General features: G+C 37.1%; 11 protein-coding genes, 1 non-coding gene and 2 pseudogenes across 13 annotated transcripts; 7 read left to right on the top strand and 7 right to left on the bottom strand.

The window, feature by feature from the left end:
- The window catches only part of LOC137728357 (F-box/kelch-repeat protein At3g06240-like), a 1,599-nt pseudogene extending 1,596 nt beyond the window's left edge, over positions 1–3 (top strand).
- A 3,775-nt stretch (positions 4–3,778) lies between these two features.
- Positions 3,779–4,679, top strand: LOC148693704 (uncharacterized). Its single transcript, XM_088678095.1, has 2 exons — positions 3,779–3,791; positions 3,873–4,679. Exons 1-2 carry the CDS (start codon positions 3,779–3,781, stop codon positions 4,622–4,624), a joined length of 765 nt encoding a protein of 254 aa, XP_088534221.1. The 3' UTR covers positions 4,625–4,679.
- A 1,120-nt stretch (positions 4,680–5,799) lies between these two features.
- On the top strand, positions 5,800–6,780 carry LOC148693703 (ribonuclease MC-like). The gene is made up of 2 exons (XM_088677451.1): positions 5,800–6,102; positions 6,192–6,780. The coding sequence occupies exons 1-2, from the start codon at positions 5,845–5,847 to the stop codon at positions 6,609–6,611; spliced, it is 678 nt and encodes a 225-aa protein (XP_088533577.1). The 5' UTR covers positions 5,800–5,844; the 3' UTR covers positions 6,612–6,780.
- A 4,081-nt stretch (positions 6,781–10,861) lies between these two features.
- Positions 10,862–12,712, top strand: LOC148693702 (F-box/kelch-repeat protein At3g06240-like). Its single transcript, XM_088677379.1, has 2 exons — positions 10,862–11,005; positions 11,154–12,712. Exon 2 carries the CDS (start codon positions 11,191–11,193, stop codon positions 12,637–12,639), a length of 1,449 nt encoding a protein of 482 aa, XP_088533505.1. The 5' UTR covers positions 10,862–11,005; positions 11,154–11,190; the 3' UTR covers positions 12,640–12,712.
- Positions 12,713–14,583: 1,871 nt separating this feature from the next.
- On the bottom strand, positions 14,584–18,607 carry LOC137728736 (purple acid phosphatase 15). Its single transcript, XM_088678508.1, has 7 exons — positions 18,110–18,607; positions 17,519–17,710; positions 17,022–17,355; positions 16,702–16,919; positions 16,380–16,570; positions 15,635–15,925; positions 14,584–15,106 (listed from the first exon to the last, which is right to left on the bottom strand). Exons 1-7 carry the CDS (start codon positions 18,393–18,395, stop codon positions 14,963–14,965), a joined length of 1,656 nt encoding a protein of 551 aa, XP_088534634.1. The 5' UTR covers positions 18,396–18,607; the 3' UTR covers positions 14,584–14,962.
- Positions 18,608–20,909: 2,302 nt separating this feature from the next.
- On the bottom strand, positions 20,910–24,442 carry LOC137730118 (protein XRI1). Its single transcript, XM_068469183.2, has 9 exons — positions 24,195–24,442; positions 23,300–23,355; positions 23,085–23,207; positions 22,823–22,962; positions 22,293–22,356; positions 22,104–22,206; positions 21,973–22,013; positions 21,782–21,865; positions 20,910–21,586 (listed from the first exon to the last, which is right to left on the bottom strand). The coding sequence occupies exons 1-9, from the start codon at positions 24,212–24,214 to the stop codon at positions 21,312–21,314; spliced, it is 906 nt and encodes a 301-aa protein (XP_068325284.2). The 5' UTR covers positions 24,215–24,442; the 3' UTR covers positions 20,910–21,311.
- A 2,120-nt stretch (positions 24,443–26,562) lies between these two features.
- On the top strand, positions 26,563–29,579 carry LOC137729205 (ER lumen protein-retaining receptor). The gene is made up of 6 exons (XM_068468066.2): positions 26,563–26,869; positions 27,325–27,590; positions 27,738–27,853; positions 28,155–28,228; positions 29,058–29,121; positions 29,203–29,579. The coding sequence occupies exons 1-6, from the start codon at positions 26,779–26,781 to the stop codon at positions 29,237–29,239; spliced, it is 648 nt and encodes a 215-aa protein (XP_068324167.1). The 5' UTR covers positions 26,563–26,778; the 3' UTR covers positions 29,240–29,579.
- A 36-nt stretch (positions 29,580–29,615) lies between these two features.
- LOC137729206 (small ubiquitin-related modifier 1) lies at positions 29,616–30,683 on the bottom strand. Its single transcript, XM_068468067.2, has 3 exons — positions 30,367–30,683; positions 29,903–30,052; positions 29,616–29,811 (listed from the first exon to the last, which is right to left on the bottom strand). Exons 1-3 carry the CDS (start codon positions 30,463–30,465, stop codon positions 29,755–29,757), a joined length of 306 nt encoding a protein of 101 aa, XP_068324168.2. The 5' UTR covers positions 30,466–30,683; the 3' UTR covers positions 29,616–29,754.
- A 5,767-nt stretch (positions 30,684–36,450) lies between these two features.
- On the top strand, positions 36,451–40,309 carry LOC137729372 (uncharacterized). Its single transcript, XM_068468312.2, has 6 exons — positions 36,451–36,800; positions 37,895–37,953; positions 38,059–38,321; positions 39,029–39,103; positions 39,203–39,265; positions 40,005–40,309. Exons 1-6 carry the CDS (start codon positions 36,694–36,696, stop codon positions 40,047–40,049), a joined length of 612 nt encoding a protein of 203 aa, XP_068324413.2. The 5' UTR covers positions 36,451–36,693; the 3' UTR covers positions 40,050–40,309.
- A 4,330-nt stretch (positions 40,310–44,639) lies between these two features.
- Positions 44,640–50,107, bottom strand: LOC137728684 (GPI transamidase component PIG-S-like protein). Its single transcript, XM_068467421.2, has 13 exons — positions 49,856–50,107; positions 49,102–49,774; positions 48,804–48,888; positions 48,594–48,683; positions 48,297–48,370; positions 48,076–48,160; positions 47,885–47,974; positions 46,834–46,964; positions 45,973–46,054; positions 45,816–45,863; positions 45,553–45,625; positions 45,335–45,438; positions 44,640–45,244 (listed from the first exon to the last, which is right to left on the bottom strand). The coding sequence occupies exons 1-13, from the start codon at positions 50,016–50,018 to the stop codon at positions 45,125–45,127; spliced, it is 1,818 nt and encodes a 605-aa protein (XP_068323522.2). The 5' UTR covers positions 50,019–50,107; the 3' UTR covers positions 44,640–45,124.
- Positions 50,108–50,170: 63 nt separating this feature from the next.
- TRNAK-UUU (transfer RNA lysine (anticodon UUU)) lies at positions 50,171–50,243 on the top strand. The gene has a single exon. It is a non-coding gene; the product is annotated as a tRNA-Lys (tRNA).
- Positions 50,244–50,510: 267 nt separating this feature from the next.
- Positions 50,511–53,405, bottom strand: LOC137728352 (putative methionine--tRNA ligase; annotated as a pseudogene). Its single transcript, XR_015952453.1, has 11 exons — positions 53,399–53,405; positions 52,623–52,765; positions 52,363–52,506; positions 52,179–52,269; positions 51,956–52,069; positions 51,750–51,857; positions 51,436–51,554; positions 51,275–51,340; positions 51,068–51,196; positions 50,827–50,964; positions 50,511–50,743 (listed from the first exon to the last, which is right to left on the bottom strand). The product of XR_015952453.1 is annotated as a putative methionine--tRNA ligase (transcript).
- Positions 53,406–53,668: 263 nt separating this feature from the next.
- Positions 53,669–54,652, bottom strand: LOC148693701 (methionine--tRNA ligase, cytoplasmic-like). The gene is made up of 4 exons (XM_088678094.1): positions 54,488–54,652; positions 54,078–54,222; positions 53,833–53,986; positions 53,669–53,758 (listed from the first exon to the last, which is right to left on the bottom strand). The coding sequence occupies exons 1-4, from the start codon at positions 54,624–54,626 to the stop codon at positions 53,669–53,671; spliced, it is 528 nt and encodes a 175-aa protein (XP_088534220.1). The 5' UTR covers positions 54,627–54,652.
- Positions 54,653–57,221: 2,569 nt separating this feature from the next.
- On the bottom strand, positions 57,222–60,468 carry LOC137729640 (uncharacterized). Its single transcript, XM_068468634.2, has 3 exons — positions 60,422–60,468; positions 59,642–60,371; positions 57,222–57,856 (listed from the first exon to the last, which is right to left on the bottom strand). Exons 2-3 carry the CDS (start codon positions 59,925–59,927, stop codon positions 57,486–57,488), a joined length of 657 nt encoding a protein of 218 aa, XP_068324735.2. The 5' UTR covers positions 59,928–60,371; positions 60,422–60,468; the 3' UTR covers positions 57,222–57,485.
- Between the last annotated feature and the right edge of the window lie 7,929 nt (positions 60,469–68,397).

The raw sequence follows: 68,397 nt of genomic DNA, 5'->3' as shown, positions 1-68,397 counted from the left end.
AAAATTTACGAGTGTATTTGATCATGTTTGATTAATGAATTAACTAAACAGAAAAGGCATGTTCAACAATCTGCAAATATGAAGCAATACAACCAAGAAACGAAATGATGGCTACCCGCAGATATCCACCCTGCAGTGTTGCCTTTCAACAAAGAAGATGAGATACACAAACAATGTTCGAAATTAAGTGTATTGTAAGTTGTAAATTTTTATAAGATGAGATACACAAGCAATGCCTAAATCGTTTCTGTATTTTTTCGTTCGGAACCCTGTTTAGCTAGCGTTGCCCTGAATGGATTTTTGAAACAGAATTATAATCTAAATTTTGGACTACTAGCTAGCTTAGGGTTTGAATGTGATATACGATGAACCACTTTATATAATTGGGTTGATGATGAATCGTCCACTACACAGTTACTACCCTTTATAGCATGAGAATGCATTGCCTTGGGCAGCAAGAAAGAGGCATTCCCTAATTCCGAATAAGTTCACACTCACTTGACCTTAATTATTATCATCTTTGCTGGTTAGATTCAACTTAATCTTTCTCTACACTCTACACTTAACCTCAATTCTAACTATTTGTATGTTGTATATTTGATCATGTTTATTAATGAATTAACTAAACAGAAGGCATGTTGTGTTAACAATCTGCAAATGTGAAGCAATACAACCATGAAATGAAATGACGAGTAACCATATTTAGAAGGTAGTGGTTGAAACTCCAATTTACAAGATAAGATACACAAACAATGTCCAAATCGTTTCTGTATTTATTCGATTGGAACCATATTTAGCTAGCGTGGTCCTGAATAGATTTCTGAAATAGAATTATAATCTAAAAATTGAGACTATTAGCTTGCTTAGGGTCTGAATCTGATACATGAGGAACCGCTATAATTGGGTTGATTGGGTTGATGATGAATCAACCACTACACGGTTACCACCCTTTATAGCATGCATATGAGAATGCAAAGCCTTGCATAACAAGAAAGAGGCATTCCCTAGTTCAGGATATGTTCACACTTACTTGACCTTAATTATTATCATCTTTGCTAGTTAGCTTCACCTTAATTAATTTCTCCAGACCCTACCCTTAACCTCAACTCTAACTATTTAAACACCTCTTCATTTCTTTGAAAATTCACACTTGCTTCACTCTTTAGCTTTCCTTATTATTTCTCATCCCATCCTCCCGCCCTCCCTTTGTTCTTTCGATAATTGCTTGACAACCATGCACTTCTTCAAGATTGTTCTCGTTGTCATCGCTCTTTGCTTCGTCACTTATCTCGGAAAGAGCAATGCTGCCACACCATATGATATCTTCCAATTCGTCCAGCAATCCCCATTCGTCTTCTGCCTCCGGAATGGAATTTGTGGAAACCAACCAGTTCGGCGGCATACCTTTACAACGCACGGCCTCTGGCCGAGCAACTTTACCGATCCATCTGCGCCTATACTCTGCGCTGGTACCGTATTCAACAGAAATGAGGTACACATCGAATATATATACTCATTTCAGTTTGTTTTTTCTCCTGCAGCTCTCTGAAATGCTTGTAACTTCTCGTCTTTGTGCTTCAGATGAATGCTGATCATTCTCTGCAATTACTTTTGTCCAATTCCTGGCCCAACTTCAACATTAGACGGACAAATATGGATTTCTGGGCGCATGAGTACAACAAGCACGGCAGGTGCTCGGACAATAAATTTTCCCAGACACAATACTTCCATGAAGCTTATAGATTATGGTTTACCTACAATGCACAATATCTATTTTCTCAAACACCTGGGATTGTACCAGGATATCAATATCATTACATCGACCTTGAATCGGCCATTCGAAGGACTATAGGAGGGAAAAAACCTCTCCTTATGTGCAAGTATGCTGGGGGGATCGAGTATCTGCTGGAAGTCGTCATCTGTTTTGACTACAACGCAGCGAATCCGGTCGATTGTGTCAGGACAACAAATTGTGGGGCATTGGTATGGTATTCACTCTAATAGGTATATATAGTGGCTACATATATCTATATTAATGTAATAAGAACAACAATATATTGATGATTTCGAATTTATCGATCTCACCATTTCATATCCTAAGTAAATGTTATGTAGAATGTAGTTATGTACATGACCTGATGAATTCTGATTATGGTAATTTCAAGTGCAATTTGTTTGGGGTAGTAAATTCGAAAGTTTGATTCTAATTTGTTTTAAAAGCCCTTCAAATCCGTCAAAATTAACTAGACCATGAAATTCCTAAGTTAAAACATGATCAAATATGCGGCAGACAAAGTTTTACTGACACCAAATTGCTATACATCCTGCAAATATATAACATAATTGGCACAATATTACAAATTCTTTGGACAAGGGACGGTAAGAAATTATATTATTCACAGAAACAACAGGTGATGATAATCTCTATGAGATGGAGGTGGAACCTCTGGCCTGGAATTTAATGGAGAATACAATGAACGGGAAGTTGTTGAAGGTTTTTTGTACGGAGGTTATAGCGAACCTCATCATTCCGTCCAAACTCCGAATGACTTATAGATGGGATGCAGTGTGAGCTCGGGAGCTAATGATTTTGTCGAAACACCACCCTTTTAAGTAGTACCACCATAACATTAGTAAACTGGTAATACCAAGTGACAAATAAAAGTCACTTTAAAAAATTTCTCGGCTTCACAATAAGCGGAGGGGAAATTTTTGGTTCATCAGTTGAACCAATTTGCAATAACTCAACAAGATACGCAATTAGTTTAGAATTTGATATCCAAAATTGATCCAGGAACAAATCTTACACGTTTGTTGTTGTATAAATTGGTTGAGAGAGTATACATTCAAGTTACAATGGAGATGTATAAATGAGATTTTATCATTTACATACAGCAATAGCGGAGTTGCTCTTCTTCTGCTCTCTCTCTCTCACCCACCCCCACCAGCCCCAAATATATATATATATATATATAGTGTGTATACATAGGTGAAACCCCATCTTCCTACTCTTTCTGCACCTTCCGTCCTATTCCTATCCAGATAAGAGTGATCAACTGATTTGGGATCTTAATAATAATTTTCCCAGCAAGCAGCAGTGAGACTTAGAGGTCAGCAAGCCAACTTTCGAACACATGGCGGATGCGGCATTTATCAGGCTGCCTCACTATATAAATTTGATCTCCAATTTTATTGTCGGAGTCCTGGTTCCGGTACCATGTCCACAAAGGCCAAGTCTCATTCTTCACCTGCAAGTTATGCACATCAAAATGCACGCCTAGTGTATAATCCAGGTGGTGAAACTGAGCTGTAATTCTAGTATATACATTCTCAGCAGACTTCTAGCCTACAAGCCTACATCCATATGTTTGCTACTCAATAACCGATCAAGGGTATTCAAGTCAGTCACAGGATTTTCGCACTCCGTATAAACAGATATTGGTGCAAAAGCATGTTCATAGGTAGTATAAAGTCATCCATCATCTATACTACAAAGAACATGAGTTCGATAAAATATGGTAATTCAAAATATTCTCAGTACGCATAATATCTCATAAAAACGTTTCATACAACGTAATAATTAAATCATGACATGTATGCATTTCTACTATTAAAACATGCATTTTAGAAGGGGTCTACTCACAGATACTCTGTCGTTGTAGAGTCGTATGAAATAGGAATGACGAAATCGCCGCTAATAATTGCACATAAGCACATAAAGGGTCCAATTAATACAACTCTATTCAAACGATTGTATTTGGGAAAACGGACGTCGAAAATGGATTCAAGACGTTGAATTACCCTAAGAAGGATCCTGGGTAAGTTTCAAAAAAGTCAACACTAAGAATATTCCAGAGAATATTCCCTGACAGAATATTCCCTGACGAAATATTCCTTGGGAACTAATTCTTGGAGAGAGATCGAGCCTTGTTCTTTAGAAACGGAAACTACTTTCCTTTGGCCTGAAACTTTTCAGGTGTACTTCAAGGGGATTTGTTATTGGATAGGAAGTGAGCAACAAAAGGAATTTGTCCATTTCTATGATGCCGGCCGTCAGGAGGAAGAAAAGATTAGGCGAGTGATCATTTTGTTTGACATGAGTCGTGAGGTGTTTCATGACATACTGTTACCACATGAGATGCTAGAGTTCAATGATTTCGAAGGAATTGGTATTCAAATGTGTCTTAAGGTGTGGAATGAATCCATCGCTCTTTTTCGCTTGAATTATAATACTTTTGAAGGTGGTGATACACTACCCTTTGAAATGTGGCTCATGGATGATGATTCTCGTGGTGGTGCGAATAATGAGGGCGGTGTTTGGACAAAACACTTTGCTGCCAAGATCCCATGGTTCTCAATGTCCCCCTTGCTCCTGCAGAACACATTGGCAATGTGGAAAAGCGACGAGGTTCTTATGGTAGAGAATAATGGAGGCATAGTATGCTATAACCTCGGCACTAAAAAGTTAAAAAATCTACCCATTCAAAGTGCTGTAAGGACTATTCCCATTTTTCCTCCGCCACCTTCTTATTTTCCAGAGTGCAAAGCAAATCATTCGCCCGTTGTATATGTGAAGAGTATAGTTTCGGTCACGGAAGGCAACAACAAGTACATGTGTACGTAGACATCGAAAGTAATGAAATCCTTTTGTTGTCCAAATTATGGATGTCTTTAAGAAACTTGGAGTCGATAAAACTTTACGAGTATATTCGATCATGTTTGATTAATGAATTAACTAAACAGAAAAGGCATGTCGTATCAACAATCTGCAAATATGAAGCAATACAACCAAGAAACGAAATGATGGCTACCCGCAGATATCCACCCTGCAGTGTTGCCTTTCAACGAAGAAGATGAGATACACAAACAATGTTCGAAATTAAGTGTATTGTAAGTTGTACGTTTTTATAAGATGAGATACACAAGCAATGCCTAAATCGTTTCTGTATTTTTTTCATTCAGAACCATGTTTAGCTAGCGTTGTCCTGAATGGATTTTTGAAACAGAATTATAATCTAAAATGTGGACTACTAGCTAGCTTAGGGTTTGAATGTGATATATGATGAACCACTTTATATAATTGGGTTGATGATGAATCGTCCACTACACAGTTACTACCCTTTATAGCATGAGAATGCATTGCCTTGGGCAGCAAGAAAGAGGCATTCCCTAATTCCGAATACGTTCACACTCACTTGACCTTAATTATTATCATCTTTGCTGGCTAGATTCAACTTAATCTTTCTCTACACTCTACACTTAACCTCAATTCTAAGTTGAATTAATTATCTGCAAACGGGATAGGTAAGTTGAATAGAAACCATGAAGAGGAGAGCTCCAAAATTTCAAAGATAAGAATTACCACTGCTAGAAGGTAGTGGTTGAAACTCCAATTTACAAGATAAGATACACAAACAATGTCCAAATCGTTTCTGTATTTATTCGATTGGAACCTTATTTAGCTAGTGTGGTCCTGAATGGATTTCTGAAATAGAATTATAATCTAAAAATTGAGACTATTAGGTTGATGATGAATCAACCACTACACGGTTACCACCCTTTATAGCATGCATATGAGAATGCAAAGCCTTGCATAACAAGAAAGAGGCATTCCCTAGTTCAGGATATGTTCACACTTACTTGACCTTAATTATTATCATCTTTGCTAGTTAGCTTCACCTTAATTAATTTCTCCAGACCCTACCCTTAACCTCAACTCTAACTATTTAAACACCTCTTCATTTCTTTGAAAATTCACACTTGCTTCACCCTTTAGCTTTCCTTATTATTTCTCATCCCATCCTCCCGCCCTCCCTTTGTTCTTTCGATAATTGCTTGACAACCATGCACTTCTTCAAGATTGTTCTCGTTGTCATCGCTCTTTGCTTCGTCACTTATCTCAGAAAGAGCAATGCTGCCACACCATATGATATCTTCCAATTCGTCCAGCAATCCCCATTCGTCTTCTGCCTCCGGAATGGAATTTGTGGAAACCAACCAGTTCGGCGGCATACCTTTACAACGCACGGCCTCTGGCCGAGCAACTTTACCGATCCATCTGCGCCTATACTCTGCGCTGGTACCGTATTCAACAGAAATGAGGTACACATCGAATATATATACTCATTTCAGTTTGTTTTTTCTCCTGCAGCTCTCTGAAATGCTTGTAACTTCTCGTCTTTGTGCTTCAGATGAATGCTGATCATTCTCTGCAATTACTTTTGTCCAATTCCTGGCCCAACTTCAACATTAGACGGACAAATATGGATTTCTGGGCGCATGAGTACAACAAGCACGGCAGGTGCTCGGACAATAAATTTTCCCAGACACAATACTTCCATGAAGCTTATAGATTATGGTTTACCTACAATGCACAATATCTATTTTCTCAAACACCTGGGATTGTACCAGGATATCAATATCATTACATCGACCTTGAATCGGCCATTCGAAGGACTATAGGAGGGAAAAAACCTCTCCTTATGTGCAAGTATGCTGGGGGGATCGAGTATCTGCTGGAAGTCGTCATCTGTTTTGACTACAACGCAGCGAATCCGGTCGATTGTGTCAGGACAACAAATTGTGGGGCATTGGTATGGTATTCACTCTAATAGGTATATATAGTGGCTACATATATCTATATTAATGTAATAAGAACAACAATATATTGATGATTTCGAATTTATCGATCTCACCATTTCATATCCTAAGTAAATGTTATGTAGAATGTAGTTATGTACATGACCTGATGAATTCTGATTATGGTAATTTCAAGTGCAATTTGTTTGGGGTAGTAAATTCGAAAGTTTGATTCTAATTTGTTTTAAAAGCCCTTCAAATCCGTCAAAATTAACTAGACCATGAAATTCCTAAGTTAAAACATGATCAAATATGCGGCAGACAAAGTTTTACTGACACCAAATTGCTATACATCCTGCAAATATATAACATAATTGGCACAATATTACAAATGCTTTGGACAAGGGACGGTAAGAAATTATATTATTCACAGAAACAACAGGTGATGATAATCTCTATGAGATGGAGGTGGAACCTCTGGCCTGGAATTTAATGGAGAATACAATGAACGGGAAGTTGTTGAAGGTTTTTTGTACGGAGGTTATAGCGAACCTCATCATTCCGTCCAAACTCCGAATGACTTATAGATGGGATGCAGTGTGAGCTCGGGAGCTAATGATTTTGTCGAAACACCACCCTTTTAAGTAGTACCACCATAACATTAGTGAACTGGTAATACCAAGTGACAAATAAAAGTCACTTTAAAAAATTTCTCGGCTTCACAATAAGCGGAGGGGAAATTTTTGGTTCATCAGTTGAACCAATTTGCAATAACTCAACAAGATACGCAATTAGTTTAGAATTTGATATCCGAAATTGCTCCAGGAACAAATCTTACACGTTTGTTGTTGTATAAATTGGTTGAGAGAGTATACATTCAAGTTACAATGGAGATGTATAAATGAGATTTTATCATTTACATACAGCAATAGCGGAGTTGCTCTTCTTCTGCGCTCTCTCTCTCTCTCTCTCTCCTCACCCACCCCCACCAACCCCAAATATATATATATATATATATATATATATATATATAGGGTGTATACATAGGTGAAACCCCATCTTCCTACTCTTTCTGCACCTTCCATCCTATTCCTAACCAGATAAGAATGGTCAACTGATTTGGGATCTTAAATATAATTTTCCCAGCAAGCAGCAGTGAGACTTAGAGGTCAGCAAGCCAACTTTCGAACACATGGCGGATGCGGCATTTATCAGGCTGCCTCACTATATAAATTTGATCTCCAATTTTATTGTCGGAGTCCTGGTTCCGGTACCATGTCCACAAAGGCCAAGTCTCATTCTTCACCTGCAAGTTATGCACATCAAAATGCACGCCTAGTGTATAATCCAGGTGGTGAAACTGAGCTGTAATTCTAGTATATACATTCTCAGCAGACTTCTAGCCTACTAGCCTACATCCATATGTTTGCTACTCAATAACCGATCAAGGGTATTCAAGTCAGTCACAGGATTTTCGCATCCGTATAAACAGATATTGGTGCAAAAGCATGTTCATAAGTAGTATAAAGTCATCTATCATCTATACTACAAAGAACATGAGTTCGATAAAATATGGTAATTCAAAATATTCTCAGTAAGCATAATATCTCATAAAAACATTTCATACAACGTAATAATTAAATCATGATTGTCATGTATGCATTTCTACTATTAAAACATGCATTTTAGAAGGGGTCCACTCACAAATACTTTGTCGTTGTAAAGCCGTATGAAATAGGAATGACGAAATCGCTGCTAATAATTGCACAAAAGCACATAAAGGGTCTAATTAATAAAACTCTATTCAAACGATTGTATTTGGGAAAACAGACGTCGAAAATGAATTCAAGACGTTGAATTACCCTAAAAAGGATCCTGGGTAAGTTTCGAAAAAGTCAACAAAAAGTCTACACTAAGAATATTCCAGAGAATATTCCTTGATCGAATATTCCCTGACGAAATATTCCGTCTGGGTTGGGCTGGTGGGTTTGGGCCGAAGGGTCCTAGGCCCAAAAGCCTGGTTTTAAAGGGTCAAGGGTTTGGGTTCAACAGGCTGGATTGGCGACGGGCCTGGGCTAGACCCGATAGTTTCTTACACAACACGGTGACACGACACGAAAATAACGGGTTTCGAGTCAACACAATAACTAATCGGGTCATTATCGGGTGACCCGTTAAGTAACGGGTTCTTAACAGGTATATACGCGTGTAACACGTGGGTAACCCATTTTGACTCGTTAAGAAAAATAAATTATAATTTTAAAGTTTAATTACTAAAAAAGTTATTATAAAATACAATAGTCTTATTGTATATATTGGTATATTATATATTAAATAAATAAATAAATATATATATATATTTTGTATTATTATTCTATATAAGTTAAAAAAAAAAGTTTTATCCATTTATTTATTTTTATTATGAGAGTTTCTTATTATCATTAATAGGATAAATTTTACTTAACATGTTGTTGTCCAAAATTAAAATCAACGAGTATAGTATTAGTATAGGCAATGAGACATCCCTACAAGTATGAAAAATGTGAAAGAATATATAAACACTCGTGATTCATCATTCATCCACGAGTAGACAATAGTTACACTTACATTATCATTTAGATTTTTAAAACCCTCCAAACCATCGTGAATGGTGTTTTTTTATTTGAGTGTAAAAGTAATAAAATTAATAATAATTAGGGAATTGTTATTGGCACTCCAAAAATCTCATTTTGCACTCCAAACTTTCTATAATTAGTAAGAAAACTACACTTGTGAGGGGGTGTAGAATTAGATTTTTGGAGTGTTAATAATAATTCCCAATAATTATTGTAGAAGTGTAAGAAATGTAAAAAAAAAATAAAAAAATACATATAAAACAAAAACAAACTTTGGTGAGAAAAATGAAGCATAAATGTAAACAACAATCGACGATTAATTTTGATCTATGATTTATATGATTATAGTGACACATTTCAAAGTTAAGTCCTTTACGAAAATTGTAAAGCTTGTCATTACGAGCGTTTATATATATTTTTCTATATTTTTCACACTTTTACATTAATTAAAAAACTATTAAAGACTTTACTTAAACAATAGTCATGGGATAAATGAGAAGAGAGTGCTAATGTAGAAAGTCTCACTGAACATATCATCAATATAACTCTTGAAGACAATATATCAAGTTAAAGTTCCAACACCGTTTCCTATAGTGATTGATGAAAATTGAAGAGTTTGATTGTAAGAAAATGTGCTAGGTTCCAAACCTTGAAACATAACTCCCTTAATTTTGCAAATCTTTCAAACATTTGATATTTTGTAATGTTCTAATGTTTTTTTTTTTTATTATTATGCTCTTATTTTGGGTATGTAAATATGTAATACTTGAAAGACAAATGCGTTTTTATGTTTTGAATGTGATAATATGGTATGTATATACTTATTTAATATTATATTTTTTATTGGTTTAAAATATATTTTCTTTAACGGGTAACGGGTTGGGTCATATTACTTGTTAATATTATCAGGTCGATTTCGGGTCGGGTCATTTTACACGTTTATTTTAACGGGTGCTACACAACACGATAGTATTGTTAAAGATTCAATTGGTGATAAAACTTAGAGCTAGTTAGTTTGTTGTGGTTGTTGAATTAGACTAGTAATTAGTTGAGATTGTTGTATAGGTGGCAAGGTGGTTAGAAGGTTAGAGTTATGTGAGAGTGTAGAGGGTATACATACATACATATATACATATACATACATACATATATACATATACTTACATATATATATATATATATATGTTAGAGTTATGTGAGAGTGTAGAGGGTATACAAAGAAGACACTAAGACCTGGTTTGGTACTGAGGTGATTCTGAAAAACACTGCTATAAAAAAAAGCTGGGAGCTGGTTTTGTGTTTGATAAACACTCAGCTTCAGCTTTTTTTCACAGTTTTGGATGAAAAAAAGCTAAAAACAAGAAGCTGCAAAACCTAGCTTTGAAAAACCGGTTTTTTTTCACATCTGTTTTACATAAAAGTTTACCAAACACTCTAATACTGTTTTTTTTTCTTTTCAAAAGCACTTTTACAAAAAAGTTTACCAAACACTCTGCTGCTTTATTTCACAGCTGCTTATTCTCACAGCACAGCAGAAGCAGTTTTTTTTCAAAGCACAGCAATACCAAACCAGCCTTATTGGAGACTGCAAACCGCGGCCGAATTTCGGAGGGTAAGTTCGTAAATTTAGGAGGGTGTTGAAAAACGGTCGCACAAGAATCAAAATAAAAACCCCTCTCCGCTATCGCATTATTGCACGCAGCTGCACGAACAAAACGCAGAAAATACATTTTCTGCGCCGAGTCTGCCCTTTTCCCTCTCACTCACAGTGCGGCTTCTGCTTCGGTCTCTTCCTCTTCCTACTCCACAAGGTAACTTTATTTCTAGCTTTTTATTATTCAATTTCAGTTTATATTTTTTTTAAATGAAAGAAGGATACTTTTTTGCTTCAATTCTTATTTCGCTTTTGAATTTCAATTGGCATAATTGTGGAATCTTCTGATCTTTTTGTGTGTGTAGTAGAACAAGGGTGAGGTCCATCATTGACATTGCACAAATGACGAACAAAACATCCAAAATTGGACAATATTTGTTGGTGAATATTCTGTCAACTCTGCCTCCGAAATCTCTGATGCGATTCAAGTGCGTCGCTAAATGGTGGCATGCTCTCATCAACGACCCCACGTTCGTCGACAAGCACCTCTCCCATTCCTTGCTGGACGATCAATCCACTCGTGTCCTTTTGAAGCGAATGTTAGTCCCTTCTACGGAGGACCCAAACAGGGATAAATTTCAATCCGTATTCTCGGTACTTACTTTTGACAATGTCATTGTTGATGATGACGATGGTGGTGTGCACAAGTGTAGCACTCTTTCTGGGATCGAGGACTTCGATGTTCCTCTTGCTATGAGTCTAGAGATTGGAGATGATCAATCATTTCACGTTGCAGGTCATTGTAATGGGATCATTTGTCTAGCTCGACCTAATTCTACTAAGGTGCTTTTGTGGAATCCGGCAATTCAGGAATTCAGGGTCCTTCCCTCGGAGACATGCATTCCAGATTGGTTCGACGAAGCATCCCTTAGGGATCCTCATCCTTGGTGGTTGGATCTGCCTTACATGCCACTAACAAATCGGTTCAATGATGTTTTGGGATTAGGCTATGATCCTAAATCTAAAGATTACAAAGTTGTCAAAATTGGATTTTCTTGTTCAGAATTGCATGGCGGCACACAACATTTGATTATTCATCCTCTCAAGGTAGTGGTGTATACCTTGGGAACTAATTCTTGGAGAGAGATCGAGCCTTGTTCTTTAGAAACGGAAACTACTTTCCTTTGGCCTGAAACTTTTCAGGTGTACTTCAAGGGGATTTGTTATTGGATAGGAAGTGAGCAACAAAAGGAATTTGTCCATTTCTATGATGCCGGCCGTCAGGAGGAAGAAAAGATTAGGCGAGTGATCGTTTTGTTTGACATGAGTCGTGAGGTGTTTCATGATATACTGTTACCACATGAGATGCTAGAGTTCAATGATTTCGAAGGAATTGGTATTCATATGTGTCTTAAGGTGTGGAATGAATCCATCGCTCTTTTTCGCTTGAATTATAATACTTTTGAAGGTGGTGATACACTACCCTTTGAAATGTGGCTCATGGATGATGATTCTCGTGGTGGTGCGAATAATGAGGGCGGTGTTTGGACAAAACACTTTGCTGCCAAGATCCCATGGTTCTCAATGTCCCCCTTGCTCCTGCAGAACACATCGGCAATGTGGAAAAGCAACGAGGTTCTTATGGTAGAGGAAAATGGAGGCATAGTATGCTATAACCTCGGCCCTAAAAAGTTAAAAAATCTACCCATTCAAAGTGCTGTAAGGATTATTCCCATTTTTCCTCCGCCACCTTCTTATTTTCCAGAGTGCAAAGCAAATCATTCGCCCGTTGTATATGTGAAGAGTATGGTTTCGGTCACGGAAGGCAACAACAAGTACAAGTGTACGTAGACATCCAAAGTAATGAAATCCTTTTGTTGTCCAAATTACGGATGTCTTTAAGAAACTTGGAGTCGATTAAAAATTTACGAGTATATTTGATCATGTTTGATTAATGAATTAACTAAACAGAAAAGGCATGTTCAACAATCTGCAAATATGAAGCAATACAACCAAGAAACGAAATGATGGCTACCCGCAGATATCCACCCTGCAGTGTTGCCTTTCAACGAAGAAGATGAGATACACAAACAATGTTCGAAATTAAGTGTATTGTAAGTTGTACATTTTTATAAGATGAGATACACAAGCAATGCCTAAATCGTTTCTGTATTTTTTCGTTCGGAACCATGTTTAGCTAGCGTTGCCTCGAATGGATTTTTGAAACAGAATTATAATCTAAATTTTGGACTACTAGCTAGCTTAGGGTTTGAATGTGATATGCGATGAACCACTTTATATAATTGGGTTGATGATGAATCGTCCTAATTCCGAATACGTTCACACTCACTTGACCTTAATTATTATCATCTTTGCTGGCTAGATTCAACTTAATCTTTCTCTACACTCTACACTTAACCTCAATTCTAACTATTTGTATGTTGTATATTTGATCATGTTTATTAATGAATTAACTAAACAGAAGGCATGTTGTGTTAACAATCTGCAAATGTGAAGCAATACAACCATGAATTAACTAAACAGAAGGCATGTTGTTTTTTCTCCTGCAGCTCTCTGAAATGCTTGTAACTTCTCGTCTTTGTGCTTCAGATGAATGCTGATCATTCTCTGCAATTACTTTTGTCCAATTCCTGGCCCAACTTCAACATTAGACGGACAAATATGGATTTCTGGGCGCATGAGTACAACAAGCACGGCAGGTGCTCGGACAATAAATTTTCCCAGACATAATACTTCCATGAAGCTTATAGATTATGGTTTACCTACAATGCACAATATCTATTTTCTCAAACAACTGGGATTGTACCAGGATATCAATATCATTACAACAACCTTTAATCGGCCATTCGAAGGACTATAGGAGGGAAAAAAAACCTCTCCTTATGTGCAAGTATGATGGGGGGATCGCGTATCTGCTGGAAGTCGTCATCTGTTTTGACTACAACGCAGCGAATCCGGTCGATTGTGTCAGGACAACAAATTGTGGGGCATTGGTATGGTATTCACTCTAATAGGTATATATAGTGGCTACATATATCTATATTAATGTAATAAGAACAACAATATAATGATGATTTCGAATTTATCGATCTCACCATTTCATATCCTAAGTAAATGTTATGTAGAATGTAGTTATGTACATGACCTGATGAATTCTGATTATGGTAATTTGCAGTGGAATTTGTTTGGGGTAGTAAATTCGAAATTTTGATTCTAATTTGTTTTAAAAGCCTTTCAAATCCGTCAAAATTAACTAGACCATGAAATTCCTAAGTTAAAACATGATCAAATATGCGGCAGACAAAGTTTTATTGACACCAAATTGCTATGCATCCTGCAAATATATAACATAATTGGCACAATATTACAAATGTTTTGGACAAGGGACGGTAAGAAATTATATTATTCACAGAAACAACAGGTGATGATAATCTCTATGAGATGGAGGTGGAACCTCTGGCCTGGAATTTAATGGAGAATACAATGAACGGGAAGTTGTTGAAGGTTTTTCGTACGGAGGTTATAGCGAACCTCATTGCTCCGTCCAAACTCCAAATGACTTATAGATGAGATGCATTGTGAGCTCGGGAGCTAATGATTTTGTCGAAACACCACCCTTATAAGTAGTACCACCATAACATTAGTGAACTGGTAACACCAAGTGACAAATAAAAGTCACTTCAAAAAATTTCTCGGCTTCACAATAAGCGGAGGGAAAATTTTTGGTTCATCAGTTGAACCAATTTGCAATAACTCAACAAGATACACAATTAGTTTAGAATTTGATATCCGAAATTGCTCCAGGAACAAATCTTACACGTTTGTTGTTGTATAAATTGGTTGAGAGAGTATACATTCAAGTTACAATGGAGATGTATAAATGAGATTTTATCATTTACATACAGCAATAGCGGAGTTGCTCCTCTTCTGCGCTCTCTCTCTCTCTCTCTCTCTCTCTCCCCCTCCCTCTCTCCCTATCCCCTCACCCACCTCCACCAACCCCAAATATATATATATATATATAGTGTGTATACATAGGTGAAACCCCATCTTCCTACTCTTTCTGCACCTTCCGTCCTATTCCTATCCTGATAAGAATGGTCAACTGATTTGGGATCTTAATAATAATTTTCCCAGCAAGCAGCAGTGAGACTTAGAGGTCAGCAAGCCAACTTTCGAACACATGGCGGATGCAGCATTTATCAGGCTGCCTCACTATATAAATTTGATCTCCAATTTTATTGTCGGAGTCCTGGTTCCGGTACCATGTCCACAAAGCCCAAGTCTCATTCTTCACCTGCAAGTTATGCACATCAAAATGCACGCTTAGTGTATAATCCAGGTCGTGAAACTGAGCTGTAATTCTAGTGTATACATTCTCAGCAAACTTCTAGCCTACTAGCCTACATCTATGTTTGCTACTCAATAACCGATCAAGGGTATTCAAGTCAGTCACAGGATTTTCGCACTCCGTTCAGCAAACTTCTAGCCTACATCTATGTTTGCTACTCAATAACCGATCAAGGGTATTCAAGTCAGTCACAGGATTTTCACACTCCGTATAAACAAATATTGGTGCTAACTGATTTTCTCGTGACGTTGCAGTGGAATGGTGAAAGTGATTTAAACTGGTTCCATAACATTACCCATGTGTGGTCTTTCTATGCCCATTGACTGCCAAGCACATGCTCATCTTTGCATCAATCATTTTCAAGTTGTATCATATGTAGTGTAGGTTCATACAAATTAAGTATAACGTTTATAGAAAATTGAATGCATTGTCAAACTGGATATTTACCAAACAGAAACACAGAAAAAGGAGTACCTCAAGGATCCCATGGCCAAAGCTGCTTTCTCTGAAAGCACTGTAATCCGGTTGCCGATCCCAACAAAATTTACCTGCTGCTGGGCCGGAGGTAAAGTTCTCTGCACAAAAGGCACCTGCACCTAGGTGTTGGTCAGGAGTAGTTAATGGCTCTGGGCAATGACCAGGTTCGTCAGCATGTTGAACTGCCATCTTCTCCCGATTACCCCCGTCACCAACGGTGAGATATACAGGACCACAGGGATCTAAGTTGTAATCATAAACTCGATTCGATCTCTCGTAGGCATGAACCTATTGTTTTATTCAAGAAAACAGAAGAACATTCAGTGCACTTTAAAGCAAAAAGATATTCAGTTACAATGAGGAAAATTGTTCATCATTCATAGACACTAAGGACAACTGAATAAAAACATGCTTGGGATCGGAACCAAATGGTATTGCTGTGATACGAGTTTCAAGATATGGTCATTGTTTCTGATAGCGTTTCAAATAAGATTTGTATTATGTGTTTTAGCAATGAGGGAACCAAGTACCAATTAATTTCATATTAAATTTGTTTTCTCAAAAGTTCAAAGCATAAACTGCAGTTCCTTCTTTTTTTCTATCACTATCTGGTTACTGGTATGCAAGAAAGCCTCGGTTGAAGGACCCTTATACCACTTCTTCCATATGATTTCCGGCTATAAGAAAGAAACCTGTTACCTATCAAAGATTGTGACAATCATTGGTGGTTATCGTTACTTACATGTCCATTGAACACTATATCAACACCATAAGAGTACAGTAGCTCTTCCATTTCCAACCTCATACACTCTGCCTCTCTGTAATGGGCCTCGTAGGTACTATACCAGGGAGGATGCCAAGTAGCTACCAACCAGGGAGTTGTGGATCTGTCCACATTAGCCAAATCTTGCTCCAGCCACTTGTATTGTTTCCCTGTAGGCAAAGTGATCACTGATTTAATGGGGATAGAAACAATAAAGAAATGACTTGTAAAGAAAAAGAATTGCAAAAATAGGAATATTTAGGCAAGGAATAAACTCAAAAATTAGGCAAACTTTAATTACCTGATTTGCTAAAGTCAGTGTAGGCTCCAAGCATGATAAAATGAATCCCCCCTGCATTAAATGAGTAGTAGAATGTGGACGAAGATCCGCTTTCTTCAGATGGGAATGCAAACCGAGAACTATAAGCCTCAAAAGTCTTATTTTCAGCCTGTTCTTCTATTTCATGGTTCCCTTCAACAACCATTATCGGAACTTTGGACACTAAACTCTGCATATACCTACACAAATTATCCAGCAATGACAACATAAGAAAACAAGTTCTATGCCATAATTTACAGCAGCCATTGCGTGCATAGAAATAAAGCAATTTATGTTTTAACCTTCCCCAGTAATCCCATCGAGGCTGATAGGTCTCAGGTATCGGAGAGTTTGGAAATGAGCAAGAATAGCAGTCAGAGCCAGTTCCATTTGTGAGGTAGAGGTTTGCATAAGTAACATCACCAATCAACAGAACAAGATCAGGATTATTACTTGTCAAGTGACTTATTGTGGTAGTTGTGTTGTAAGTAAGGCCAAGATCTCCCACAACTGCTATTCTCTCCGGGTAGCTCCGAGGACCGGAAACTGGCATGGTCCTGAAATGGTGGATTTCGCTCATTGCAGGTATAGAGGGATCCCCACATCGATAAAAGTACAGTGTATTCGGTTTCAACCCTACATCAAAACAACAACTGGATCACCAACATAACCGAAGAACCACATCTCCATCACAACTTATGTTTGGGGCATTTAAAAGTTCAGTCATTTCAGCCAAACCCAACTTTGTAATTCTCCATCAAAAACTTTGAAGCAAAATAAGAAGCGAACGAAATCAAACCTGTGAGACGAACATGGTGGATAATTCCGGAAGTGTAATTTTGGAGGCCTTCAAAAGGGTAGAGCTGATTGTAAACAAGAGAATACCCTGTGGCTTCATGTGTTGGTGGATATCTCAGCTTCCCATAACGAACAACGCTTGCCACACTTTTGGGGTCCAATGGCTTTATCTTGTCTCCGATCTGATACTCCCCTGCAACAACAATCCATGAAAATCAAACTCAATTGGCCAAACCCAAAAATACTAAAATCCCATTCTCAAATGCCAAAAAAGCTTAAAGCTTTTACTAACAAACCCGGGCCCTGTATGCGATTGCTTCTATAGGAAGTACTTCTGCTCATAAGTGCTTTTATTAATAACACAACCAAGAAAAGTGCTTCTATCATCCAAAACGAATTCGAGTTTTTATGTCAAAGGTCGTCGGAAGCACTTTTAATTACCAGGAAGTGCTTTCTACCAGCAGCAGTTTCAAACAGCCCCAATTAACCAGACCCAAAAAATGAAAAATCCCAATTCTCAAATCCTGAAATTGCATTTACAGAAAAAGCATACCGCTTTAAACACCAGCACCAAAAAAAAAAATATCAAAACCTGTTATCCAGGAGATCCAAACGGAGTCGTAATCAGCGGAGAGCGAGACGGAAATCTGCTCGGGTTTAAACCCCTTAACCCGGCGACGGACCCGCTGATCGTCGTCCGGCAAATCGACGGCGTTGCCGCGCAGACTGGGATCAAAGGGGACGGTGAGGGGCTCGAACGGGCCGTCCAAGGTGGTGGGAATTCGGGCCTCAACGGGCCAATAACAACCCACGACAACCGCAATCAAACACGTTATCGCAGCAACTCCAGGAACGGAGGAGCACGAAGAAAATGCCATTTCTATTGGGAAGAAAACGCATTGCCTTAGTTCTCGTCCGCCATTGAAGCACGAAGATATATAGGGGAAGGTATAAAGATATGGAATAAAGGAATATTTCTGGATTCTGATGGTGACGTGGCATGGAGGTTATGTGTTTTTGGAGGCAAAAGGTGCTGCTTTTTATCCTGTCCTGTTCTGTCCCACGCAATCCCAAATGTCCTGGTTCGGACAAAATAGGGCAGCGGATTTTAACCGAGACCCGCCAATGAAAGCACGCGTTTGGCCATGTTAAGTTGTGATGGGACATATTGAGATTGGTCCGAAGTTGCCGAGGAAATTTCGGTATGGCTGTTTGATTTGAGCAGCTTTCACGCCGAATTAATTCAAATTACCAGAAATTTTTTATTTTACATATTTTCTATGAATGAACCATTGAAATTTAATTAAATCTCGTTTAATTGAATCTTAACTGTTTTCTGTTGTAATTTTTAAGTATAAGAGAGTAAAGCTCTTCGATTGTGACCAAAATTTAAATAGTTTTATATTTTGTTTGAGGTGTTATATAAGTGACATGAAACCAAAACCAAAACCACAGTCATGGAATATTGTGAGAGGTGCTTAACAAATGCTTTGTATTTAGAGAAATTATTTACGTAAATTCAAACCAAATGTATTTTAAGGTAAAAATAAACCAGTTTGGCCAATATATTAGTCACTATGTCTTTCTCAATGATTTGTTTTTTGTTGGACTCCGTGTAAATATGTCGAAATTACTAAATAAAAACCGTTTGAGTGCCAACTTTTTTTTTTTAGTTGGGAGGAAATGTTTTCTAAAATTTGACTAAACTTAAAAATGTTGAAATTTATGATAGCGATTTACTGATATTTTTCTTCATTTGTAAACAAGAGATTTTATGTTCAATTCTCGTCAAAGACGAATTTGAACCACAATATTGCTAACTCATTATGAGACTAAGTTTACCCATCATCCTTAATATAGATAATATCGTTTGATAAACAAAAAATGCAAAAAAAAAATTTGACAATGACCATGTGATATGGGGGTTGGGCTTGGAGGCTGGTTATTAAGATAGGTTGGAATTTATGTTACATTTATTTTTTGTTGGGCTAGATTGGGTTACAGTTCCTATTAAACAGCTTATACAAGATATATATATATATATATATATATATATATATTTATTAGTATAACGATATATTTTACATTAAGAGGAGGGAGAGTTCGAATAAGCCATATAATGAGCAACATAATTTGGTATCGAATTCGTCATCCACGAGATTCGAACCTAAAACCTCTCACTTATAAGTGAAGAGGAATACCACAAAATCATAGTAATTAGTGGCTATACAAGATATTAAGAAAGAATAAAATCAGACACATGCACGTTTATTCGACAACAATGTAAATGCTCTTAATAACCAAGTCGGGGTGTCAAAATGTACTAGACAATCACCCATTTAGTTAAATTTGGCTTAATTTTTCGTACTAGATTATTGAGAGATGCCAACATCAATGCATTTCCAAATGATTTGAGGTAGATCTTGGCATGCCTTTGAATCCAAGCTAGATCTAAATCTAATGGTAATTGGATTAGTGAACGATATTTATAGACTGAAATGTTATTTTAATAGACTTAACTACTCAGTTACTCAAGTTTTTTTGAGTCCCACTTTGCATTTTACAAGTGTTATTCAACTTGTCTCTAAATCATGTTTTTGTGTCCTACATTTTCATATGCCTCCGTCAATTATACAAAATAATTTTTCGGTCTTTTTTCACATGGCATGCACAAAAGCAAAGCATTGGGTCCCACACATGCTACATTAGCATTTTTAACGGAAAAGTTAACATACTTAACGGTATGTGATTACGTGGGACACAAAAACAGAATCTAAAGGAAAAGTTGGGACAACAATTTTCATGAGACCCAAAAACACATCAAATGGCAACTGAGTAATTAAGCCATTTTAATATTGACTGGTTTGGTCAAAATTAGGCAAAATTTCACTCTCATTTCAAAGAATACCCAAAAATATTCTCTGTCACCAAGTGGGAGCCAAACCACTTCTCTTCTATTTATTCTCCTATTATCCCTTTAATTTTGGCTAATTAAGTAGAGCAATGAGTCCTAATTTTAAAGTTAATCACCTGACACTTTTTAACCCATTTAAATTTTAAAGCATGTGAAGTTGATACAGAATACCAGCGTGGGTGGGTGTCTGCTTTTCAGTTTCAACAATGCTTTGCCTTTTTCCCCTTCCCCTTTAAAAGCCTGCCACAAGCAAGCATGCTCTACCCTCTTTGTTTTAATTCCCCAAGGAGATCAAGTGAAATGTCTCTGTGGCCCTTGTTAGCGGATGTATATTTCCGTCTGTCTATCTCTCTTGTGCAAAGGGAGAGAACTAAGCACAGAGATATAGAGACAGGGATAGCTAAGAATCTCCGCCAGTATACACAAGGCGTGAATACTATACAAACTACAAAGAGAGGTTTAGGCGAAATGAAGTTAATGAACATGCAAACCAGATAAAGTCTACACTTCTCATTTCATCTGAACACCTTTCAGATTCAGACATAAATCGAAATACACACAGTTATGTGTATTATGTTCCTGAAATGATTACCAAGGTTTTTGAGAAACCGAAATAAATGAGTACCTAGTAGACTTTTGAGATTCTCAGTCATACAATGTATAGAACCGCTACTATTTGACAGCTAGAGACACTTGGAAACATAAACAATTTGCCGTGACTTATGATTTCCGAAAACAACCCAAAAGAAAGAAAAAAAATGAAGTTTACTTCGGTACCTGACTGCCCATGAATATTACAGGGAAAAATCATCCCAAAAAAATAGGGAAAGCAGAAGGGCAGCAAGACGGGAAGTTGGGAGTACCACTTCTCTACTGCCTCTTAGCCTTTGGTTCTCATAATTGTAATGCTGCCTGTCCCTCCTTCAGTGCGGATTTTAGTTTTTCCAACGACAGGCTTCCCTGAAAAGGCCGAAGTGGGGTAAGCAGCAGGGTCTTCCTGCTTTTGCTTTGATTTTGAAGGTGGTGGAGTGCGGATCCGCTGGTTTATGTCCTTCAGAGTTACATCTCCATGGGCGCCAGAGGGTTTAATGAAGGCAAATGGATATGCCACAGAAGTAGCTAGCTTAGTGGGAGTCCGAATGTAAGACTTCCTACCTATGAACACAAACAGAGAACATTGAGGATTAATTTTCATTTCAACATATATATATATATATATATATGCAGTTTGTGATGATCCAGACAAAGAATCCTGGTGTTCCTGCTCACAATATGACCTAAGAAGGACAGGGAGCTGATAACGAGTACATTCGATATAGGAAACAAACAATGTCAATAACATGACAGTACCTTTAAAAATTACATTTCGAGGTGTTTGGGTAACTCGTTGTTGAACCACATTCACTTCATGCTCAGGTTGGAGATCACAGAGCTCTGCAATAGGGAATTGAACTTGTAGACTTAGAACTAATCGACGGATAAGGGTATAAAGGAACAAAGGCTAAAGTACAAATTTAATGGAAAGAACCAATGTAATTTACTTGTGATGTCAAGTTGAACATCCGATGCCCCTGAGAAATTCCTGAGTATCAAATGATAAAGCAATCAGATTATAGTAAATTACTAAATGATTTTTACAAAACTTAAAAATAGAGAGCCCCCTGAAGCATACAACGCATCAGGGCTGAAATGCACATCGGTATAGTTGAAGCATTCAGCAATCCACTCATCAGGTGACGGATCCAGGCCCTCAAAGCCAGATGAAGATGGATTTCCTAACATAAACAATATGATTATCAGGAAAAACCTAGGCATAAACGTTCAAGTAAATTTAGTAAAACATATTCTGGAAGAGACAAACCTGCAAACCCTGATACCCATTGCGACGCTTCAGAAAAAGCCTCTTCAATTGAATCTGCCTTCTCCTATATATAGAGCAGAAAAATTAGAATAAATACATGGCACATGTCATATGCTGTTTATGTACTGAAATCCTGTCTCCAAGGAAAAAATCAAGTTCTGAGTCTTCTGACTTTTTACTGCAGACAATACAACTTGAAACTCCCTTATCAAAGTAAAACCCAAAGCTAGACTACTAGAGAAACTGCAGCCCTGTCAACATTGTTACTCAAGGCTGGCATAAGAAATAACATATGAAACACGCCAATTTGAATTGCCTACTTCAAATGAGTAGCAGATATAATGCAAAAGTCATCTTCCTACTGAACACCCATATCACCATTGCAATGCAGTAGCATTGAGATAGAAAAGACTACGCATTAACTGATTCGTGCTACAAATTCAAAAGTAGTTTGTCAAGCAGCCGTTGAACAATACAGCGTTCCTTATAGATGTGATAATTCAGACAAGAAAGAACTACCCAGCACATACACTTGTATTCAAGAATGAAGAAGACAACTCGTCACATGAAAGGGAAGGATCTAAATCATGAGTGTCAAATTGTAGCATCCGGCGCCTCTTTATTTGTGAGAAAGACTGTTCTTCTGGTTCTGGTTCCTGGGTCCTATTATCTGAAATCCACATCTTTGATATCAAAACACAAACAATAAAGCAGTGTTTCTGAATTGCGCATGCACAAAAAGCAAGAAAATGCCAAGAACAATGAGGAGGGAAAATAACAAGGAAGCCTAACCTCTAAAGTTAACATGATATGCCAAATCCCCACAAGCCTTAACTGGTGTTGTTTCTTCATCGAACATGTAGGAAATGTCTTCTTTGTTCTGTGGCACTCCATTCCACATGCATTCAGACATGTCTGCTCAAAATAATAGTACCAAGCAAGAAATCACTAACTTCATCCTCGTATAGCAATATATTAGCAAATTACGAACTGTGGTGAGAACATACCATGATTCGAGTCCTTTTGGGCACGCTGATTATTCCTTTTCCAATTCCAGTGCTCACTATTATCATTTCACACAATAGAAAGGAAAGCAAAATGATGTCAGACATAAGTACTCGTATCTTCAACTTACTGAACCGAAAACCGCAAACTGCAACCATCTCAAAGGATGAGCCACAGTGGAACGTTTGCACAATGTATACAACAAGCTCAGGCTCCAAGACTACATAAGCAGCATATTTAGTTAATGTCTTGTAGAATCTACACTTTGAATCATTCCTTATTTTTTACTTTCTGTCAATGCTGGTAGATTCAACATAGTTGGAATGAATCAAATCAATAACTAAAAGAGCAATGTAATCAGTGAACTGCCGATTGAAAACAATGCTAAATGGAAATGTGACCAAACAATAAGCAGAAACCAAACAAATGTACTTCGCCCCAAATGAGAAAGTGACCGTAAACCCGAAAAAAGAAGACTACTAAAGAAACATATGATACACTGCTAGGATGCTAAACATGTATCAATAGAGGGATTCTTCTGCAATAAGGATCTGGAAGTATAAACACAGATATACTAGCAGGATATGATAATCTACATTTGGGCATTTTGCTTAAGCCATACAACAAGAAATTAAGCTAAATCACAAAATAATGGCCCGCCAAGTAAAATCAGAGAGCCCACATCATCCTCATATCATCTACAAATAATTAAATACCCCAAAAATTGAAGCAAATCTAATTCACAGAACCACCATTCAATCATCCAAATCAATATTCCAGCTACATTGCCACAACAATCCCAAAACCCACAAAAAATCAACACTTTTATCACCAAAAAAAAAAAATCCGAAAGAACCCAGAAGCCAGAACGACAGAAAGAAGGGTCTTTATATTTACTTGTCATTATTGTAATCCATTGCAGCAACTCAACCGTCGTCGCCCAAATGCCAGAGCCTCTTTGCTATCTCTCTCAACTTCTCTCACCAAAAGTAGCCGTTACACAGAGACCGATTTGCTGAGTGTATATATTAGCATTTTTCACTCTCTGTGACTGCTTGAGATGTGTGCTACCTATCTATGGAGACGAAGTAAAAAGCAACCAACCCTCTCTCTCTCCAGAGACTGTCTTTGTCTCTCCTGCTCTCTCTCTTGTATATAGAAGTTTTGATATATATAGTCGGATGAGTGATCCTCTCGGATCCTCCTATTCCTTAATCGTACATCATTAAGAGTATATCGTTAGGTCAGTTTTTGTTAGATACCATTTGTGTTCAATTTTAAATAAAAATAATTCAAAATAATTTATAGCCGCACGATAACTGATGAACAGACACGATTAAATTATTCTTAAAATCTAATATGATCTGGATAAGATATTATTCCAAGTGGACCCGCCAAGTCCGTTACTCCTGGGATTAGCCTCACTAAATATTAACTTTAGTTTTTTCTTTCTTTTTAAAACTTGTCTCATGGTGACTAATATTTTCAAGTCTTTGTTTAAAATTCTTAGGGTCATCCGCCCTAAGATTTGATGTTGAAATTTAGTTTTATGCCGTGATACTCGATTTCCATTTTCTTGTATAGATCTGACAGTTGGTGATTGCGCTGCATTTGCACAGTAGTAGAAAACATGTGGCGAATTTCATACCATATAACACGTAAAGTTCTTAGATTTTTCATTTACGTGCCTCTTATGGTGCGTGTTAGGAGAAAAAATGGAGAAAAAGGAGAAAAAATGTGCCTTGTTTGTGTTGGGATAAAAAAAAGCCATGTGCTATTGAATTTCGTTATGTGAATTCTATTATGAAGTTTCAAATATCTTTTATTATGCGATGAAATAGTGAGAATCAAATTATTATCGTGGCGTAGAAATTTTATGTGCTGGTTCGATCATAAATTATTTTTTCTATCTTTTACATATATCTTATTAAATTATTGACACTGCATATGTGACATGGCATTTGGCGACCTATATATTAATACATAAAATACATCTATATCCTTTTTTTTTTTTTTTTTGGTGTTATTTGGGCGTCTAGAGAATTATTCTTTCATTATATAACATGGTAAATGCCAAGGCATGAAGCTTCATACTTTTGTCCTTATTGTGTGCCCCAATTTTTCACACTTTTGTCTTTATTGTGTGTCCAACCTTTCACTTTGTCCAAGTCATAGAATTCATTGATTTTTTTTTTCTTTCCATTCTTTTTAATAGTTTCATTTGATTGTTGACACTTGTTTTTTTTTTTTTTTTTTTTTTTTTTTAAATTTGGCCACAAAGTCCGTCCCACTCCAGCTGTAACATCTCACATTGCTCAGAGGAGTGATCCTTAAATATATATTCTCATCTCTACCTAGCACGAGGCCTTTTGGAAGCTCACTGGCTTTGGGTTCCATAGGAACTTCGAAGTTAAGCGAGAAGGGGGTTAGAGCAATCCCATGAGAAGGGGGCTTTGGGTTCCGTAGGAACTTCGAAGTTAAGCGAGAAGGGGGCTAGCACGAGGCTTTTTGGGAGCTCACTGGCTTCGGGTTTTGAAGGAATTTCAAAGTTAAGCGAGAAGGGGGCTAGAGCATTCACATGATGGGTGACCCACTGGGAAGTTGCTCGTGAGTTCTGAAAAACAAAACCATGAGGGAATGGTAAGCCCAAAGCGGACAATATCATGCTACAGTGGTGGAGCGGGCCCGGGATGTGGTGGGGCCTGAGCGGGGATGTGACACCAGCATTGTTATCATGAGAAGAGACTTTGAGGAAAATTTATTGATAAACAAGAAAAAAAATACAATATGTCAAGGGGGACATAAAGCCAAACCCAGACCATTTGATAATTTCGTTTGATTGTTGACACTACATCAATTGATAATTTTGATTTTGATAACATTTTCATGAACCTCCATTTATGCTTTCTGTCATTCTAATAGTATAATATTCGAAAAGGCACAAGGATCAATTAGAACTTACATTAATTCATGCACTTACAGTTAAAAGATGTAAGTTAGATTTTTCATAAGAATTATTTGGAGGAAGTTGATTGATTAGTATAGATACAGAATGGGAGCATACTAGCAATATGTGATTTGTAACGATAGTATCATTATCGCTAACAAAACGTATTGGCATTTTGTCGATTAATTTACTTACTTTGTATTTTATATTTTATCGGGGGGTGCGGGGCTTTTGGAAAAAAAAGGGCCCAAAAGAGTCATAAGACCCATGACTGTAGCAAAAGCCCTTTAAGATTTACGAGGCCCAAGTTCAAAGACTGAAGCAGAAGAAGGAAGTCGTGCAAACAGATCTACCCGCTGGGATTTTGTCACTGAAACCAGAAGCTCAAAAAAACCCGAAAGATTGAACGCAGCTGCTGTACCTCTCTGCGCCTTTCGACACCGATTGGCAGGGAAGCAAACAGTAAACCCATTTCATTTCACAAGCTAAACCAGAGAGATCCGAAGACAAACGCGTCACTCGGATCCAGCAAAAATGAATATATTCAGATTAGCGGGCGACATGACCCACCTGGCCAGCGTCCTCGTCTTGCTACTCAAGATCCATACTATCAAATCGTGCGCCGGTACCGCCATTTCCCCTTTTTTATATTTTTTACCTCTCTGCATTTTTGTTTATAATTTAAATGCTTTGCAAGCAATGTAATTTCGTGTTAGCTGCATTTAAATTCTGTTTTGAATTGAACCCAGTTGATAAGTGAAGTTTTTATTCATTTATCGTGTAATCGTGTATTTAGGCCTTTGAAGTTTGGTTTTTGCTCAAAAGAGCATTTGGGTTCTGAGTTCGAACTTGTATAATCCAGCTGACAGTGGTAAAAATCCAGAATGTTGTGCTTTTTGATAATTTAGAATGAGGGCTTAACTTGAATTTTTGTTAGCATTGAGTATTTGGGTTATAGGGGATTGGTTGCTGTTGCATTTTTCTCGATCTGAGATATTCAGATATGGCCCTTTTTTCGGGTTGTTTATTTGGTTATTAGTACTAGCAACATTATTTGTTGATGTGTTTCATTGTGTTTAGGTATTTCTTTGAAGACTCAAGAACTCTATGCCATTGTTTTCGCTGCTCGCTACCTGGACATTTTCACCGACTTTATATCTCTGTATAATACCGTCATGAAGTTGATATTCCTGGGGAGTTCATTTTCAATTGTTTGGTACATTAGGGAGCACAAGATTGTTCGTAGGTCCTATGATAAAGACCACGACACCTTCCGCCATGTTTTTCTTTTGCTGCCATGTGTGTTCTTTGCCCTAATAATCAATGAGAAATTCACCTTTATGGAGGTTCGTTTGCATAGTTTTTTAGTTTCTTTTTATTCGTATTTGGTACCCCTCACTGCTAAGTACAAATTCAAACTGTTCGACTGTCTTTACATCTTTCCGCTTCGTCTTTCATTATTTTCTTATATGGGATATGACAATGTGGATCAGGTCTTGTGGACATTTTCATTATATTTAGAAGCCGTTGCTATACTTCCTCAGCTTGTGCTGTTGCAGAGAACAAGAAACATTGACAACTTGACCGGCCAATATGTGTTACTTCTTGGGTATATATTTTCTAAACAAACTTTTGATTCACCTTGCCATATCAATTTTTTTTTTTGTCTCTTTAGTTGCCTAATACATAGCCATGCAAATTGGTATTTATTTCTTGGGTAAAGATTCTTTCTACAAGTTTATTCCCTTTTCTTTTATTTTTGGGATATTTTGCAAAGAAATCCTCTGCAGTGGTGTCATCCAAAACTGTTTTCTAATGCCACATGTTACGTAGAATATTTTATCAATGCTAATGGTGTTTTATGATATATTGTTTGGTGTTTCTATTGACGTGCTCAACTATTTCTGCAGTGCATACCGAGCTTTATACATTCTCAACTGGATTTACCGCTACTTCACTGAACCACACTATATCCATTGGATACGTATGACTCTCTCTCTCTCTCTCTCTCTCTCTCTCTCTCTCTGGGATGTATCTATGCCCTTTGTTGTGAATGTGTTCCTGTATGCATTCACTGGCATATTTTATGTTTCATATTTTACAAGGATCGAGGTATTAGGTAGAGATGTTGTCATGCACAGGTATTGTACTTGGTGATCTGCTCAGTGCAGGCAAAATTATGACATACAATAAGTTTTCTTGTATGTTTGCACTCATCTAGGCATCATTTTTATTTTTCATTGCCGGTGAATCCGCATTCATGTATTGAATTATTGTGATATGAATAACATTCAAATTCTTTATATTTATACTTGTATTTTGAGACCTTTTCTCATTGTATTCATTTTAAATTAGGGGGATTCATAGACCTACTGCTTCGATAAGTAGTGTCTCTGTTTACAACTTTACACCAATATGCACATATATGTTACTTATATTAGCAACTGTATTCTCTTTAATTCGAAAGCACTTGTTTCCTACTTGTTTCTTCTACTTTTGCATGGTATATTGAATCGTTAGATTGTAAACTTAATTTTTGTTCATTCGTTCTTCTCAAAGAAAACTTAATTTTTGTTCATTATTGAATTTCGATAATTTCCATGTTTGAATGTGGGAATAGTTGACAACTCTCGAGCATAAGCCTTCACAATCTGAGTTCCCATTCCACATATTGAAACCAAAGTTGAGCTCATCAGCATCTTTGAGACACCATATCCTCAGTATCCTGGCAGATTTTCCCTTTCTTGTTTGCCTAGTAGACTTCTTCTTTCGACCTTAAACTATATGCTTACGTTCTTCTTTGGCCATTGCAGCATGGATTTCCGGGCTTGTTCAAACACTGCTGTATGCCGATTTCTTCTACTACTATTTCCACAGGTAAATATTCATAAATGTTACAAATAATTTGCATTCATCTGAGCCTTCCCTCATATACATTTGTACAATTGTGGTTTGCAGCTGGAAAAACAACAAAAAGCTCCAGTTACCGGCTTGAGTTCAGCCACCCTTTACTCAGTGTTTAGTTTTCCATACATTGCCTTAGAATACTACGCAAAAGGATCAAATATGTTGCTCGGTAAATGCTCATCGTTGGACTGTCAAAACGGTGTATTTTTTTCCGTCTTACCCTGTTTTGCTCAGTCACACATGGCTTCTCAAACCAACACTGTTTTCGGTATTTAGAAAACGTATACTTCGCAGAATTATCATTTTTTAGTCATGATTATATTATACTTCTCAAAATGTCATATGTGTTGAGTCATGATATTCAATCTTTAACTCCAATTTGTGAACATTTTGAAGACTTGTATAACGCATGAGTTTCTCTCTCTCTCTCTCTCTCTCTCTCTCTCTCTCTCTCTCTCTCAAGATTCCAGGAAAACATTTATTTCAATATTCATCTCATCAGAACTCCATTACAATTATCATAAACACAGAAACTTAAAATTTCATAATTCTCTATTAAATATAAAAATTATAAGAAAAAAAGGGGTTCAACAACTTTCATGCTCACCCTCCAGTTTGGTGCAGCATTGCATCAATCTCATCACCATCTTCCATCTCCAGCTAACAAACACCGACAACAAAAATGAGCTGCAAATTCAATTTAAATAGCCAAATACTGAGTTCAGATCTGAGAAACAACTCAATATCTAACCTCCTCTGGAGTCTGCTCAGGCCGGAGTCTCCGGCCATCGAACAAGAAGGCGATCGAGTTCATGTCTACTGACACCCGATCACAGTATGCAGTCATGAGCTTCTTCAGTTGGGTGGTAAGTTTAATTCGAAAAAATACCTCGTTACCATCCTGTAAATTTAACAAAAAATAAGAAAAATTATTGTCAAAATTAGGATTGTTAATGGTTGTTAAGCATTGTACTTAAATTAATCTATAGCTGTGTAAACAAACACCACCCAAATTGGGAATATTAAGAATAAAAGAAACCAACCAGAATTTCAAAAATAACTAGCAACAATCATGAAAATATGAAACATACAAACATGTGAATATGTCGAAAGAACTTGTCTACAACATGATGCAACTATCACAGCGATATTCCAAGTAAACTACAAATGCGTGACAAAATGTAATTGGCTTGAGATATCGATGCAAATGTATACCTGGCCCTTGACTTTGAGGTTAATGTGGGGAGGCTGATCCAGGGGTTTCTTCCCTTCCTCCCTCACACCACCACCTCTACCTCCATCTGTTGCTGACATCTTCCTACAATCTCTCTCTCGCTCTCTCTCTCTCTCTCACACACACTCACACACACAACGGAAATTACTCTTCTACACAGACACAACCCTCTGATGCTTCAAACTTAAAAAGCAGAGGAGTTGCCCAAGCGTAATATAAACGCTAGAGAGAAAAAGAAGGGGAAGGGAGAAGTGGACAGAGAGGGAATCGTTGTACGTACGACGGCTGAAAACGATTGAGAGGGAATCTGACGTGTGAGATTGCGCATGTGTACGACTTTTTGCGGTAGGAGTGGAATCAAAAGTCATTTTCTTACTTTCTCTTCCCTCCTTCTGGTGATGTGTACTTTCTGTTAAAAAGAAGTTTTGGGGAATTCTGATTCTTTGTAAATCTTATCTACTTTTAAGTATAAAATTAAACTAAACCTTGCGTGCGCTCGTTGGTTTGCAGAGACGCTCAAAACATTTAATTATTCGATCGAAGCTTCGTTGGATAGGACCATGAGGAGTTGGGTGAGCTCGAAATCCAGCGGCGGTTGGTTAACATGGAATGTTTTTGTATCTCGGGTGGATGCGTGAGGCGACAGGGCAACTTGCACCTCAAGAATTTCTTGTTGGAGTATTTCTTGAACAAGCTTGAACCATAAGAATGATCATTTAGAGATCGGTCCTCGATTGATGAGATTAGTGAAGTTTTTAATTATCTTTTGGCCATACCCTAATTACTTGGATTGTTTTGATGAACACATAAGCCAACTGATATTTTCGTTTTGCTTATTTATCAAAGTGCCACCAGAACAATATTCGAAGTATCATCTTTACTCCATGTCTTTTAAACCGAATCACTTTCTTTTCTGGATTGTTAGTTTGTGTTTCACATTACCTCAGTTCCTCAACTATGTCTATTCAGTCATTACCTTTTGATTACGAAGTGCTAAAGAAAATGACATCCATATTATTAATTTATCAATAAGAAAATTTACGGTCAATAGTTTGACTGATTGGAGTAATGTGAGATATGGAATGAAAGTCCCTAGGGGAAGATATAGTCGCAATTCTTTTTTATTTGTTTTTGCAAATAGGTTTTTTTTTTTTTTTTTTTTCCTTCTTCTTCACTCAATATGCTGATATGCCTCATAAGCTTTAAATATAAAATCTTCGACACAGCTACTAAATTTGCAAACAAATATTTGCTTGTGGTTGCCGAAGCTTCTGTTTTTTGTGTGATTGCCTGGAGCCTCCCTCATTGACATGTTTTTTCTAGGTGTTTCTAATTAACCCTAATTATATTTTCTGCGTTATATGTTAAACATAAATAACATCAATCGACTGGAGCAAGAAAACGTTATTTCCGATCTGACTTAACATTTCAAAAGCTTGATTTAAACAAAATAATAATGATATATAATTACAACATTTTTCTTAACCAATACTCATGATAACCTGGTTTTCTATGCTAACTTTGCTAGCACTAGTTGTCACAAAGCATGATTTAGGTGAAGCAGCTTGGGACAATGTTCGTTTTGACCAACACTACGTCGTCAAATATGAAAATTGATGGTTCCTTGAAATTAACCATGGAAGAGATGTTCAGCCTTCTTTGGACCAAACTTCAGATTCTATTTCTAATTCTTTCACATTTTGGGGTAAATATTGTATCTTTTTTCATGTTTTTTAGTCAAATTTACATGGTTGGGTAATTGTAATATTAGACAGCATACTTTTTGTTTCTTGTAGCAACTAAACCTCTGAACTTGCAAGCATTATATCATCTACATAAAGAAAAATAAAATGATCAATCTTGAGTTTATCATCTTCATGTAGACACAATTGTCAATTTTATTCTGATAAAACCAAATGAGGTTACTACATCATCAAACTTTTGATTCCACTTGTTTAAGACCTTAGATAGATTTGCTCAACTTGCATACCATGTTCTCCTTCCCTCTTTTAATAAATTCTGTTGGTTGAACCATGTAAATGTCTTCATATAAACTCTCACTGAGAAAATCATTTTTAAACTTTTTTACATCCATTTGGTGTGATTCAAGATTAAAATGAGTTGTAAATGTAATGGTAATACGCAAAGAATCCCTTGTAGAAACTGGGGAAAATGTCTCGTGATAACCCAATCCTTCCTTTTGAGTGAATCTCCTAGCAAACAAGTCAGGCCTTATGTCCTTCAATTCTTCGTTGTGAGTCACGTTTGGTTTTATAGATACATTTACATCCTATTGGCTCAATCTTAGGATGAAGAGTTTCTATATCCAAACATTGTTAGTGGTCCATTTTCAACAAAGAAAATATGTGGTAATCTCTACTCTTTTCTATTTATTGATGATTTTTCATAGTTCACTTATCTTTATTTAATTTCCGAAAAGTCCCAAGTTTGTAATTGTTTTAAAGCCTTTAATCTGAAAGTTGAAAAACAATTAGAAAAGACTAGCTAGGGAATGACGAATTCTTCAAGTAAGCTGAAAAACAATTTAAGGGAGTTGGTGTGGTATTCAAAGTTCAAGTAGCTTTGGTACGGGGTAGAGAAAGGAACCTCTCTTCCTTCTTCCCAGCTCCATTCAAATTTTAAGTTTGTTCCAAAACTAGGATTGAACGAACATTATGAGTGATGTCTCAATGAAAAAAAACTAAAAGGAGAACTTAAACATAGGTCCATTACATTGGGCCAACACAACCTCCAACTTAAACATAGGTCCCCTCTTCTTGTCAATTGGGGTTGCCATATCATTGTTGATTCCAGGCTTCCAAAAACTGCTTTGGTTTGTAATATTTGGAATGATTTTAATTGGTATTGGCCTAATAATTCTTTTTATGAGTTGTTGGAAATTCAAATTTCTATGTCTAATATTGTGCCAAATCATATCTTCGGTGATATGATTTGATGGACATCTTCATCGTCTGGCATCTACTATGTTGCATCTGCTTGGGATAAGTTTCGGCAATCCAAGCCTACGGTAGGTTGGTCTAAGCTTGTTTGTTATAATCAAAATATTCCCAAGATGAGCTTCATTCTTTGGTTGGCTATTAAATGCAAGATTTCTACTATGGATAGAATTTTAACTTTTGCTCCATCGGTTCCTGTCACTTGCGTACTCTACTCTATTGCTACGGAGTTCCATTGCCACCTCTTCTTTGAATGTCCATTTACCCATGGTATTTGGTCTTCGGTGCTATTCAAGTGCGGTGTCCCTTGGCTCTTTTTGTCATGTGGGCTACTAGCCGTTGCAAGGGAAAATCTCTATCATCAATAGTTTTGAAGTTAGATCTTCCTGCTACAGTGTATTATGTTTGGAGGGAGCGGAACAACCGTAGATTCAAGAACTCAAGTCAACCTGCTGCGATGGTTCTCAACTCGATTAAGTCCACCATTAGACTTCGATTGAGTTCTTTGAAAATCGCCCATTCTGCTGCTAATGACTCTACTTTACGGGAATGGAATATGACTATGAATAGTTAGTGCTCATTTTTGCTACTTTGATGCAGCATTATTAGCTTTACTATCTATTTTTCTTATAGTTGCAACTCTTTGTTGCGTGCTTGTATTTTTAGCTACTCTTTGCTGTTTGTATTCTCTTTTTCTCAACAATATATTTTATTTATCAAAATAATAATAATAATAATAATAATAATAATAATAAAACAACCTCTAACTCCTGCCACCCGCAGTTGCCTAGGTTTACATCATTGGTCATCAGTGTCGTCGTAGAGAGAAATTGGGCAATCCTTGTCCCAGTGAAGACCATCTTCCAAACATGAAAGCAATATTTTTCCTCATCACGTCTTTCCCAGTTATTGTGGCCAGGGTGCCCACCAATCTTACCACACATCGTACAAACTATTCCATGGCGAGGGCCAATAGTACTGCCGTTTGCAATGGTGAAGCCAGAAGTTGACGGGGGAAGGGGCAAAGTTAAAAGATTGCAAGGTTCAAAAAGAATAGAAACAATCAAATCCTTTTATATAGTAATGTCTTCCATAATTTATCAATACAAACAAATTACAATTGTTCTTGGCGAGGTTTCATATCATGAAAATGTTGCATAATAGGCTCATTATCAATAAAAGCAAATACATCTCTCTCAATGTAAACAAGCATGCTATCACTCAACCATTGATCTCCCATTTTGTTACACAATGCTGTTTTCACAATCTTCATAGCATAAAAAGCAATCTGATTTAACAAAGCTAATACAAAAGGTAAAGGCAATTATCTGGGATGAAGCAACAATGAAGCATCGTCATGCATTTGAAGCACTCGATCGAACGTTCAGAGACTTAACGGATATTGACTTACCATTTGGGGGGAAGATAATGATATTTAGGGGAGATTTTCGACAAGTTCTTCCTGTTATTCAGAAAGAAACCAAGTCTGAACTAATCCAAGCAAGTGTTGTTAAGACATCATTTTGATCACAGGTAAAGATTTTAAAACTCGAACAAAACATGAGATCCATAAATGATCGTGAATTTTTACTTCGTGTTGGTGATGGGAATGAAGATGTTATTATGGATGATAGGGTAAAACTACCTGAATGCATGATGATACCATGGGAGAGTGAGCATTCCATTAATCAATTAATTGCCAAAATCTTCCCTGACTTAGAGGATCATATAAATGATGCAACCTACATGGTAGAAAGGGCAATGGTAACTCCTACAAATGAAGACGTTGATATGTTGAATGAAAAGAATCAATATATTTCCGGGTTTAGAAGGGACAATGTATTCATTTGATTCAGTTGAGGATGACACAAGGAATTTGTATCAGCCAGAATTCTTGAATTCAATCTCACTTGGTGATTTGCCTCCGCACAAGTTAACTCTGAAAAGAGGTGCTCCAATCATACTTTTAAGGAATATTAATCCGAAATTGGGATTGTGTAATGGTACAACATCATTGTGTCGTGGTTCTTATCGAAATCTTATTGATGCTGAAATTCTAATTGGATAATTTGCCGGATCCAGAGTTTTCTTACCAAGCATCCCTTTCAAAAGTACTGATACTGCTAGGCTTCCATTTGAACTTACAAGAAAGCAGTTTCCAATGAAACTAAGTTTCTCTATCACTATAAACAAATCTCAAGGTCAGACAATACCACATGTAGACGTTTACCTTCCAGATCATGTCTTCAGCCATGGACAATTATATGTGGCTTTATCGAGGAGGGTCTCAAAGTCAACCACAACCGTGTTAGTAAAAAATGGCTCCATAGTAGGCCAACAAAGTGTATTTACAAGGAATGTAGTATACAAAAAAGTCGTGCTTCATTCCAGCTAATTATGGTGATTCCTAATAGGTAACAACTTTATTAACGATAACCTTTCAATATGCATTTCTCACTTATCAATTAACTCTTTTTATTTGATTTTTAATTTTCTCACTATCGTTTGTAGATTGGCAATGAAAATTTGAAGCATCAATCATGAACAAATGGGTGGAATCGCAACATTGATGTCAATATGTAAACTTTCTTTTCAAAAGAAACAGTGACATATAGACTCTATGAGTATTGTGAATAATGTACATATTGTTATGTAGGATTTATATTTTGACATTTAAGTTCTTTTGTATTTTGCTACAAGTACTTAATGTTGTCATCTACTTTTTTTTTTAATTTACATATACTTACTATTGTTCATGAACTTCATGTAGGAACTTGCATCTAAAATCGCATGTTGTTTGATAAGTGCATGAATAACATTTAAATCATTACATTACGAAAAGTAAAAACGAAAAACATGATAACTTTTTAGGACGTGCATGATAAAAAATAAAAAATAAAAAATAAAAAGTTCCTCTTTGCACAATATACCTTTAGGGACGCGTATCGTTCGTGATGCAAAAAGGTCCACGTGCGTTTAACAGCACTAATTCACCAAACGTGTGCCGAACCGGATGCCCGAACCGAAAAATCGAAGATTCCGAGAGCCGAAACCCGAAAAATCAAGTGACGGCGTCCCAAATACCCCATAGCTGAAGCGGGTTGCTCCGTCTCCAATCAAATCTCTCTCTCTGTAATTCAATTCCTTCCAAAATCAAATTGCTTCTTCTCTCATTGATAAAACGAAGGTCAAGGTTTTCTAAATTTCTCCCCCTTCCCTCTTTCTCCATGTCTCTCTAGAATTTCAAATTCCGGAGTGGTAGGTTGCTCCCCATTTTTTCCTTACCCGTTAGGGTTCAAGTGAGAGTTGGGAGTTGGGATTTAGGGTTTCTTGTAATTAGCAATAAGGAAGATGTATGCTGATCGAGAGGAAGCTGATAACAAGTTGTCCGCAAAGGACCGCCTCAATGGCAGCTTCAGTTATGACTCTGATCGCCGTAGACAAATAGCCGGAAAGAGGTTCGCTTTCTCTTCGTTACCCTTTTGTTGTTTTTTGAAGAATAAATTAATGGCACTGATTTCATGTGGTTGTTTGTGGATTTTGCTTTAGTTTGTACCGGGTTTATTATGTGCTTGTTTTGGGTTTGAATTCTGTTTGTGAGTGTGATTTTTGTTGCTCTTTTGCTTATTATGTTGTAGAATAGTTTTTGTGATGCGCTCGATTGATAGAAATGTGAATTTTTGGAGTTGGAGTTGTATGGAAAATCAAACTAGGTGGAAAATTTCATGAATTTGTTCTCGGTGTTGTGTTGGCAACTTTAATAGATAATAATGCTGATAGCATCCATATAAACAGAAAAGTTTGGATATTGATTACCAACACTTTAGTTCAAATCCGATACGATAATGCAAGTAACAGCCCACACCAGTTTTATATTTTCAAAATGCTGGATTACAGGCTTACAGCATTGTTGTCAATGCCTTTTTTTTTACAAGCAGCACTAGTATCAATACCACTAAAAAAAATTATACAACTGAATTGGTGTTCATCTCCATTGATCTCCTTTTCGTTGAAATGAGGACTCCTTACAAAGTTGTATATGGAATCAAATTTGGATACCATTTGACTCCTTGTTTTACCATTTCTCCTATTTCTACCACTTGACTCGACATCTTTTTAGTACAAAAAGTTATTTTTTGTGTGTTTCTAGTAGTGAAAGTTGTGAAACTCTTACTTACGTATGAATTAGATCTTTGATAAGATGGAATTGTGTGGCAATGTTGTTAGCACAGTTGATTTTGTATTTGTTGAAATGAACCGATAGGATGCGTGATAAGTCTGGTTCTCGTTGATGAATTTTGAAGATTTCAGTGAGAGCTCTTGTTGTGTTTCAGTCTTGATTAAATCATTGTGGTTACAAAGGTACTGCATTTGATGTTGCAATTTGGCCTTCACCAGATGCTTTAACCGATATGGTGCATATACATCTTGTCCAGAACTTCAGAGGGTGCTGTCTGTTGAATAGTTACATTGTGATGTTAGTGTTTGATTGGACTAAGGGCATTCAGTGCAAAAAGCTTCATAATTGAGTTGATAGCATATCCTTTCGCAGGCAGAGACAAGATGACAAGTGGGAGCATGATCTATACGAGGATGATCCTCAAGTTTCAAGTATGGACTATGACACTTTCACCTGCAACTAAATCTGCAGCTATTGCTTTATGCCATTGAGTCATCTTTCTTTGGTTGCTGACTATGTGTTAATATCTTGTGAAGGTCGGAAAGTCGATGCTCGAGACCTTCGATTGAAGCTCCAAAGGAAAGTTTTCAAAAATAGTGGAACTCGATCCTTTTCAGGTGTAAGGGACCTACGCGAAAAGCTATCTGGTACTATGAATCCACAACCAATGAACACTGATCCACCAAAACCGAAAGTGGAGGCTGCCAAACCAGCCAGGAGAAGTATTGCTGTTGGCACCCCTGCAGCGGAGAGTACAAAAGTTGCCAACCCAGCTCCTAGAAAGAAGGCTTCACAGAAGGCATGAAGTGTTTTATTTCTTTAAATTTCATACCAGTAACCACACACATACTTACACTGGCTGTGTTTGATATTGCTCTCTACATCTGATTACCAGAATTAACAGAATAACCTTTAAATATAGTTAGGTTCATCTTTACTACGTTGCTCAAGTATAAAAAATTTAGACGTTTAAAGTGTTTCACCAAGAGGGAAGTTCGCTTAACGGTATATAATATGTTGATTTGAGATGTGTATTGCCCCTGCTTTCTTTTCCATTTTCTTTTTGAATTTCTATTTGTTTAAGGGGCCACAATGGGATGGGTTGGGAATAGTGTGGATATGGCTGTTATTGGGTTGATTTTACAACATAGAATTAATGTAGAATGAATAATCGGGTTTCATACTTTATTTTAATCCCGAAAGGGTGGCCTGAAGGGTTGGACTTTCTAACAGGCTCCTTAATAAATAAATAATTAAGAATGAGATTTCTTTCCAATACTCAGCATGAGAGGAAGAAAATCATTTCATAAAGTGGGTCATAATTGGTGGTATACGGGTACTGTTACATTGCAATACCTTTAAGTAGGCATAAAAGGAAATCATTTTGTTTCTTGACTGAGGTATTGGGTGTCAATGTTCCGATATCCCGTCCTGTGACACACACAAATACACACTCATTACGACAGTTGCCTCTTAATGTCATGACTCGTGCCTCTTTTGGTGCAGGCTGGTCCATCAGTGGATGAATTTTTGACATCCTTGGATCTTGAAAAATACTCCATCACATTTCAGGCAGAGGAAGTAAGCAAGATTACGGGCTTCTATTGTTTATTTTTCCACCACCTGCCTTTGAGAAAGTATTCATTACCTTCGAATGCTCAATTACATGTGTTTATACAGGTTGATATGACAGCTCTTGTGCACATGACTGATGAGGACCTCAAGGCTCTAGGAATACCGATGGTAAACTCAACCTTATTCCCAGACAGAATTCTTGAAACATGAATTACAATATCAGATCCATTAGAAAATATATTATGCTTATTAGTTGTTTTCAGAAACTAAGAAATCCATATTTATTTTACTTCGAGTAAATTGTTACTGAAACTTGTGATTTGAAGTATAATAGTTTGCTAGTTTAAATGTTGGTTTTGGGTGGGTGTCAGAAAACTTTATACAGCCTCTGTTTCAACACGCAAGAGTGGTATGTAAGATTTTTGAAGATATTTTGAATACAATTCATTTATTGTAAAGCATACCATCCTTACAATAGTCTGGTGAAAATCTAATAGTATTGCAGGTTGAGCAATAGTTGCTTTCCTAACATCAGTTGGATGTCTTGGAGGTTAAAATCAAAAATGGAATTTCAAACACCAATTAGGGCTTACATCAATTACGTTGAGGACGTTGTTTGTTCATTTGACCTGAAACTAATCATGTTACCTTACAGGTGTTTCAAACAGTGCAACTATTCGTTTTACTTAAATACAGCTTTTATAATGCTAGATCAAAGGAACATTAGTCTCATCAGTGTATGTCTCGGTGAACAAAATATTCACAAACAGTTCAACTATTTTTTAGTCTCCTTTTATTTCTGGTAATGCAATCGTGACATATATACAAGCAATTTGAGTTTAACGTTTAATGAGATGAGTTTCGGCTTCCCAGCTTTGAGCTAATCTCTTCTATCCGGGGGTTTCAGGGCCCAAGGAAGAAGATACTTTTGGCATTGGAATCAAGAGTATGAAGTTTGAGGGTGGAGCCATTTCATCGCCTTATTTCATCATGTTAGTATGAAGTAGCAGGTCTTATTTTGATTGGTATCAACCTACCTGCATGTAACTTTATTTTACCCCACTTACATTTTTTTTTTTTTCCCTTTCTTTCTAGTGCGCATCGCTGTAAGTGGCTTTCAACGTGCTCGTTATTGATATAAACATTGTTAATTTGTTAACTTGGAACAGCTGAAATTTAAATTTTAAGGATTTACTGTCTTTTCTCCCAAAATCTAACTTGAAGGTGACATGCTCCTTCTATGAAAACCCTTACTACAGAATTTCACAGCTTGTACTTGTACTCTGATGTTTTTTGTTCGTAGGTGAATAATTGTGTAGGAATTTTAGTGCGGTTGCTGTGGCAGTTTCGAAATAAGTCATTTTTTTATCACTCCATTAGATAGGCTAAATAGCGGAAATTTTCTTTCACGCACTGTTTTTCTCGGCCCTCAGAGTAAAGCAAGATATGCATTTCTCAATCTTCAAATTAAGAAAATTAAGAAATGCATACCTAAGTGGGAGTCGCGATCCAACGTGTATGGACGGGTTAAGCGGGCGCCTAAATAGGTCTAGACGCTCTTTCTTAATTTTCAAATTCTTAGGAATTAATCAGAGCAGTGGTCAACCGTCTAGTGCTCAGGCAAGATCTATGCATCGCTAGACGGAGATTTTTAGAATAATCCAAAATCAAACGCATAGGAGGATCCGATATCCTCACTAAACTAGTTTTATTCGCAATGCTGAAAAGCTCATCCCGTTTGGTGAGGGATCAAAGAAAGATAGTGATTCTATGTACACAACTAGGGTAAGGTTAGTTTGTCTGGCACAAATACAACTTTGTCAACTAGTTTCACATTCTCCATTGTTTGTGCCCTCCACAGCTAACAATTGTTTTATTTGCTCGCTCTTGTAATCTGAAATAAACTACAAGGAAGATTTTGGCGGATCTTAACGCAGCGTATAAGGGTTTGGGAGATGGCGAATGCGTGAAAGATAGGAAATGCAGAAACAGAGATAAAAAGGAAAGGCTTTTAATTCGTTCATGCCTTCTTGCATTCAGCTCAACAATACATATAGGACCAGATAGGGCTGATGACAACAACACACAGAAAATATCCCTGCAAGGGAATAGAAACCTACTACGCCCTAACGGCTTTATTCTTCGAAAGACCTAGAATTCAGAAAGTAGAATGGACCAAGTGGGCTGAATGTATAAGGACCATGGCCCAATAGACTATGGGTCCTAACAATCTATGTGAGTTGGAAGAGAAGATCTAATGGCACATGAGGAATTGAATTGAGGATAAATTAAAATGAAGAATAGTTAGAATCAGATTACTGTTAAAGTTATTTACTTAAATGTTTTAGAATTGGAATAGAAATGGTACTGATTCCATAAAGTTGTTTACTTAAATGTTTTGAAATTGGAATAAAAATGGTACTGATTCTATAAGGCTGTTTACTAATTCAACAAAATTGGAATCTAAAGAGATCTTCACTATGTAATTTTTGTATAAAAGTCAATAAATGAACAAAAATAACATTAGGAACAAGCAAAGAGTAGGAAACTCCAAATAACTTCATTAGAGTCATTATTTTACATCAAAGTACATCTGCCTAGCCATCATAACCTACCTAAACAAAATAGTCATACCCTGCCTAAGCATCATATTATCAACAAAGTAGTCATTCCTTGACTAAACATCGTATTATCAACAAAATATTCATAACGTGCCTAAACATCGTAATATTATTAAAATATTCATAACCTGCCTAAACATCATAATATCAACAAAAAGTAGTTATCCCTAACCATAATAGTATCATCTAATCAGTCATTAGATTTACAAAACATTCACAATCTCTCAAATATGTCATCATGGCAGCAAGCAAGTTATAGCCAAAAACTAGCAATCACAATCCTTGGACTATCACTTAGATGCCATTATGCATCCAAGTCTGCAACAGAGTAATCACATATACACTCTTCCTTTCGTTAAACATGCTGAAAAAGACCCTCAAAAGGCACAAATTAAAGCTAAGAAATTTCAAACAAAAAGCAGATGAAAAAACGAAGCAGGACACACAGCTCCAAACAACATACAAAATTAAGATAAAAGGTAGGAGGCATACCTCTACAAAAATTCAAGTGATGAAGTTGTAGAGATATTTGGGGGAGATGGAGACGAAGAGATGACCGCAATGACTGCTCCAGACTCCAAAATAATCAGAAAAGAAAAATCCTTTGGGTATTCTCATTTGACAACGTAGAACCCTAGAAAATAGCGGTAATGGCAGTTTTGATGTTTTTTGAAGTTCAATTAGGGATGGGCAATGGTTATAGCGGGAGGGTACGATTATTTACTCATAACGGTTTATGTTCATAATCGCATAACCATTTACCCGTTGGGTAATTGCGTAAACGGTTATACTTATATCCATAACCGTTTATAAACGATTAACCATACCCATAACCGTGTACCCATTTAACCATAGCCGTTTACCCGTTTTTGAACCCGTTTATCCTTTTTTTTTACCCGTTTACCCCTTTTTACCCTGTGTACATGTTTTTTCACAACTTGAAAATTACAAAATAAAAATTTGTCATAATTTTCGTTTTCTGACAATTAAACATTGTTATAGGTACATTTTAGCATGCATTTTCATATTTTAATCATTGAAGTTCTCATATAATTCCAATAATTGAAATAATAGTTTACGAACAATATTTTTCTGCTACACCCAAGCAAGTCTTTAATTATAATCCATATGATTACAAAGTAAAACTTCTAAAAACAAAAAGTAGTCATTATCTAGAATATTAGATGATTCAAAGCTTCAAAATATTCCGAAACTAAACACTTTCGAATACTAATGCTTTAGCACGTTCAATCACAAAGTCTCATCGACTCGTTGTCATCAAAAGAGGCCTACAAAAGAAATGTATAAATTGAATTAGTATCCCATTTAGGAACACCGGCACCAATTGTGCGGGTGCAGTTGGTTTCCTCCCTCCATTTTGGTATTGACTTCATTTTTCTCTGCAAATATATGTGGTTGATTTTGCGTGAGAATGACTCTTTTGTTTAACATTGTGTTTCTTTTTCTGCTTTCATTAGATTTCAACATCAAAATCATTCAACTTTCCTAGATCAATTTGACAGCATCCAAGGTTTTAAAAGATGTTAGGCGCTTGTCGGGCAGCGGGTTGGGGCCTAGCGCCTAGGCGGCTAGACGGAGCCTAAGCGGATTAGGCGGATTTAAGTAAATCTATTATATTTCGTGTAAATAAGTGTCTATTTATACTTAAAATATATATAATTTCATCATAAACTACAAAATAGAATGACATATATATTATAGTATTGGAACATAATGAAAATATGGGGAATAAGGATATAATGTGTGTTTATTTAAGTATGCAACAAGTCTCTTACAATTTATTGAAAAAATAAAATGCAAAATGAAAGTGAATAATTTTCTGTCTAAGTGAGCCGTGACCTAGGCAAGTCTGTAGGCGGGCTAGGCGGGTCTCTAGGTGGTCTAGACGGGTGCCTTAACAGGTTTAGGCGCATTTTCTTAATTTTCAAACGCCTAAACATTAATCGGGGCGGTGGCCAGCCCCCTAGCACCTAGGTGGTGTTAGGCGGAGATTTTTATAACAGTGACAACATCATAGTTATGCTCTTAAACTCTTTTTTTTTTTTTTTTTTTTTTTTTTTGGATATTTTGCATTATTTGTTGTTTATAAACTGAAAGTTTCAATCTGTGAAGGTTTGGGCCAATGTCCAAGAGGGCATCATGGCTTGGACTTATGCTTCAAGAAAACTCATGAATTATCTGTAATCGAAAAATTTAGGGTTTTTATTTTTAATTTTTTTAATTTTACATATATTAAATTAAATGGATACACATTATAACCATGGGTAATACCCATAATCGATGGATACTCGTTATAATCACGGGCAATACCCATAACCGCTCATTTAAATTTCACGCATAAACGGTTATATCCATAACTGTTTGTTCGTCTAAACAACCCATAACCGTAACAGTGAACTTTAAATGGATGGGTAATCACGGTTACCCAAACTCATGGGTATTTTGCCCATTCCTAAGTTCAATGCCATTTTAGACTTTCCAAATTAAAAAATAGCGATAATTTTGTAAAAAGTTTCACTAAAGAGAGCAAAGTGCTTCCTTTGTTTACTATGCGTAGCAATTTTAGAAGGAAGCACCTCTTTATGTGCTTCTTGAAAAATGTTTCTTAGTGCTTCTATTTCCAACCAAAAGCACTTCTAAAATATTTGCCAATGACCAGTTTTTCAAACGGAAGTGCTTTTACTCATTAAAAAGTGCTTTTGAATCTTTTAAAAGCACATCTAAACAAGCCATATACTTTTCATCTCTTGCCTCTCACACCATTAGAACAACAAAATTTTGAGAGGACTAAATTCCATGAATAATGACATTTTGAGAGGCCAATTAAAGCCTCTGCCCCCTTCCACTAGACTTGGAACGAGAGCATCAAAAAAACTATTTTACAAGATACAAATCAAACGAGCAACAAAAAGCAAACGTTCAATTGATATAAATCTGAATTTTGAAATTACAGTACAGAACTAAGCTGGCTTTATATATAACCAACCATCAACTCCTAATCCTTCTAGCAAAACAAAAGCGCCGCTACATCCTAAATAAATAACCGAGGAAATGCTTAAACCAATACAAAACAGGAAAGATAAAACCTATATATATGCTTATCCAGTAAGCATTTTGGCCAATGTCTGAAAAAATGAGTAAAACGATCCTAACGTGGATTTAAATCCAAAGCATGTACTCAAGAAGCTCATCTTTTGGTACATTGGAACGGGATCAAACCGCAACCTATCGGAATCATAAAACTTTTGATACTTCCCTTCCTTATCACTTGGTCTACTCCCCAAGGCCGCAACAAACACGCATATATCACAACAGTTGAATTGCTTTTTGGATGTCTTCTGGCCTCCTGCCCAAGTAACAGAACCGTGCTTCGTGTCAAGTATGATCAATATGCTTTGTTCACTTTGGTCTTCCATGCTAAGTACTTCTTATTTTCTTGCTTGTATCTTCTCCATTCTCGTAGAGCTGCTAGGAGAACGTGTATTGAAACTGGCAGGAAGAAAGGCTGTACACATAGCACATTAATACATAAGAGAACAGATGTTTATCAAACTTAAATTTTTAGTGTCCATGTAAGCAGGGTTTGGCAACAAACTGAATAGACGGCAAAGCAGTGCTCGAACGAATAGTAGCTAACGGACATTATTGATGGATGAAAGAAGGCATCCTCTGCTAGAGATCTTGCTTGCCTAGAAGATACTGACAAAAAAGCACCTATCTGTTTGAGTTTTTACAAAACGTGACATAAACAACAAATGGTTCAACTGAAAACCACAAGTAAACCATGGTCAATAAGGCCACGGATGAGCATACCAGCTGAAGCATTATAAACACCGCGTGAGGCATTAGTTTGAGCCAATTTTGCTGCTTCCAGAGAATACTTTACCTGCTCAAGTACACCGACCATAAAATTAAATTACTTATTCTCTTACTATGTTCAGAAACAGATTAGAAGCACAAGTGTTCATAATAATAAACTGGCAATGTTGAAGAGTTAATTCCATCAGTGGTTTAGCACATTCCATCAAATAATATGTACAGAAGATCAATAGATAATATTCATCTTGATCACTCACCTGCTTCCCAATCTCATCCTTGATGATCATCCTCGGCAATGATTGGACCTGCATGGAAAAATTTGTCACTCTCATACAAGGGAATCTGGCTGAATCAGAGAAACAGGTTCCTAAACTCAAGAGAAGCAAATGACAAGAGAACAAACTCAAAACATACCAATCTGGAAAGAGATTCAAGGGTTGTAGCACAAGAATGAAGATTAAAACACGTATGCATCCGCGATAAGACATCTAATTCCCTGCAGAACAGTGATCACTAAGAATACCCTCATATTGAGCACAAGACATTTTGCTGAATGTAACAAAAAGAAACAAGATCTGTCCCTTGAGAAATTGATTCCAGTAAATAGCTAAGTTCTAGACAAACAAAAGATAGCATTTCCTCGAAGCTCAATACATTTTATGTCCAAGATAGCATTTCCTCGAAGCTCAATGCATTTTATGTCCATGAGTACCTACATCAGCACTGGTAACACTGAACAATTTGTGAAAAGAATGTTCACTAATAATTAGTGTGTGGAAGCTGACAACTTCACATAATTTTCCTGGTCTTTTCTTTTTGGCGGGTTTGAAATAACCAGAAACTTTAATTTATAAATTTCATATGAAAATCATGCAGATAAGACTATTTCAATAAGCATGAATGCAGCAAAAATTTTAAGCCTATGAGGTTTTTGACATGACTTCAATCAAACTCTTGTTATCAAACTGTGAAGCTTTTTGTTCACCAACCATAAGCTTTAGCTTCATCTACTCTGTCTGATCCTTATTTCACAAATTTCACATAACAAATCAAACACATGTTATGTTTAGGGCAGGTGCTATCCACACACCCCCCTTTACTCCCACACACCCCGTGTTAATTTTTGTCCTTTAATCTTCTTCAATTCATTTGATCCAACGGCCAAAACTTGAGCAGTGTGTGTGGATAATACTACCCTATTTTTATAAGCATGCATGCAGGAAAAATTCTAAAACCATAAGGTTTCTAAAATGACATTATCCAGAATGTTCGTACCATAGAGTGAAGCCTCTCTCGCTAGTTAAAAGGCTGGATGTGCCTGAAGCACCAACATATACGTCATCAGATTTAAAACCAAAAAGTTGCCGGAACTGCCCCATGAAAACTTCAAAAACCTTCTGAAGATCCTGTTTCAAAATGTGCATGCATCAGATAGAATATTGACTTCAAGTCATTTTGAGTTAAAAAATAGTTGAGTAGTTAAAAAATAATATTCTTTTAAACTTAAGTGAACAATAGAATAGAAAATAAAATCTGAAAATCATATCCGCTGTGGCCAGCCAACTTCTAAAATTGATGGGCTCAAACAAAAAAAATGACATCCAGAAAAAGAAATAGCATATAACAAAACTGAAGTAATCATAATAATGCCAGTAATATTAAAGTTTCTGCACTCTAACATTCCCATCTATGTATGTAATTAATACAAAAGTCAATCACTTACCTTTATGACGGGACTGTTGATTAGCAAGTTGATGGGATCCTGATCGACTTACTTCACATGTCTTACATACAGATTCTATTATGTATTTTCCTATGTATTTCTGCATGTATAAATTGTGTGTGCATTTGCATATTGCTTATCATACACCAATAGTCTTTTATATATACTATTCATTGTTTTCATAGTGCACAAATGATTCATTTCCTTGTGTGCCTTGAACATTTTCTAGAGAAATAATTTTGTTCATGTGCCTCAAAGGATAGAATTAGGAAACTTAAGATGTACAAGTACAATTAGCCTACACATGCCTTTAACATCTTAAATATCAAAATTAGGGAACCATAGTAAAAGAAATTAGACGGGTGATGTTGCCAATACCACTGATCTAATCTCCTCCAGTTGGTATTCCAATATTCTCCTTCAGTAAAAATTTTCTATGCTGAGCTTTCAATTCAACATGGCAGAAAATCATGTAAAATTTTTGAAATATTTCAAAGAGGCGGGTAAAATTTGATGCATTTGAACTTTTAATGTAACAATCCATATTAAAAAAAATGGACAAGTCATACGGTTGGACACATTATTAAATAAAAAGCACCTAACCTGATGCAAAATTGTATGCTTAGCAGGATGATTACTTTCTGGATCCTTCTGACAGGATTGGGGGTTCAAAACAATAACGCCTCCCCACATCTGTAACAGGGCAATCCTTAAAATCGGTCAGACCAAAATATTTCACAAGACAAAATTAGAGAGCACTAGATTTAAAAGATGGTGAAGGCATGACAACTAACTGGAGATATAAAACTATTTGTCTTAGAAATCTCTCCATCTGGAAGCTGCAGGAGGAGAGGGCACTCCTTTTCGGACGGTATATATCTGACAACAAATTGAAGGGGTAAATGAACATATTGAAAGGGGGGAAGGAAGAAAGGAAAAACTGACTTTGGGAGTTGTGAAAGAGGAAGGCGAAATACAAATATGCAGTGCAAAAAGGATTGAGTTAGAAATATACACCACAAAGTGCAACATCTTTGACCTCCCACCAGCTGCAATGGATGTATCCAAGTGCCACTCATTTGAATTCACCTAAGGAATTTAACAGAGACTGTTAACATAAATAATAGCAGTAATTCAGCATTAAGAAGTTTGCATACAAATACACATAGGAATATATGTACACATGCTTACTAATGGTCGTCTAATGTTTGTGCTCACACACTTTGGAATTTAAAGAAAATGTAAGAAGTAATATGATTCTTTCTCTAGTAAACAATCATATCATTAGGAGTGCGAGGCTTATGAAGCATACAAAGAAAGGTAGATCCTTGGTACTAAAGATGTAGCTCTCCCACTTGTCATCCCAGTAAGACAATGAGGACTTCGGCGTATGATATAACACCTGCCCAAGGGAAAGAACAACAAAGTCAGATCACAACGTGATAAGATGACAACCTAGATTATCTAATACTACAAAATTTGATGGTATAATCATTTTCAAAAGAAACACAAAGTCGATGACCTGACTTTCCACGCTTATGTTTGCTACAGGTTTCATAGCCTCGATAATAGGGGCCAACAACGTCTTGTCTACAGTTTGAAAGTCCCTGCAGGTTTAACCAAATGCACAATGAGCATACTTCAAGATAACTATTTGGAGCTAACTCCGACGCATATTGAAGCACATACAAAACGATAATCACCTATGATCTATCAGACAATGCAACTTAAATTTTACCACAATTCAGATAACAAAATCATCATTCGTAGTCAAAGCACCATAATTTATGAAACAATGAGCATATGAAGAAGCTCCATACCAATCGTAAACCCAATCACGAGGGTCTGCATTCAGCAAATTAAACGAAAGAACAACCATTCCATCAGCCCCAACAGGCATAAACTCCCCCTGAATCAAACCTTCCTCCTTCCCGCCATTCACAAACACTTTGACAAACATCTCCGCTGCCCTCGACACCGCCTCCGCCTCCGAAACCCTGCCGGCAATCCAAGCGTGCCTGTACTTCCCCACCACTGCTCTCACCTCATGTTCCCTATTCACCACCACCACACTATACACCTCTCCACCTGAACCGGAACCCGAACAACCTCCAAACACAGACTCCAGAGCCTCATCCACCGCCTCATCGGCGCCGTCGAAATCAATGGCCTTAAAGGCGCCGCATTTCGTCGAACACGGACCGGTTTGGGATTGCAGACAGCTGGAATCGGAGTCTAGGACTGCCGAGACGGTGTGGTTGGGGCTACAGGTGCCGCATTGAGGGGTCTGGGAGGTAAATTTGGTCATTTTGGTTAGGATGGAAGATTCCAGAGTGGTAATGGAGGATTCCCAGTCGAAGCCGATGAAGATTGCTTGGAAACGACATGGGAACAGAAGCGGATTGGAATCAATTTCAGCTGAGAGGGAATCGATTTCCCGAAACGGCAACGGCGCTCGGTAGATTTCCACGGATTTGTATATCAATGGGATTCCTGCAAGCAAAATCAAGTTAGAAATCAGCAAACAGAAATTGTAGAGAGAGAAGAGGACAGAGAGAGAGAGAGAGAGAGGACCTAGGATGAAGGAGAAGAGGACCGAGACGGTGATGATCAGGCGCTTGAGTCCTGGCTTGGTTTTGCGCATCGTTTTGGGATCGAAGTCAACGGCTGGCTCTTGCGGTTTGGATGTTTGTGGGATTTCGTTGGGAGGGAGGAGAGGTTCTGTGATTTCCGCCATTGTTGTGGAGGCACTGGAGCTCTGAAGCTCTTGACTTGGAGTTGGAGCTGTTGGTTTACTGGATTCGAGCAATAGGGAGTCCAGAATTGGAGGTAAAGTAAACTCAGACGAATAACTGTAAATAAATAACTTTGAGAAGTGTTGTCGCAAAGGCCGTCTTAGCTCAGCCGGTAGAGCGCACGGCTTTTAACCGTGTGGTCGTGGGTTCGATTCCCACAGACGGCGTTTCTTTTTCATTTTTTTATTTTCCGAGTTGTTCTGCCAGTGGTTCCAAGTTTTACCACACCCCTCGTTTTGAGGTTCCTCTCTTTTTATTTGCCTAGTGATTTTAACCCTCTTCGTTTCGCCTTCTTTTTCTTAAGAGAAGTGCGGTGCGTGACATGCATGCATTGGGTGAAATTAAGTGTTGAAGTGTATACTATAAAAAAAAAAATTAAATTTTATTATGTTCCGTTGTATGACATGCACTAATTAAATGGAGCCTTAAACATGCTGCAAAAAGTTCAATGGCTACAAATATAATGTATATTATACATCGGTGGATACTAGAAATTCTCATTTCCTTTACGTATAGTAGATTGCAAACATATTGTCCAATTCAGAAGTCAATTTTTTGTTTCATCCAATATCTCAGCCATTTTCTTTGCTTCAGCTTCTCCCTTAGCAACCCTTTCAGCTTGACTTCCAAAAAACTTCTTCCTAAAGAACTCCACATCTTCATCTTTCTGCGAAACAAGATGTCGAAAACAATTATATTACACTTCGAAAACCGAAAAGATGGATATAGAAGATTATACATATGTATTACCAATTCTTTGAACGAAGGCTCTGGTGTCCCAATCTTGTGACCAGCAGGTAATATTTCCCAAGGCTTTCTTGCCCTTTCAACATCCTTATCGCAAAGCGAAAACTGATTTTCGGTTGGCAAATTGAGCTGCTTTAGCACCTGTTGGACATGAAAAGCAAAAATTAATACCAAGGTGGTAAATATTGAGTGAAGTATTTTGTTTGTCCTTAATCATAATCGATGCAAGACATATTTTCCCTACCTTGAGAGAAAATGAAGGCATGAAAGGTTCCAGCAAGCACGCGAGAAGGTAAATGAGTCCTGCAGAAGTTTTGATGACAAGAGAGCAGGAAGCTTGATCCTGTTTGTAAAGTCGCCAGAACTTGCTCTCCTGCATTAGATATTGGAAACCTGTATTCTTGAACGATTGATAACTCAAAGAAGAAAAACTGAGATTTTATGAGCTTACTTGCAAATATGCATTGCCTTCACTGGATACGCTCATTGCAATTTTCAGTGCTTGCTTTAGCTTGACCTATACATGTCGCCGATTGTGATATAATGTAACTTCTTAGTAAAACAAGATAATGCAGAAAGGAATTGAGAGACTAGTTTTCAGATATAAATCACCTTCTCCATTGCTTCTATGTATTGATCAACATATATACCGATTCTCTCCGCCAATATTTTCGTCAAGGAATGTGATTCCGCCCCAGAACCGTCAGGAATAATAGATCCATATCCTTGTCCTGCAGGAAAAGGTGAAAGTTTACATGAATGCCAAAATGCAATTTGATTGTGGTATGGTGATTGAAGAACAAAAAAAAGAATGTGATACATGATATAACAAGTAAAAACAGAAATGTGATTAAAAGTTTCGAACTTATCTTAAAAACACAAGCAAATCAAGAACCTCAAAGTTCTTGGTTTGGCAGATTACTGACCTTGAGGTTTTGCAATGAAGCTCAATACTCGGTTAATGAAATTTCCCAAATTATTCAGCTACTCAGCTTTTAGTTTTACTTGTAAGTCTGCCCACATAAAAAACGTGTCTCAGACCCAATCATGGTTAAGGAAACAGATAATTAAGTAATAACCAAGTACAACCTAAGAACTGCAAAATCACCAGCAGCAGCAGAAAAAAAAAAACAACTTACCTCTGGCCGGTTAGCTAGCAAATAATATCGCCACACTTCCGAGGGAATGTTTGTTTCTTGCACATCATTGCTGAAAATTCTTATTCCCCTACTCTTGGAAAACTTCCCTGCATAAATCAATGATAGAAAATGAAAATATAGGAATAGAAGTATGAGTTGAAACTTTAAATAATCAAACTTTTGTGAAGATCATCGCATATTCTCAGGCGAACTTACCTGTTTCATGCATCATGTATTCTGTAACACTAATGCTCTTCATCAGTGTCCAATTCTCTCCGGTTCCAAGAAGCATACATGGAAACATAACCTGGAATCAAAGTGTACTGCAACTAAACATTTCGGGAACAAAATACAAAGTTATAAATTTACAAAGTTCAGGTAGATGAGATGAAACCGTTACTGTGTGGAATGGGACATTGTCCTTGTCCATGAATTGGTACAGCTCAACATTTTCTCGGTTCTTCCACCACTTCTCCCAATCGGGCATGTAGCAAGAAGTGATGGATATATAACCGATAGGTGCATCAAACCATACATGAAAAACCTAAGCATATCAAAATATTGGGAAAGAAAAAAGTTTACCAGCGTGTAAATTTCTAGTGAACAACTGAACTTTAACAAAGGGAAAATCAGCAATAGTTACATAAATTAAGTGCTAACCTTATCCTCAAAATTTTCAAGTGGAACCGGAACACCCCACTTAAGGTCCCTTGTGGTACAGTGCGACTTAAGTCCTTCTCTAACCAATGCATTGTTGTGCCTTGGCCCGGTCGTTAGTGCGGAACCGAGATTCAGATTACAACCTCACCAAAATCATACACAGTTGAACAAAATAAAATACAAGAAATAAAGACACAGAGAAATTTGCGAGGTTCGGCAAAAAACTGCCTACGTCCCCGGAGAGATATTGCTCTTCACTATGAGAATAACAGTACAAGTATACATGAGTTAAATCGACATAACCCAATCCCATATCCCTTGTACACTCACTCACAGAATTTTCCCAAGAGCCTCACTCTACCCCAAGAGTTCTTTCACTAGAATACTTTTCACTCTAGCTCTCTTGATTTTCTCTCAACCCATGTTCAACCTTTTCCATGGGAGAGCCGAATGCTCTCCCCCTTGGATACTCTCTTTCACACTTCACAAAGGCATAACCAAATGCCTTAACATAAACAAAAGGCCCCGCCTTCTCTCTCTCCTCTTCTCTCTTTCGGCTCATCACACAAGGCCAATTCTTTGCCTTTGTAAAAGCCACAAATCAAGGGCTAGACATCATAATGATGTCCCCCTTTTTCTTTGTCCCTTTCTTTAGCCGAAAGTAGCTAGCACTCCACATGGTTGAAATGAAATTGTTGCAAACTCATAATATGAGCCAATCACAACATGCATATGTGGTTTGTATAGCGTTCAGGCTCCAAGATCCTGCAACTGACTGGTCATTGATAAATTCGTCCAATTTTTCCTTCAGCAATGGAAGCTTTAGAAATTAGTGGTTCATCTTATTTATATATGGCCGTCCCTGACATACGTGTTGATTACAGTTTGAAGTGCAAAACCAGGAAAGAAGATGTTAGTATTTTCGACTAAATCCTAACAAAATTAACTGCAACGAAGTATGAAATCTCAAAGGCTGAACATTTACATCTAGGATCCTTAAGCTCAGTTGGATTCAACAGCTTTCCACACTTATCACACTGATCTCCTCATGCAGAATCATAACCGCAGTCTAGCATTAGGCAAGTGCCTTCCACTAGCCGATCAGCCAAGAAATGATCGCATGTTTCACAAAACAGCTGGATGTCGAAATTCAAAACCATTTAGAAACAAAATTTTCACTTAAGCAAGCAGGAAAGTGATATGTATATACCTGCTGAGTTGTATTTTCGGAAAAGTATCCGTTCTCCATAAGTTTCTTGAAAATAGATTGGCAAATTTCAGTATGTTGAGGAGTTGACGTGCGCCCGAATTTATCAAAACTTATATCAAACCATTCGTAGACCTGTTTATGAATTTCATGATATCTACAAAACCAATTAAGCTCCATAATTAGTAAAAAGTTCATACTGCTATTCACTATCCGAAAAAGCTTAACCTCCAAACTTTTGTTACAACTTGTCACAAATTTTCTGCGGAGTACAATTTTCGTCCTTAGCTTTTGTCTCAGTTGCAGTCCCATACTCATCAGTCCCACATATACATATCACAATGTACCCTCGAAGGCGACAGTATCGAGCGTAAACATCCGCACTTCCAACACCTGCATCACGCTAATCTTTCATAAAACTTCAAAGTCTCACACATATGCACAAACTAGTCATGAAATTCACGGAAAGAAAAAAGTTTCTGGATACATGTAACGAGCCAAGTATTCTTTGATTTTTTATTTTTTGAGGGAAACTTGCTCGTAAAAATGGTGCCAAGAGGTCTCGAACCCCTTACCAAAAATGGTGCCAAATATTATCTGAGTAGATAATACAAACCGAAACCAAAACAAGCAACGAGAGAGCGGAAATTATACTCACAGCCACTGATGGTGCCAAGGCGAGGGATGTTGGTGACATAGGGCAAGGCGCTTGTGATGAGGATGTTGCGCTTCGCAGGGACCGGCAGCTTCGGGTTTTTTCCGGCGTTGCCTTCTCCGCCGTCTGATTGATCATCCATGGCTTGATCCGAGTACTCACAAAGAGCTTGTTCTGCGTGCAGAGCTGTGGCTTCACAGAATGTTGGTAGCTGTAATATTCACATAAGACTGATGAGAAGAAAAGTCAAACTAAATAATTCTCCAAAGTTTATGCTCAAAGGAATCGAGGGTTGCTTGGGAGCAAAGAAACTGAAAACTCTTTTGAGTCATGTGTCTATAAAAAGAAGGAGAGCCGAGAGCACCAAGGAGATTCAAGTTCTAAGACGAACCCTTTCTAGTTTCTATCTCCCTGCACCAAGTTTGAATTCCTAATTCCAACCAAACAAATTTAAGCCAAACAGAATTTATGGCTTGGTCAAGAACAAATTTGCCTTCGATAGTTCAAACACCATATAAAAAAAATAAAAATAAAAAGTTCAAACACCATATGCAAATTTTTATCCAAATTGCCATCACCAAAATCCCAAATGTCTCATTCCAATGTAAAAACAATTAATTTAGATAATATAATGGCAAAATAGTTTATGTTGCAAGAATTTTTTTTTTTTTTTTTTTCTTTTTAAAATGAGATCAGCTGATGGCTTAGTTACGACAGTCCACCTTTTTGGAAGCCGAAAAACTCATAGAGACATTTCAACCTTCTCTTGGCCACCACCACAGCTCTAGTACTATTGTAAGAATTTTCACTTAATATTACGGTCTAATGAATTTGCACATAGTATTATTGTAGGTCTGGCTTGTGGGTTGGCAGTGGTTGACCCACCACTTGACCTTGGATTGCTGGATTTGATTTTTTGTGTTGAAGGGCAACATTGTTACGTTTACCCTTGGCTTCCACCAACGGGTGAAAATGCTCTAAATAAGAGGCCTCAATTTTAAGTTTCATAAATAAGGAGCTCAAATCTCATGAATTGAAATTTTTAATACAGGATGTGATATTCACACACTTTTTTTTAACTTTTTACATTCCCCTTATTAATATTTGTCATTTGATTCTCTTCAATTCATTCGATCAAGACGGCTAGAAATTAAGAAGGTGGGTGAGAAATACAAATGAGTGTTAATATACATATGTCGAAGACAATCAAAGAAATTGCAAAAAAAAAAAAAAAAAGTTGGAAACAATCATCCCTCTTTTTGCAACGGCTGTAAACAGTAACCTGTTAAGCAATTAGCAGAGTTTGAAGTTTTAGCTTCCCATGCATAGATGCAGTTACTTCCATGGCTAACCCCCCTCAGAGCTCTCCTCTTATCCTGCACCGATAAGACCTCCATAGCCAAAGTCCATGCTCTTATAATATTGATCAGTATTGCCGCCGATAGAAGCTCCAGTGCTCGACTCATGGCATCGTACGCACGTATTGGGGATATTGTTTCCGCCCGTAAAGTGTTCCATCGCGTATTCTCGAGTTTATTTTGATATTACTGCCATATATATAATGATTGTTCATGCTTATCATTTCAGAAGAGATGTATGTAACTGCTTATATATATCACAATACCCAAGTTCCATGGTTTTGACTCAATTCCTTTCAAACAAGTGAACTCACTTATAAAGAGGAAGTAGACAAAGGTACCGTTTGGTACGTGGGACGGGACGGAACGGAGTGGGACAAGGCGTTCCGTCCCACATTTGGTGCGCCTAAAACGGGTGGAACGAGCTGTTCCATGGGACGAGTTTTGGGTGAATTTTCGTTCCGCCTCACCCCCTGGAACGACTCGTTCCACATCCGTGGAACACAAAATTATAATCTCTTCGTCTCCTTCTTCCTCCTTGTTTCCATCCGAGGGCATCTTTGCTCCTGCTCCGTTCCGTTCCGTCCTGTCGCGTCCCGTTCCGTCCCGTCCCGTCCCATTCTGTTTCGTCCCATCCCATCTGCATACCAAACGATACCGAAGTGTATGGGAAATGTGGGACAAGAGTCCCACTCAAGTTCCAATAATACCCCACATTTTCTATTCAAACTCTAGCAATACCCTATATTTGAATAGAAAATAAGATACTAACTAAATTAGTAACGTCTTTCCAGAGAATTTAGATATGATACGCATCGGGATATGTGTCTTTTGGACTTGAACACAGATTGGGAAGCCAATAGAAGCAGTTGAGATGTTTAGAGGCATGCAACGTGAGGGAATCGAATTTGATGGGGTTGGTGCAGGCTTGTGCAAATCTTGGGGACTTGATACTTTGTCTTTCCGTTCATGGGTTTTTTGTTTTTGAAAACTTCCGTTCATGGGTTTATGAATCGGAGAGCTCTTCGTATGGATTTTATGGTTCAAACCAGCCTTGTGCATACATGTGCGAAGAACGGACATCTTGAGCTAGCTTCTCGGCTGTTGGAAATGATGCCTTACAAGAATACTATTTCTTGGGGTGCTTTGATATCCGGCTTTGCTCAAAATGGTTTCGCAGGGCGTGCACTCGAAATGCTGGTAGATACGCAGAGCAGTGGCTTTGAACCCGATTTGGTGTCTCTTGTGAGTGCACTTTTAGCATGTTCACAAGTAGGGCTTTTGTAGTTGGGCAAATCCACACATGCATATATCTTTAAAAGGCTTGATTTTGATGACGTTTTGGGTACTGCAGCCATTGACATGTATTCGAACATTCCTTCGAGCAAAGAAAATTTATCAAATTGCTTTAACAAATTCAAATGCATCTTGAACTAAAGCAAAAAGATGGACAGAGTGAATATTCTAACTTCATGAGGATTACAAAATTTTCAACACCACCGGGAAAAATGAGATACTCCGCCACCTTTCCGTCATGAAGGACCAAATAATGACCATTTCCGGCAGGAGATGTTAGACCAGAACATCACCTGTAAGCAAAATCATTCTCAAAGTTCAAGCTTCGGCTGTGTTTCAAAATTACCTCAGCTCCTATAACCTAGAGACTGATTCTGAAGATTTTGGTTGTCTTCCAACAAGCGATCATATTCGAGAAGTAGATCTGCAGCTTGTTTCTGGAGGGAAGCAACATGGCATTCGGCAGTTTCAACGCTTTTATCCTTCTCCGCACATTCCAATTTCAGCTTCTTCAAATCCTCTGTGAGAGTTGAGATTTTGGCTTGCAGCCGCTTGACTTCTTGGGAAGCTTTCTCTTCCTGTTTTTTAAGTTGCATCGTCTCTTTTTGAAGCCTGTCAAGTTCTTCTTTTGAAGCTCCCACACTACTCCTCAATCCAATTAGCTTACTGAGATAATGGTGCATCCGATCAATTATGAATCCAAGAAATAGGGTAAAACCTGCAAGTACGACCAAATGCGGGCAATCAGGAATAGAAAGGATCATTCACTGGAATACAAACAGAAGTTCCGACATTAATCGCAGAGCAGACACCGTACACGAATCACTACTTCCACTCGCCCAAGAAGACCATATAATCAACTTAAGCATTCCCTTTTTGGGCAAAAGTAAATGCGTCTTCTTCAGAACATGATAAGTGACTGCTGAGTGTACAAGGCCAGTGAGGCTGGACTAGCAGCAACCACAAGGAATGAAGAGCGGCTCGTAAACCAGATTACTAACTTCCCATGTAAGGACATAATGCACCGACTGTCCAACCATAAGCCAGGTTTGCATCATTTAACCATAAAAGAGAACAGGAAAGAAACCTGTAGCCAATCACATATATGACAGATGGTGGTTTTATGAAGCCAAAGTGAAATTTTTACTAATGAATGGATAATATCGTGTCATCCAAATTGATGATGGTCAAACTGTAAATTATGAGGATAAAACTTAGGCGAACTTCATGATTCAAGTCAATGTAATTTGATTTTGCACCGAAGTACTCCTTGTGCGGCACATAGATAAGTATGATACATATCACATCCTAGAAGATAAATGCATGGAAATACTTGATTATCATTAAGCTAGTGCAGAGGAAATTAGATGAAAAACAGTGATATAACTTTAACAGGTGTTTACGGCGAATAAGAAAATTCAATGGAATTAATTTCACTGAAACAGGAAAATCCGAACGTACTACCACAGCGTATGCATTTTGAAGGCAAAATTTTATATCTTAGGATGTTGGATTCAAGTTACAAAATGTAGAAAGAAAAAAAAATTCATATATTTTACTTTTGTATTTCGACTGATGGTTAATAAAGCGGAAGTGTAGGATAAAATTCTTACCTACCAACTACAGCTTAAATTTTAGTTAGAGAAGAGAACGCAAAAGGAAAAGAAAAGGAAACACATATGTATTCAAACACTTAATTGACATTCTTTCCCCCCTCCCCCCAAACGATATTATTTTCGCAAACAAACAAGATATCATCTTGAAAGCTACTATGATTTCAAGTCAAGACCAAATTATATTATAATTTAGAAGAGTATAAGCTTCAATTACTGGGAAGACTAGCACAAAACCGAGCGCAGTGGCATTCTAGGATTCATACAGCCGACCCCACTTAGTGGGAATGTGGGACAAGGCATTGTTGTTGTTGTTGTTGTATAAGCTTCAGTTTCCTTGTTCTTATGCCTTTGCTGTTCCCAATGCTAGGTCGGAATAGGATCAAGCTTTATCATTCTAATGAGAGATTCTCACGTATAAATCTACAACTGTATTGAAAACGTACTAGTAGACGAATTCCTAGACCTTTTGTTACCAGATTGCCTATCTTTTTATACGTACTCCAACGAAGCAATACCAAGTTTTCATAGCCATTCTTTCAATTCACGTAATCACTGGATGGTACATCTGTAGAGCGTAGGGGGAATCAAGGTCCAACTAATTGGGAGAGAATCAATAGGTTCCCCTTTTCGTGAGCGATTCATCCATCTAACAATCCTTTTTTCTCAACAGAACCCAACAAAACTAATTTTGTTACACAACTTCTACTTTTTCTTGCTGTACTCATATACTCCACACACTCAATCAGAATTCTAAACTAACACACAAAACTCATAACTTAGAAATGCAAAACATTCATCAAGTTCTAAGAGAATAATCCCTAAACAGTACGAAAACACAGCAATCAAAACTACCAGGAAAAAAAAAGAGCAGGATTCAGAAAACACACCCATCAATGAAGCTTCAAGCAGGTGGGTCCTCCACAGAACCTGATCCATCGGAGACATAGTTCCAAGCTTCACACCTTTGTTCTGGATCTTCACAATGCTGATGAAGCTCGAGATTAAAATCACAGACATGGTCCCTGCAATCGTTTTTACCGTGGCTGGACCCTTGCCCATTTTTACCTGATCCAAGCTCTTTATCACCAGCTCCCTCAACGGCCCAATTTTCACCAGCAAAAGGAACGCCACTACCCCCTCGGCGAAAAGCACTACGAACAACAGCTGAATCATCTTTATCTGCCTCTTTTTTGCTCGGCTTGTGATGGAATTGGAACTGCTTCTCAGAAAAGCAGCTTCATTTCTGAGCAGGAAGAGTCATAGATCCATGGTCTTGAAAAGCAGCTTGGTTTGAGGACACAGATCTATGCATTTTTAGGAAAATGTCAGAAAGGAAGACGCTTTCAGCAGAAACCCAATTTGTTAATGTTGGTGACCTTTTATCTGACTAAGCGGTGTAAATTGGTTTATTTGCAAAAGTAAAGTGTTTTGCACAGTCAAAAGCAAAGAACTTGAAGTGTAATTGAAGGCACACACAAACAAAAATAAATAAATAAAGATGGTTTTCTTATTTTATTTGTTCTGTAGCTCTTAGGGAGGGAGGGGTTTCGGGGAAGAGGTGGGAGAGAGGATATTGACCGTACTTGCTATTGTGGGTAGAAACTGTAACAGCTTGACCTTTTTTTTGTTTTTTGTTTTTTGTTTTTTGGAGAACGTAACAGCTTGACTTTGACTCTTGAGAAGAGAACTGAGAACTTTTTTTGGTCAGGACTGAGAACTGAGAAGTTCGAACTTCTTGCTACTGAAGCATAAACATCACAGGATGTGTTAGTGGTTAGGGACAACTTTCAAGTTTATATTTTACACGGTATATTTTGAATTTAATTTATAACGTTGATAAATCATACGATAATAATCAGAATAAAACTAAAATACCTTAGCTAGTCCCCTTTTTGAGAAAAGCAAAACTAACCTATACTTTGACATGCAACCAAGCCACTATTTTGTCACATATATGATTTTTTTGTGGTCTAAATTTGTCACATATATTGGTATTCCCTTGAAAATCCAAGAGAAGAGGGTCCATGTAGAAGTTTCGGCGGATTTGGACATGTCCATCACATTGTTAAAATGTCCAATGGTCTAACTATGCTGTGCCCACAAGCATAAAACTGGGGTTCTTTGGTTACTATCATCCACATCACTTTTTCGATCCGAGATTCCAGACAGATCGTAAACATTTCAATGCGACTGAATGACTTATTATTGGTCATTTTGATTTTTCTCGTCCTATGAGACGATGATATAACAACATTGTTCTTTTTGAAAGGAAAAAAAAAAAAAAAAAAAAAAAAACTAACATTGTTCCTTGAAAATGTATAATATATCTCAACAACATATGTATGTATAGTATAATCGTAGACAACAGGCTTTCTATACGAAGTGTATGAAAAAATATAAACTAGAGGATTAATTAATTAAAGTAATGAGGATTTTGTATTCAATATAAACTTCATAAGAATGTCCATTTAGTACTACAGTCTAATGGTATTCATTTTCATTTGTAAGTGAGAGGTCTTAAATTTTATTCTCGTTAAAGACGAATTTAAACCACATTTTCACCTCTATTCCCCTTAGTATAGATAATATCGTTTGTTAAAAAAAAAAAAAAAAAAAAAACTTCATAAGAGTTGGGAGATGGGAGAAAGAAAAGTTAATGAAAGATTGGTGCGCCCTCATTGGGAAAAAGATTGGGTAATTATCTGGCCGTTATTCCAAAAGGCTATCTTTATGCAAAAGGCCTCTACAATCATACAAAAGCTGCACCATTTATTATGTGGTTGGTCATTTAGTGCCAACCTAAGTAAGGAGCAAAATTATCAACATTAAGGCCATCTCTAACCGAGGGTTGGCCAGAGGGCTCGTTTTAGCCCTCTGGCCCTCCAATATTTTCTAAGATATTAATATTTTAATGAACAGTACAGGGCCATATTTGCATCCGTCTCCAACCGAGGGCCAGAGGGCCAGAGGGCTCGTTTTAGCCCTGTCACAAAAAACCGTCTCCAACCGAAGGCCAAAGGATTATAGGGCCAAACATAATTTATTATTTAAAAACTACAACTTAAATGTTGTTTAAGTTTCATGTTGTTAAATGTTTTTTTTTATGTTGGTTAATGTTATTAATATTGTTTCATGTTACTTAATTTAATTTAATGTTGTATAATGGCTTAGGAAGTTATAGAAAAAAATAGAATTAAAAAAAATATGAAACAAATTTTGTGAAATAGAAGTTATAGGAAAAAAACAATAGAATTTAAAATACAATGAAACAAATTTTCTGAAATAGAAGTTATAGGAAAAAATAAAATTTTAAAAAATATATGAAACAAATTTGTAAAATAAAAGTTATAGGAAAAAAATAGAATTTAAAAAAAATATATGAAAAATAGAAGTTATAGGAAAATTTTTGTAAATAAAAAATAATAATAAAATTGTTAAAAAAAATATTCAAAGAATTCATATCGGTTATAACCGACAGGAATACATTTGTATTATTTAGTATAAATGTATTATTGTCGGTTATAACCGACAGTAATACATTTATATTAGTCATAAAATGTATTCCTGTCGGTTATAACTGACAGGAAATCCAACATAAGCAAAAAAACAAAATGGCGGGCCCGGGGCTGGCTGGCTGGCCGGAAGTGGCCAGCCCTCTAGCCCTTTGGCCCTTTGGGATTCTGTGGGGCCCTCTCAGATTCCAGAGTCCTCTGGCCTAGCCCTCGGTTGGAGATAGTTTTTGGGCTATTTTCGGCCCTCTGAACCCTTCGGTTGGAGATGGCCTAATCCAAATGACTCTAGTCACCTACAATACAAAGATGACAAATTTAGAGTGCAAGAATGTGTCGGGTGCAGTGTTGCTTTTGTTGTTTTGAAGCCCACAATTAGCTTGACTCGTTGTTGTGGGCCTGAAGTGAATTTGAATCTGTAAGTCTTACATACGAAAGATTTTTGTGTAAAGACTTTCGTGTCCTCTTGCATGTCCGTTCAAAGTGTACATGCAAGAATACTTTCTTGCATACTTTCTTCACAGTCAGGCCTAGAATACTTTCATCTCTATAAAGCTGTTTTCTTTCAAGTTTTGAACCAGGTTTCTTCATGTCAACTTGGGCATTTGGTTTAGTTTCCAAAAAAAAAAAAAAACTTGGGGATTTGGTTTTGACAAGTTGAGTTTTGAATAAGGTCATCTCTAACCGAAGAGTCTAGTGAGCCAGAGGGTCAAAAATAGCCCAAAAACCGTCTCCAACCGAGGGCTAAGGCAGAGAGCTTGTGGGCCCCACGAAATCAGAAAGTTCCAAATGGCCGAAGGGAGCCAGCCATCCAGCCCGGGGTTGGCCAGAAAATAGAGCAATCATGTTGGTTATAATCGACAGGAATGCTTAAACAAAAATTTGAATCCAACGGCTTGCTTACTAGCCGTTATATTCAATATTGTTTTTTTTTTTTTGGGTTTTTTGGGCTTTTTTTTTTTTAATTCTTAAAAATTCTAATTTTTTTTCTACAAATACCTAAACCATTCATTAAATTTAAGTTCTAATTTTTTTGGTTTTTTGGGCTAGTTACCGTTGCAGTTTTTAAATATAAGAGTAGTTTTTACATTTAAGTTGTTGTTGGATTTGAATTTAAGTTGTTGTAGTTTTTAAATTAAAATAATAAATTATGTTGGCCTATAGCCCTTTGACTCTCGGTTGGAGATGGTTTTTAATGACAGGCTAAAACGAGCCCTATAACCCTCGGTTGGAGACAGAGGCAAATATGATCATGTACTGTTCATTAAAATATTAATATCTTAGAGGGCCAGAAGGCTAAAATAAGCCCTCTGATCAGTCCTCGCTTGGAGATGGCCTAAAGACTTTATTCCTGCTCTTCTTTTATAAAACAACCCAATTGTTAATTAAATTAAAACTTAATTAGTTGGCAAATTGGTCTTTTCAGAAGACGCATAAGTTCATAACCCGACCTAGTTAAGCATTATTTATACGATTTATAGTTTATATAAGCAAAACTTAAGATACAAATTTAATTGTGTATTTTGTAGTACCAATATTTAATTTTGTATTTTAGAATGTAATTAAATTGGTAGTGCATAATGACTGCTAAGCGCTAAGGGTGGGCACGGTGCGGTTCCACCCCTAAATTGGAACCGGAACCGAAATATATTAACGGTTCGATTCGGTGCGGTTCCACTTAAATTTATGACTAGAACATTACGGTTCGGTCTACACCGGTTCCGATTCGGTTCTTGCCGGTTTACGGTTCCTAATAATAAATTATTTGAACACCAAATCATTATGCATTCAAATACATCTTCTAAAACTGATTACATAAAGTTGCATACAACACATCTTTTTTAATGCAAATTTCTTTGGTAGTGGCACCAAGTCAACAAAAAGAGACAACTAAAATACATATGCACTGGTCAATCAGTCAACAAACAAAAAAATGATGAAACAAATTGCAAGTTTTCAGACTTCAGAGAGCAAGCAAGAAGCAGCAGCTCCTGTACACAATTTTTCAACCTATTTTTCAACCTATTATACCATGACATGTGTGTGTATATATAATTTATTTATTTATTATTAATAAAACGGTTCGGTTCGGTTCGGCCGATTCTTGGTCATTCGAAACCGGAACCGGAACCGGTTTGAACGGTTCGGTTAGGTTTTTCACTCAAAGTTGACTTTTCCGGTCAACACGGTTTTTTTCGGTTTTTTTTCTTACGGTTCGATGCGGTTTTGCGGTTTGGCGGTTTTTATGCCCACCCCTACTAAGCACCAGCTACCACGGACAGTTTATGGACTTTTGTCGTTGGAAGAACTTTCTACGGGATTAAAATATGAATCACCTAATTTAAGCTTGTGCATCTCACCTCACGCTTAGCAACACATACTGCGTCACCACATAGACAGTTGAGTTAATGAAAAAAGTTGAGGTTTTATAATAAAATTAATTAGCAATATGGGAATAAATTCAACTACTTATAAGTATATGTAAGATTTCTCATTTCTTCTATGTAGGATTGATACTTTCGATATGCTCCTTCACGTGTGAGAAATTTTCAATCATAGCACGTGGACAACACTAATCGAAAGGCGTGAGTCATGTGGCCGTTGGGTTTTACACACAGAACAACCTGTTTTATACCCAAAAGAAAGTTGAGATTTTACCATAAAATTAATTGGCAATACGAAGAGTGGTTCAACTATCTATAAGCCTATGTAAGGTCACTTGTTTCTCCGATACGAGATCAATACTCTTAACATTCTATACATAAATAGTTAATTTCAACACACCATATACTAAAATGTACGTGTACCCAATTCAAATCCGTTTATAATAATCGAAGTAGCTCGAGATTATTTAAACATTTTACGCATAAATTTTACTTCCATAATGTAGAACTTAGACTCTCAATCAAACAAAAGAGGGATTATAGTGTGAATTAAATCAAGAAAATTATAAGCTACGATTAAAAATTCTAATATATTAACAATAATATGACTTTTAAAGAAATTAAAGCAAAAAATTGAGAAGAAGACAAAAAAGAAGTCATGAGAAAATGTTTCCACAGAAACCGACAAGCAAACAAGCTTTGATATTTTCAGTTGGGCCGTGGGCCTGCTGTCCCCTAAGTACGTGTCTCATACATGTCTTACCCCTAATTACTTGACATGTGTCCACCTACTTAACTAAAATTTAATACTATTAAATTTAATATATAAAAATAGAAAAATGTTATTAGCATTCTAAAAATCTCATACACTTCTCACAAGTGTATTTTTCTTTCCAAATATAGAAAGTTTGAAGTGTAGAATGAGATTTTTGGAGTGCCAATAACAATTCCCGAAAAATAAAATAAAAACATCAACAATAAAATAAAGGAAGTGTTATTAGAATTCCAAAAATTTCATTCTACACTTCTCACAAGTGTATTTTTAAATATTTTTATTTCTAGAAAGTTTGGAGTGTCAATAACAATTCCCGACAATAAAAACCCACCACTGTGAGTCATGACCTTCTTCCTCCCCTCCAATACCACGACCTCCTTAGCCCCAATCCAACACATCATCGGCAACCACCCCACATCGCCATGACCTAGCCTCCTCAGATCAAGTATCATGGTCTTCGTTGGTAAGAGTACACACTGATTCTGCACCCATTGACAACCACCTACTCGGAGTCTCCACTGATTCAGGCCAATCTTCCGTCGCCGGCGCCATTTTTAATTCCAATCTCCGTTTACCTCTCTGTCCTCCATTCTCTCTCCTTGTCCTCCTTTTTTGTCTCTCCTGTTTGTTTTTCCATCTCCCACCAGATCCACCGCATAGGTGGTCGAAATCTTGCAGGCCTTCGAATTGTAGTCGGTGTCATCGATTTCAGTTGGAGAGAGTGCGATTGTTTGGGACAAAATAGAGAAGGATGGAGAAGCAAACAAAGGGAGACAAAGAAAGAGGAAATAGAGGGACGCCAACATCGGTGAAAAGATCGGAAGTGGGGGCGTCAAGGGCGGTGTGTGCCTTGGTGGCATCAATCTCGTCAATTTCAGTTAGTCAGACCATCTCCAATGGTAACCTAAAACCTAAATTTTCCCTTTCCCACCCCCCCCCCCCCGGCGCGAATCCACTCCAACCCAAAACCTGAACTAAACCTAAAACCTAAAACCCAAAAGGAAGGCAAAAACCGGCCACAATTTAGCCCACAAATTCAAGTGGGACCCACGAATAAGAGTGAAAAGTGGGCTGTGAAGCCCACACCCCAAAACCCACTCGCCCAACGCGCTGCACGCGCTAGAGACATTTCCAGCCAAGGCCCACCGGGGCTGTCCCCCTTGCGTGTTAGGGTCACTGTAGCCCAACGGCTACTTTTCTTCATCCAACGCCCAGTTTAATTGGACCGTTGGTTAATCCAACGGTCCACGTTCAATTTTTTTTTTATATTTATATATTTATTGAATCTAACGGCTTAGATCGAATATAATCAATCTAACTATAAAAAAAAAGATCTAACGGTCCAAATTTAAATCCAACGGCTAAATTAATTTTAAAAAAAATTATTTAACTTAAAATTCAACCAAAAACTCTATAAATACCTATGTATTTGTTCAAACATCCACACAAAACTCACTTTTCCCCCTACAATTCTTCCAAATTTTCTTTCTACCATTTCTTCTCATTTCCAAAATTTTCAAGATAGCAAAAGAGCATGTTAGAGGTCGTAATTGGACCTTTGACGAAGATATTGCTTTATTTTTGGCATGGATTTCGGTTAGCGAAGATGGTGCCGTCGGCACCAATCAAAATACAAAGGTTTTGTGGGGTAAAATCATTGATAAGTTCCATGAAAACTCCAACGCCGGTCGAAGGGAGGTTGGTGGTGTTTATGATCGGTGGAAGATTATCAACAAAGCGTGCACTTTGTGGAAGGGAAGCTTGGAGAGAGCCATGGTTGACATGCCTAGTGGAAGGGGCGCCTCAGAAATTGTGAGTTTATTTGTTGATATTTTAGTTGTCATGTACATAATAGTATTTTGCAACTAATTATTTTTATGTATTTGTTGCATAGGGTGACAAAGCAATGACAATTTACAAGACAAGAACTACACCAAAAAATCAAGCTTTTAAGTTGCATCATGCTTGGAACATCCTCAAGGATTGTCCAAGGTGGGGAACCGATGCGAACCAACAATGTGGAAGATTATTTCATAGTGAAGCCCCACCCCCAAATGATGTTAATGAAGGTGTGAATTTTGCCGACAATGAAGGTGTCAAACAAATGACCCCAACTTCTTCTTTTGCAAGGTCCCCGGGTAGAGATAAGCAAAAGGAAGCAAAGAGAAAAGAGAAGTCCCAAGATCCGACACGTGCCCAATTTGCTAGCAAAATGACAATAATGAACGAAAACCAGTGCCGTCGGCAAGAAGAATCGGCCCAAATGCTTTTGGCCATGAAGGAAGAAGGGGATAGGGAGCAAGAAAGGTACAAAACTAATTTGATAATGGAGGACCTCGACAAATACACTCCAGAGAGGAAGAGATACTTACGTGGTAAGCAAAAGGAAATTTTACGAAGGAATGCCACAATGAGTATATTTCAAGATGATGATTCATCTCAAGACTATCACCCAAGTCCATCACCAAGTCAAGATGGTGAATATCATTTTTAAGTTTATGTAGTCTATGAGTTTTCGATTGTATTAAGTTTATGTAGTTTATTAATTGTCTTTTTTATGTTTTAAGTTTATGTGGTTTATTAATTGTCTTTTTTAATTTTTTTAGTTTATGTGGTTTATTAAATGTCGTTGGTATTAAGTTTATGTGGTTTATCTTGATTTTCATGTATTGATTTAGTGATTTTTCAAAATTTATCGGAATTTAAATATTTTTAGGTTAAAATGTTCATAAAATTAATTTAGGATAGTCTAGATAATTTTTTTTTAAAAGTTAATTTTAAAAAAAATAACCTTAATTCATTCTTTGATAATCTAGGACTAAAATTTTAGGCCAGAAGGGTTGGAGTAGAAAAGCTGTTTCTGGGTTAAAATCTAAATTTTATGGGCTAAATATATTTAGGTTTTAGATTACCATTGGAGATGGTCTCAGAAGATTGTGAAAGAGATTAAGTCTAAATAATTTTTTTTTCAAACA

This window comes from Pyrus communis, chromosome 10 (genome assembly GCF_041283825.1).
Source record: "Pyrus communis isolate YQ-2024b chromosome 10, ASM4128382v1, whole genome shotgun sequence".
Lineage (NCBI taxonomy): Eukaryota > Viridiplantae > Streptophyta > Magnoliopsida > Rosales > Rosaceae > Pyrus > Pyrus communis.
The sequence above is the reverse complement of the archived record's forward strand: the minus strand, read 5'-3'. Positions and strand labels throughout refer to the sequence as shown.

What these genes read in the sequence shown, in the direction of transcription:
- LOC137729205 (XM_068468066.2), top strand. Translation starts at nt 26,779, where the DNA reads ATGAATATATTCAGATTAGCGGGCGACATGACCCACCTGGCCAGCGTC. An exon ending in CAATATGTGTTACTTCTTGG is followed by an intron (nt 27,854 to 28,154) that starts GTATATATTTTC and finishes CTATTTCTGCAG; the next exon opens with TGCATACCGAGCTTTATACA. An exon ending in TTCTACTACTATTTCCACAG is followed by an intron (nt 29,122 to 29,202) that starts GTAAATATTCAT and finishes TGTGGTTTGCAG; the next exon opens with CTGGAAAAACAACAAAAAGC.
- LOC137730118 (XM_068469183.2), bottom strand. Translation starts at nt 24,214, where the DNA reads ATGGATTACAATAATGACAA. An exon ending in TGTTCAACTTGACATCACAA is followed by an intron (nt 21,866 to 21,972) that starts GTAAATTACATT and finishes TCCCTATTGCAG; the next exon opens with AGCTCTGTGATCTCCAACCT. An exon ending in TCGAAATGTAATTTTTAAAG is followed by an intron (nt 21,587 to 21,781) that starts GTACTGTCATGT and finishes TTGTGTTCATAG; the next exon opens with GTAGGAAGTCTTACATTCGG.
- LOC137729206 (XM_068468067.2), bottom strand. Translation starts at nt 30,465, where the DNA reads ATGTCAGCAACAGATGGAGGTAGAGGTGGTGGTGTGAGGGAGGAAGGG. An exon ending in ACCTCAAAGTCAAGGGCCAG is followed by an intron (nt 30,053 to 30,366) that starts GTATACATTTGC and finishes TTAAATTTACAG; the next exon opens with GATGGTAACGAGGTATTTTT. An exon ending in CTGAGCAGACTCCAGAGGAG is followed by an intron (nt 29,812 to 29,902) that starts GTTAGATATTGA and finishes GGTGTTTGTTAG; the next exon opens with CTGGAGATGGAAGATGGTGA.
- LOC137728684 (XM_068467421.2), bottom strand. Translation starts at nt 50,018, where the DNA reads ATGGCGGAAATCACAGAACCTCTCCTCCCTCCCAACGAAATCCCACAA. An exon ending in CCTCTTCTCCTTCATCCTAG is followed by an intron (nt 49,775 to 49,855) that starts GTCCTCTCTCTC and finishes TTTTGCTTGCAG; the next exon opens with GAATCCCATTGATATACAAA. An exon ending in ACATAAGCGTGGAAAGTCAG is followed by an intron (nt 48,684 to 48,803) that starts GTCATCGACTTT and finishes TCCCTTGGGCAG; the next exon opens with GTGTTATATCATACGCCGAA.
- LOC137729640 (XM_068468634.2), bottom strand. Translation starts at nt 59,927, where the DNA reads ATGATTCAGCTGTTGTTCGTAGTGCTTTTCGCCGAGGGGGTAGTGGCG. An exon ending in GCTTGAAGCTTCATTGATGG is followed by an intron (nt 57,857 to 59,641) that starts GTGTGTTTTCTG and finishes TCGTACTTGCAG; the next exon opens with GTTTTACCCTATTTCTTGGA.
- LOC148693703 (XM_088677451.1), top strand. Translation starts at nt 5,845, where the DNA reads ATGCACTTCTTCAAGATTGTTCTCGTTGTCATCGCTCTTTGCTTCGTC. An exon ending in CCGTATTCAACAGAAATGAG is followed by an intron (nt 6,103 to 6,191) that starts GTACACATCGAA and finishes TTTGTGCTTCAG; the next exon opens with ATGAATGCTGATCATTCTCT.
- LOC148693702 (XM_088677379.1), top strand. Translation starts at nt 11,191, where the DNA reads ATGACGAACAAAACATCCAAAATTGGACAATATTTGTTGGTGAATATT.
- LOC148693701 (XM_088678094.1), bottom strand. Translation starts at nt 54,626, where the DNA reads ATGGATGATCAATCAGACGGCGGAGAAGGCAACGCCGGAAAAAACCCG. An exon ending in CCTTGGCACCATCAGTGGCT is followed by an intron (nt 54,223 to 54,487) that starts GTGAGTATAATT and finishes AGCGTGATGCAG; the next exon opens with GTGTTGGAAGTGCGGATGTT. An exon ending in CCGCAGAAAATTTGTGACAA is followed by an intron (nt 53,987 to 54,077) that starts GTTGTAACAAAA and finishes TTGGTTTTGTAG; the next exon opens with ATATCATGAAATTCATAAAC.
- LOC137729372 (XM_068468312.2), top strand. Translation starts at nt 36,694, where the DNA reads ATGTATGCTGATCGAGAGGAAGCTGATAACAAGTTGTCCGCAAAGGAC. An exon ending in AGACAAATAGCCGGAAAGAG is followed by an intron (nt 36,801 to 37,894) that starts GTTCGCTTTCTC and finishes ATCCTTTCGCAG; the next exon opens with GCAGAGACAAGATGACAAGT. An exon ending in AGGCTCTAGGAATACCGATG is followed by an intron (nt 39,266 to 40,004) that starts GTAAACTCAACC and finishes CGGGGGTTTCAG; the next exon opens with GGCCCAAGGAAGAAGATACT.
- LOC137728736 (XM_088678508.1), bottom strand. Translation starts at nt 18,395, where the DNA reads ATGGCATTTTCTTCGTGCTCCTCCGTTCCTGGAGTTGCTGCGATAACG. An exon ending in CGATGGGATTACTGGGGAAG is followed by an intron (nt 16,920 to 17,021) that starts GTTAAAACATAA and finishes TAATTTGTGTAG; the next exon opens with GTATATGCAGAGTTTAGTGT. An exon ending in ATATAGTGTTCAATGGACAT is followed by an intron (nt 15,926 to 16,379) that starts GTAAGTAACGAT and finishes ATAAAACAATAG; the next exon opens with GTTCATGCCTACGAGAGATC.